Source organism: Primulina huaijiensis, chromosome 14, assembly GCF_012295235.1.
Source record: "Primulina huaijiensis isolate GDHJ02 chromosome 14, ASM1229523v2, whole genome shotgun sequence".
Classification (NCBI taxonomy): Eukaryota; Viridiplantae; Streptophyta; class Magnoliopsida; order Lamiales; family Gesneriaceae; genus Primulina; species Primulina huaijiensis.
The window spans coordinates 13,591,184-13,652,630 of NC_133319.1; the positions used below are offsets into that span (position 1 = coordinate 13,591,184).

At 36.1% G+C, this 61,447-nt stretch overlaps 3 protein-coding genes and 1 pseudogene across 11 annotated transcripts; 2 read left to right on the forward strand and 2 right to left on the reverse strand.

The window, feature by feature from the left end:
- The first annotated feature begins 474 nt into the window (after window positions 1-474).
- Window positions 475-3,339, forward strand: LOC140957856 (transcription factor ABORTED MICROSPORES-like; annotated as a pseudogene).
- Window positions 3,340-3,684: 345 nt separating this feature from the next.
- LOC140957244 (uncharacterized) lies at window positions 3,685-14,928 on the reverse strand. Of its 9 annotated transcripts, XM_073414389.1 has the most exons (14): window positions 14,693-14,928; window positions 14,357-14,458; window positions 13,834-13,965; window positions 13,027-13,060; window positions 12,242-12,948; window positions 12,001-12,082; window positions 11,834-11,907; window positions 8,543-9,437; window positions 8,175-8,461; window positions 7,241-7,347; window positions 5,835-5,985; window positions 4,708-4,860; window positions 4,383-4,539; window positions 3,687-4,100 (listed from the first exon to the last, which is right to left on the reverse strand). In XM_073414389.1, the coding sequence occupies exons 1-13, from the start codon at window positions 14,732-14,734 to the stop codon at window positions 4,405-4,407; spliced, it is 2,901 nt and encodes a 966-aa protein (XP_073270490.1). In that variant the 5' UTR covers window positions 14,735-14,928; the 3' UTR covers window positions 3,687-4,100; window positions 4,383-4,404. The 9 variants fall into 9 exon arrangements, 6 of the variants coding, with proteins under 6 accessions (XP_073270491.1, XP_073270489.1, XP_073270490.1 ...); XR_012171599.1 differs by having other exon boundaries at window positions 3,685-4,100; window positions 4,389-4,516; window positions 12,242-13,060; XM_073414390.1 differs by having other exon boundaries at window positions 3,685-4,100; window positions 8,657-9,437; window positions 12,242-13,060.
- Window positions 14,929-21,923: 6,995 nt separating this feature from the next.
- Window positions 21,924-22,397, forward strand: LOC140957996 (uncharacterized). The gene has a single exon (XM_073415401.1). It carries the CDS (start codon window positions 21,924-21,926, stop codon window positions 22,395-22,397), a length of 474 nt encoding a protein of 157 aa, XP_073271502.1.
- Window positions 22,398-27,328: 4,931 nt separating this feature from the next.
- Window positions 27,329-28,557, reverse strand: LOC140957916 (probable carboxylesterase 17). Its single transcript, XM_073415338.1, has one exon. It carries the CDS (start codon window positions 28,414-28,416, stop codon window positions 27,409-27,411), a length of 1,008 nt encoding a protein of 335 aa, XP_073271439.1. The 5' UTR covers window positions 28,417-28,557; the 3' UTR covers window positions 27,329-27,408.
- Window positions 28,558-61,447: the final 32,890 nt, after the last annotated feature.

Genomic DNA, 61,447 nt, shown 5'->3' on the forward strand with positions numbered 1-61,447 from the left:
CCGGGCATATATTGTTTCATATGAAATTGGAAAATTCAAATATTATATTATAAAAGTTGAAGAAAATCAATTAATAGAATCATTAATTTTTTAATTCATTACTCATGTCAATGTGACAAAATTTCAATATCTGATTAATTTTGAATAATTAAAATTTTTTGGGTCAATTTCTCTTTGAATTTTTCATGCATGCAACGTTGTTCAACTACCAAGATTAAGTAATTAGGCTCCACGCACGTTAGCTTTCTTCTTTATCTAAAACCTTGAAAACAAATAACAAATTATCTTTATCAGAATTTGCTATTAAAAGATCGAGAACATTAAGCACCAATTAATCATCATCACCAAAAATTTAACTGTCTTTTTTCCACTTCCTTATTATTATTTTTTTCGGTAGATAGAGTAACAGAAGGATCATAGCAAAATAAGGAGGGATATGTTTGTGTCTGGTATAATCTTAATCCTCTTTCTATGTGTTTTCTTTGAAAAAAGATTTTAAGAATATGGTTGCATAATCATGAAAAAAAACTTGACAAAATATTTCTAGATTTGGTTATCATTTTTTGTTCGATGAGAATTGTTTAAACATCAAAATACCCTAAATTCCAGTTTGCAATATACAAAAAATGCACTTCACGCCTCCCCTTTCTCGTTTTCTTCGGTACATTTAAGTTCTTGATGAAACGCAACGGATCAAAATTGTTGTATGTCATGTCAATAATCATCATTCATGTATACTGCAAATTCATCCTTTGTTTGACAGGAAAATGCTGGTGCCAAGTTTTATAGAGAGGCTAAGACCCTTAGTTGGTATTAAAGGCTGGGAATATATCGTTCTGTGGAAGTTAAGCAATGATCATAGGTAAAATTATATAATATAAATAGCAAATAAAAAACACTTAAAATCTTGGGAACTATATCAAAAATAAATTATGGGATTTACTGTCTTCTCATGCTACTTGGTTAATTTAGGTCTATTGAGTGGATGGATTGCTGTTGCGCTGGAATGATAAATATCGAAAATTTTGAAGATGAGCTTCTTTTGCCTACTGCTGCAACTATCTCTTGTAGAGATACCATATTTAGTCATCCAAGAACCAAATCTTGTGAATTATTAGACCAGCTTCCTTTCTCCATAGTACTTGATTCAGGGTATAAATTTCATGGTTATAAATTATATGATCAAGAACTTTCATGGAATTATGACCGATTTACACTTTCAGATTACACGAACAAACATTGTTGTCAAATCAAATAAGTTGGTTGAATTACTCACAGAACTCAGAATCGAATTTATCAGACGTAAGTTCCATCTCAACCTATGCAATGGTTCAAAAATAAGGTTTTATGCACAATTTAGTTACTGTGTGTTTGAATCTCTGTAGGAATCAAGCGGTAGCCGAGTTTTGATCCCTCTCTCTCTTGGATTACTCGAGTTTTTCACAACTAAACAAGTATTTCTTCGGCCCTTCCCCAACTTCTGTTTTACTTAAACACGCTCTTCTTGTTTCATTGTTTATTTTCCAGATTCTTGAAGATCAAGAAATGGTCGATCTCATCAAAGTTGAATACAACATTTTCTTGGAACAACAGGCAGTGAGTAATTCTACCACTACATTATATTTTTCATTTGATTTAAATCCTCAAGAAAATCTCATTAGCATATTAAAGCTTCAGATTTCTCCAGAAATCTCGAAAGAGGACTTGGATTTGCCACACGATATATCAGTTGACAGAATCTATCTGTGTAATTCTCCTATGAACACACTGCATCAATTTAGCTGCAGTTCAGGAACCAACAGCATATTGTTAGAAGGGACTGACTATAATAACTCGAATCCAAATTTCAGCCCTTCAGTTGAAAATGGATTCCAAGATTTGGAAGCATCAGATAGTCAAATATGGATGGAGCTTTCATCGGGGACAATGGACAATCAAAAGAACGAAAATAACCAGTCAGACGAATCTGATCTAAATGAAGACGAGGATGAATCAAGGTATAGAAGAAGGACTAGAAAAGGGTTTCAATCAAAAAATCTTATGGCTGAGAGGAACAGAAGAAAGAAGCTTAATGATAGGCTGTACTCCCTTAGAGCATTAGTCCCTAAAATTTCTAAGGTTGGATCACACAATATATCTTTAGATATAATCTTTGTAGTAGTTTTGTTTATTTGTTTCCTGCACTCTGCTGCAGTTGGACAAAGCTGCAATTCTTGGAGATGCAATTGATTATGTGAAAGAACTTAAGAAATAAGTGAAGGATCTTCAAGTTGAGCTTGAAGAACATACAGGTGATGAGGACGCAGAAGAAGCGGCAAGAACCGAAGTTGGCAAAAATGTCGTCCCAACAAGCGCTCAACGTCAAAATGGAACAAAAGGGGGACTTCAATGTGAACATGAAAATCTTATAAATGGCTTTCACAAGAAATCATTTGGTATATCTAATAAGCAGAATCATGAGATGGATAATACGGACAAAAAAGAGCAGCAAATGGAGGTAGAATGAGTGAACTTGTAACAAAGTTGAACTGTTTTACATGATCATGTCTATGTTCTAACTTTTAACTTGATCATTGCAGCCACAAGTGGAAGTATTTCAACTGGATGGGAATGAGTTCTTCATCAAGGTATTCTGTGAGCACAAAAGTAGTGGATTTGTGATGTTAATGGAAGCTTTGGATTCTCTGGGATTGGAAGTAACCAATGTAAACACAACAAGGCATACATGCTTGGTTTCAAGTATCTTTAAAGTAGAGGTACCTACATCTCATTTCTTTACAGTGTAGAAATCCTGATAAAGTATAATAGATTTTAAATTCACCCACCAATTGTGTCATTTGGGATTCATGCTTCAAGAACCCCCCGTCTAAGCACAATCTAGAATTTCTCAAGAATACCGCTTCCTTTTATTATGCTTTACACAATGCAAAATAAAAAATTAACAATTTTTTTCCTTTCATGTTCTAAAACTGTAGACTTGCATTTTGTATGTTTTTGTTTTCTTGGATGACAGCAGAGACAGAACGATGACAATGTCAAAGCTGACTATGTTCGGGAGTCGCTTCTCGAGCTAACACGAAATCCATTGAAAGTATGGCCTAATTTAGAAGAAGCTTCAATTGGTGGCAACTATATGGATCAAGAATATAATCACATTCATGCCAACCACAGCCACCACTCTTTAGTGCATGGCTGCCAAATGAATTCTCAGCAACTGCAACATTAAACGTAACGAGAATTGTGTTGATGCATAATTGTTACTTTACGTTTCTGTCTCTTTTAGTTCAAATAAGTGGGATGTCTTGATAAATAAGTAATTTGAGCTAATGTGATACAAGAATAAATTTATCATGAAATTGAATTCCAAGTATTTAGAATTTATATTCACTTTTATGGTCTATAAATGAAAGGCCTCCAAGACATCCCTCAGTTTCTTCTGTAAAACCGTCTATGGAAATTAAATAAAATAAAATTTTGAGCCCAAGGGGTGTGATTTGAGTGGAGGGAATAAAATTAGGGAAAAATAGATCTCGTGAATATCGTGTACTCAAATATGTTAGTTTCTAACGTTTTAATAATATCTACGACTTCATTAGGTCAAATTTTGTAAGTTTAATAATCATTTTTGGCAAAGGAGAAGGGAACTAAATCGAGAGATGAAATGGAATACATCATAATTTGCAAATCAAATTCATCATATTAATATGCTAACAGAAGTTTGTCATACATTTCACTTGACATGATGTACATTTTGTGTCATATAAATAAAATTTCGTTAGCCAAGCTTAAAATATAACGAAAGTGACGTACAAATGACTAATCGTTCCAAGGTATAAAAAGTTTTTCCTTAATTTTTTCGAAAGTTTCCATTTTAACTTTATACTATCTAGTTATACCCCCTAAATTTTTATCAAAATGGTAAACTATATATAAATTGTACCCCCCCTAACCTTGAGTTTCTGGCACCATCTCTGGTGGAGATGGACCAGATATGGTGGTCGACCTTGTAACACGAAAGAGGGTCATTTTGTTTTACCATGAGGCTGATTGATTAATCACGAACACCAGTTAAATAAGACAGATAAGGCCATCAATCACACCTGAAAATCATAAGAAACATGGTAAGTATCGGACGTTGTAGTCTCACCGTAAGTGTGAAATCTTTAAAGCGTCAAAAAGAGCAATAACAATCTAATCAGAAAAAAAATTATGTCAATAATCTCCACAACTACTATATTTGGAAGAATTCGTCAGTTTATCAGTAGAATCTATTATGTAATTTGATCATCTTCAAAAGAAATTTCCCAGTCGAAGCCATGTGAGTTAATGGCCTCAACCATCGAAGACATTTTGGTCATAGCAAGGCATCACGATGTACTTACTGCGACATGTAGATGGAGCGATTCAGATTTCAGGACTTAACTCCATTGGATCGTGAAGCCTTTGTATCTTAATAGCTGGTAGACACTTGAATTTCCTCTTCTCTTTCAAGGGAATAAGCTGTCCGGCATACAAACTGCTTATAATCCAGTAAATTGACTGCATTATAATCAGTAAGCTTGAGTCTGATGTTCAGAGAATATGAGAGAGACTTGACCACGTTTCTTATATTCACAGAATGTTTTAAATTTTTTTAAAAAAGGAAATATTGGTTTGATTTGATCCCAGGGCACCTGCAACTTAAGAACGATTACTTCAAAGACTCACCGTCATGGGTACATTGTTCTCCAAGGCACACTGCTTTAAGTGACGAGATGCATGATTTTCGTCTTCGGCAACAACTACCCCAATTGAAATTCTTCCCACTTCAAGATTCTGGATCAATCTTTGCAGGGTGTTGAAAACCTGTCCACCTCCATGCTGGGCAGCAAACACATCAAACGGAGAATGTAACAAACTATCATATTTTCCATTGTTACAATGAGAAAGATCTACATTTTACTATAATTTAAAGAGTGGACGATCTAAAGCTGCATCTGGATGCATGGATGGAGAGTAGAGGATTTCAACTCATTGATAAAGTCCATTCAACTTGTTTGAGTCCAAATCCATTGGATTTGAAATTCCTAAGCTATTATTTTCAGTTATTTAATCCTACCATATAAATGAAATTTGAATCCTTAATTATTAGATTAATTTCAAACCACTTCTTTCAAGCAAATCACTCAAATCAAATCCAACCAACCCAAATGCCAAGTGTTTTCATTCTTCTTTTCTTATAAAGGAATATGTCTTGATTTCAAGTGTGATAGATTGTAAAGAGATTTAACATAAATATGATTGTTTTTATTTTTTCAATCAAAGGTGGTTTTATAGATATTGCTTCCCTTTTTATAATCCTTCTATAATGAATCTAAGATGATTTCCACGAGGAATAGAAAAATAAACTTTATATAATATTCAACTGGTCAAATTTAATAATTTTTCTTCCAGAGTAGCCAACATGTATCTTTTATGTAAAAACAATGAATATTTAAACTATTTCAACATCGAGAACAAAAAATAACTAAAAGTTTGATTTAATAGACCTACCACAAGTACAAAATACCGAAGTAAAGTCATCTACCAAATAATACATATATGTCAATCAATTCTTTGCCAAATGAGACAATGGCGATTAAGTGAAAAACAGTTGCCAAAATTTTTTGAAGGAAAAATAATAGAATGGATTTTTTTAGAGGATAAACAAAAAAAAAAAGAAAACAAAGGAAGAACAAGGAGGAGGAGAAGAATATAAAAGCCGTAAAATAAAACAAAAGTTTATGCTTTACTATAAAACGTGACTATAAATCCAGACATTATTTTCCGAATTAACAGAGCAAGCAAACCCATACCTTTATAATGGTTGAGATATCAGCGAACATTTTTGATTTTCCATGAAGCATGATGCCCACATTGTTAAAAATGAGAGAATGAATACCATATCTCACAACTGCATATTCCTGGGAATGCCATCCGCCTATATTTCTGGATAGGATCATATATCTGACAAGGCATACAAAGTTAGACTGCAAATATAACATGAAAGAAACTTAGAATCATCATATTTCTAGAACATTGCATCATGCGACTCTAAGAATAGTAAGGCATGACATCGTCATTGTATCGAGAACATACATCACAAAGTAGGTAAAACTTCACTATTGACAAACACAAATTATTTCATCAAAAACATAATAAACACAAATTATATTGTTGCTTTGCATGTATTATATCGTTGTAATGCTCATTTAGCATGTTTAATTCTGAATATTGAGAGTTTTGATGATATTTTCATATTAGTTATAAGTTGACCAAGAAATTTAGCTAAAAGATGAAGAAAACTCAATAAATCGCCATGAAGACTAAAGTCCAAGAACATGCTGAAAGAACCGAAAAAAATACCAAGGACGGGAAACATTGATGAATAGAAGCACAGAGCTATCCCCAAACCGTGGTGCAAATCATATCAAGTCAAACACCAGGAAACAAGGAAAGCAAATACTGCAGACCCATGGAAACATGTGCCGTCAAATCCTTTGGGACCATCTGCACCTTCAGCATCCTGTTTGATACCACAAAGCAACACACGATCGCAAGCCACGAAAATGTGTAATGAACATGGGTTAAGCTCATAAAGATGACATAGGAGTCGTGCTTGAAGCCATTGACTGGAACAATCTTCGATTGCTGCAGCATCATGTCTGAGTTTCAGACAATAGGATCGGCTGTGTTTTTGGTCCACGGGGTTGTGGTGAGACTAGAAATATGGTTTCACTTATTCTCAGAGGATTGGCTTCCCAGCAACATCAAAGGTTTTTGTAGGATGTATTCTTTTAGTGCACTTTGTAATCTTGGTTGGCCATTGTATTTCAGTTATTGGAAGGTCTTTGTGGCCTAACCTCTCTCCCATGCATGTCGGTTTCTTGTGTTTAATAAATAAAATAATAATAAAATATTGAAATTTAAAAGTAAAACAAATGCACACACAATTCATTAATGATTTATTATATTTCTATCGAAACAAAAGAGTAAGTATTTTTCATGGTGTCTTATCAGAATTGAGAGACCAAAGTTATTGCAGATTATCAATTTATAACAAGTACTGTCAATTTCAATCCTTACCAAGCTATATACCAATCATGCCTATATGCCAACATTAATTGTTTGCAATTTTATGACTCAAATGGTATAAACAAAATCATTTAGATAAACAGAGACAAGAAAATGCAAGCGAATCAAAGATGTGGCAGTCACATACTTCTCCTTTGGCAAGATAAATCCTGCTGCAACTGAATCCATAAGCCAATTAACTCTAAGAATAAATGCATTCACCGCACATCCATACAAGAATTTGATTGATTGCATCTGAAATAACAACAAAACAAATATTAAACGCCAACCACTTTGCAGCAGACTAATCACATAATAGACCTCTACAATAGACAAATTTACACGAGATGTTATGCCCCGTCCTTCTGGGATCCCGAAATGGAAGAGTCACTTTACCTGCCGTAACCATTGCGTATGGGAGCAAACAATGTTTTTTAATTGAGATTTCTCACTTCAGTTTTCCCATATATTGTATATTATATGATGGCCTCCATTTGTATATGTTGAGCATAAGATAAAAGGGGGAGTGTGCGATAAGCATGCTATCATAAACTATCAAAAAAAATTAAAACCAACCATCAGAAATTGAATTAGGACCTTTACACTAAGATCTCGTAGACTTTAGAATAAGCATGCTATCATAAACTATTTAAAAGAAAATTAAAGCCAACCATCGGAAATTGAATTAGGGACCTTTAAACTAAGATCTCGCAAATCCAATTTCACCAACTCTTATCTCCACACAATACAGGTTAGAGCAAATAAATATTATTTTATCGAAAATTTATGCCTGGTTCTTTTTACAGTGAGCTGAGAACTCTCTGGTTGATGCTTAGCATCCTTTTTCCGCACCTATTACAACTGTTATTGAGCATAACCTAGGAAATCTCCCAATAAAGTTCTCTAAGAGCTCAAAAGTATTAATATAGCGGGGAACACCAACAGACTATACTTTTTTTCCTCTCACTATTTGTTATCCAGACTGGCAGCTCATATACTCTAAATAAAGCAAACAAATTTGTCCAGAAAATGTATCTTGTGAATATTTAGAAAAACAAATGAATGTCAATTTCTGTACCAACCTTCATCAAACATATAATGATAGGAAGGACCTGTGACTTAAACCTAGAACTTCTCTTTCCCTTCAAGTTAGTTGACGGTATGTGAGTGACAACTGTGCCTCCATGTTTCCGAATGAGACCCTCAATTTCCTTCTCCTTTGGACAAGAAAATCCAGTAAGCATAAATTCCATACTTCGAAATATTAACATCTTTTTCTTAACCAAATGATTTTTTCGAAAAATGTTCAGATATCCGGATCCATGATAACCAGACCGAGTCAACTTTTTTGCAGCTTTAGTAGGTAAACCTGAAAAAATGGAAAATGCCATTAATGGATAATCATCAGATAAAAAATCACAGGTATACAAAATTTCAATTTTTTCCTTACAAGTTTTTGGCGTACTATGGACCTTTTTGACAATTTTATGATGAAAGTCAATTTTCTTTTCTGAAAAGTGAACATGTTTTGATGCTGGACGGCTTTTGCATTGTAATAACTCACACTTTGGGACCTCACTAGTCGGAAGTTTCACACTGTCTTTCCACAATGCTGCACGAGAACAACTTTGATTTTCTTCTTCATCAGCCTGGTGGTAATGCCTCGTGTAATTTACTACAAGTGGAAAATGTGAGTTTTTCTCCTCCAGCGGTTCAACCCCATATTTGACAATATTCTCGCAGTTGGTAAAAGATGCTTCCTTGAAGATCAACTCGACATTGCTATCAATCCAGGGCGACGTTTTCTGATGACTATCTTTTTCCAAAAATGTTGCACCTCCAGAGACTAATGTGCTGTAATTTCTAAGGGAGGTGAATCTTCTACAAACGGCGTCCTGTGGCTTCTTTATATTAGATATTTGCATAGCAGTTCCTTCCCCTTGAGGTAAATTACTGTTTGAAGCTGAGGGCCCTGACAAATTGCCTTTTGTATGATCAGTTGTGATATTGTAATGTCTAGGAAGAACTTCATCATCTTGGCTTGTAGCTGGCAAGGAACAAATATTTTCAGAAACACTACATGGTACAACAGAGCAAAGAGGGTCCAAGAAAGATGCACTTGAAGATTTTACATCTTGAGAAAGCGTAATCCCCCCCATTGCTCTGTCAGCGAAACTTTCGGAAGCTACACTCAACTGAGAAGTTATTATGGTCCCTTTATCATGATTCTGTACAAAAGAGTTCTCATCTGAAGCAACATCCGCAGACTCAGAAAAAAAGCTTGTCTCATCCACAAAAGGCTTAGCAAATTTCTGTTTAACAGCACCACAGCAGTTCGCTTCATTCTTTTGGGTGGGAAATGAAAACATGAGAAACAAAGAGAGATTAATCAGAGCTAATTTGGTGTCCAACCTCCAAACAAGCATACAAATGTAACTATTAGATCACTGCAGAAACAAATGAAAAAATTTCTTGAAACATGAAAGAACCCTGGAGACTAGAAATCAATTCTGCTAAAGTAGCCATAACATTTCTTCTCTTTCTTATAGTTAGCAATAAAAATAGTTAATTGCTCAAGTCCACCCATATAATATTCATTCACAAAGAAGACACCACATCCTGATGCAGAATTAAATGAAACCGTAAAAAAGATACTAGCAAAGAGCTGACTTGCATGATGTACTTCCAATTAAAGTCTTAAATCTTGCAAAAAGCTAAAACACTACTTATTTTTAATAATGATTCATAAGTCCAATTTTTATATAATATCTTATGGGTTCTTAAGATTGAAAAATCAGCTGTTTTATTGCCTTGATTATCAGTTTTTCACGCTTACTTTAGTTATTTCTTGAACGTTGAAAATATGGATTAGTTGCGGATAGGAGCAGAATAATGGAATTTACAGTAAGTCGTGCTACGGTAACATGTCATCTGTGCTACATCATGGAGCAAGGGAGAGTTTAAAGTTAGCAGCAGGATGTGCAGCAGCAGGAAGATGGCGCTATAGCACCACTACACCAGAGCCTGCAAACTCCACACAAAAAGGAAAAAATCGCACAAAAGCTTTATTCTTCGGAAGCCAATAAACCCACTAAATATTGTTTATTTGGCACCAATGATCTCCTATGTGGCTTATTTGGCGAGAATAAAACTTAAGTTATCTACCAAAGCAAATATAAAGGGAAACGAAAAGTTTTTTCCTCTAATTTTGAAATATTAGACGTGGTTTTGCTTTAATTTAATTTTTTATTTTTGTTTAGATAGATTTCAATCTGTGTAACATATGTTTTATCTCGCCACATGAGCCACGTAGTAGAGCATCAGTATCAAATAAACAATATTCGATAGGTTTAGCAGCTTCCGGCAAAGAAAATAAAAAAACCAAAAAAAAACAAAATTGGATAAAAATCAAACTTTGACAAATTACAAGACTAAAATCCAAAATGCCGATTTACAAGACTAAAGTTGCAATTTTCCAGATTTGATGCAATTTATCATTGCCCACAATATCAAAGAGTATTCAAGAAATAATTGCATTTTAATCTATCAAAGATATCCAAGAGTTTTGAAGGAACCACGAAATTTATAGACTTTTTCAGCTCTTTCACGCACAATAGATCTAGGAAAAGGTCAAAAAGCAAAAGTAAGCCAAGGGAAGCAAGTTTAATTCAAGGTAGAATTTGACTCGACAACGAAAGAGATTTCAAATTTGATTCCTTGTTTTCATTGTTCTCTTCATTTAATTTGAATTGAATATGTTAAATTGGTTGAGAAACATGTTTAACTTTATTCAATGCATAAGGATGTTGAATTAGTGTATTTTATCAAAATCAAGGACACTGCTTAATGAATTTATAATTTGATTATTTATTATCTGATTGAATTCATAAAATTTATGGGTGCATGTTTTATTATTTTTAATGCTTTCAAATATCACTCACCTTTGATTGATTTTATATATCATAACTGAGATAAAATTACAATATGATAGAAAATTGTGAGTCATGTATTTAAATTGAGTTTGAGAGATAAAATTGATTGTACATGTGGTAAATACGGATTAACTAATCGAAAGCTAGCGGTTTCATAAGAATTTAAGTTCTACATAAATCCCAAATTCTAAACAATTCACAAGATTAAAATGTTGTAAATTTCTATTAGGTATGATGTAGTTCCAGAGAGTATACTAAATAATATTGGAAAAGTCATCATCGGATATACACTCAGATATAACTAGACTAGATAAAATAAAAAAGTTATATGAAATTCAAGTAAGACCCACAATCTTAATAATCTTCTTTCATTGAATTTTCCTTCGCACTCCTTGATTTGTTTTGTCGAAAATTATACTATTTTATTCATATGTTAAATATAGCTAAAATAATTTATGTTTGATACATAGTTCTTATTCTAATATCTATACAAAATTTTATCACCGTACACTTGCAGGTTTATATTGTGCACAAGTTTTGAATTGTTAAAACTTTATTTTAATTGTGAATATAGTTATTTAAGGTGGCGTGCATTTACTTCCAAGTAAATTCAGTTTGATCATAATTGTACTTGTTTTTCAACACTAGGAAATTTAGAAAGACTAAGAAATAAAAATTTTATAGTGACGGGATATCGAGATTTAAATTTTTGTGATATTAAAGGTGAACTAAGTTCAAACTAGAGAGCATGGAAACTTATTACAGTGATCTGACCATGAGGACGAAAACCAACTTGATTTAGTCCTTACCTTCCATGTCCAACCACCAAACCAGCGGCTTTGGAACCTGTCTTGAATTTTATGTAATGAATTATGATCTTTTCCTGCAGATGTGAGAGGAAGTGAATTATAGTCATCATAATTTTGACCAGGTAAATAATAAAGCAGGATTCGGAAATTCAATGGAAAAACTTTACCTGTTTTATGAAACCTCTTGTTTAAGGAAGAGCCAACATTTGTTTCTAGTAAATTGTTTTCATACATGACTGTGTCGGCTATCTGGTATTTGGGAGGAACATCAGTCCATAAATTGTATGAAACAAAAAGGAAAAACTCATCCATGAAAATTTTGATATGTTACCAAAAACTGGAGGGCAAAAATTCACTGCTAAAGACAGGTAATGATAAAACCTGAATAAAGTTCAACATTTTCCATACCTCTTCTGAAGCTTGTATATGCTCTAAGCAATCACTATATAGCCCCATTTCCTCAAAGCCCAACCCAAAAGCCAGATTTTCAGTTACTTTCTTTTTTGTGTCACCATCAAAACATTCTACAGCCAAATTGTTTGTTAATTGTGTATCATTTGCTACACCACCTTTCATGTCATGGGTAAAAGTATCATCATTAGTACCACAATCAGTGGCAGAAGCAACAGTCTTCTCATCATATTCAGAGTTCAGTGTATCCTTAACTTGAGATACATTCAACTCAATCAGGTGCAACTCGTCAAGATGAATACCGGTATCTTCATAAGCACTTCCCATGGCAATATCATCCAAGTCAGACAAATTGTCAATATCACTAACTCTGTCAATGTCAAGTGAGCCACATAATGCATTTTCACAGGCTTCTAGCCGTGCTTGTTTCATCTGAACAGAAGCTTCAAGTGTAGCTGAAATAGAAGGTTTCACTGATGAATCATTCTTGATTACTTCATTAATCACTAGTGTTTCAGATGCCGCAATACAAAGTTCTACAGTGTCGACAAAATATTCAGAAAATATCACATTTTCTCTACACTTCAACAAACCATCCTGGTTAGGATGTCCATGCAATTCAACCTTTGGAGACGACTCTATAGCACCAGAATTATGAAACACCCTCGGGCTGATGGCCTCTCGACCTAAGATCTTTGAATCATCTAGAGGTAGCATCACAAAATTACAATTGGACTCTGTTTCAACAACGTCAGTAACTGGGGTAGAGTTCTCAGAATTACCATCTGATGACAGATGAAGATGATATGTAGCAACCTTCAGAAGCGAAATCGCATTGTTAGCTCATGTTTTGGTGGACAACGCAACTGGATTAGTAGACATTATATAAATAGTAGATTTTGACCAATGCGACGTTCCAACGAGATATGTCGTTGTAGCTGAGATTCTGGTAGATGATGTGAATCAAACAGCAGACAAATCCAGTAACATCATGACAAAGAAAAAACTATAAAGATAACAGCAGAGACATACATCACAAAACAAATTATACCAGCAACAGACATATATGTATGTGTAAAATATTTGTGATTTCATATTAATGAATTTGGTGAGGATAAAATACCAATTACCAAAACAGTAGAAAAAAATGCACAAATAGACATGAAAGCATGTGCATTCTCCGAATCAAAGACGGTTACATCTTTTCTTATCCATCAGAAATGAATCCTACTAGAATTCATGAATCTGTTTCAGATATTACCAAAAACAACAGAGAAACTGCAATATATCCAACAAACTGTCTAAATTGTTCACACACGTTGCTTTTGAGTTGCACATGCTATGGCAAATAATGTAAGAAGTTAGAAAGTGGTTCCCTTGCAGGTTAGTGCATTCAACCATAAGGATAGCTAGCATCTTATGGATATTGCACCTTCTAAAAGTATTTTTCTAGGGCAATATCTAAAAAGAAAGTCTTCAACTTGCAAGTTGAAACTGACAAATTATAGATGATAAAAGAACATTCAACCACCTTTCCGTTACAAGTAAATCAGATAAAAAATAAAACCGAGTTACAGGTAAAGATTTACATTATCAGCTGATTGAGCAAAGCTTAAGGGTGAAGTGTCGGCCCCAGATAAAAATAACTGACTTATCTTGCATCCTCCGCGTTCTCTTGATGATTCTGCATTGTTTAAGTTTGTCCCAAGAATTTGCAACTCCTATCCAAACACAGTGAGGGAAAATTGTAAATTACGAGGATTTTTTTAAAAATAAAACAGCATGCGACTGATTTATATTCTTTATCACGTATTATCTTCGTCTTGATAACAAATGATACATCCGTTCACCAAACAAACTCATCATACATAGAACATATTTTACCTCCAGTTCAGAAAATAGTTTCACCTTTATTAATCAATACAGTTCAAGCTTCAAAATGTTATTTGTGTTCATAATCTAGAGAATATCGATTGAATAACAAACCAAAACGAAAGAGCGTTAACATTTCCATATACACAGGAAATTGCCAACGCCAAAACTCTTCATTACTCACAGCATCATTAAGCCTAACAATTAGACATCACAAAACCATATTCAATCATCCAAAACCTCAATCCGCTGCTCAAAACAGACGTGGTCTTTCTCGCCGCCCTCCACTCCGAATGTTTCAAAATCACATTGCTGAAGCCACGTCGGTAGCCAGGCAGCATCCTGCAACAATAACAACATAGCAAGGTAATTCGAAGTGAAATACAGCATTTTTACTCCACTGCAGTAAGCACAAAAGTACAAGTAGATGCAAATCTATACATCGTGCTAACCAAACCCAAATATGAAGAAAAACATATCTACCAAACCAAATAAATAACGATTAGCAAATACGCATAATAATAATTGGCACAAATACGAGGACAGAATTTAAACGGCAATAAAGAAAGAACGTGCCTCTGAAAACTGAGGCGGCCGAAATCCATGAGATCTGCCCATAAAGTAATTCTAGCGCAGCTCACAAAATCTTTATTCACAGCGAAATGGCGGAAAATCTAAGGTTGAACTCGGAGGGTAACTCGAGGGTGTGGGTGTTGGCGCCAAGTTGGATGCTTTGGAGAAATTGCTTAAAAGGCGTCCACATTTGTTTTCGTTGTCGTTCCCACGTTCATTTTAACGTTTTGTTCATGCTATCTAAATGAAGTTTTCAATAATGATATATGAATAATGTTACCCACGTTCATTTTAACGTTTTGTTCATGCTATCTAAATGAAGTTTTCAATAATGATATATGAATAAATAGTCATGATTCATAATGTTATGATTGATACAGAAGGATTGCACTTTGATAATTAGAAATAATTTGAAATCAATCATTTCAAATTTCAGCTTAACCGAAACTGTTAGTATACTTTAATCTAAACAATTTGAACAGTAAGACTTATTACTCTCAATTACATAGATTTCACAAAAGAATTCTAAGTGCAAATTTTGATCCTCAATATGATCACATAATGACTTATCAGCGCGTACTGACTATTTCAGTTTGGCTCACAGAAAGCTTTTTCAGGGGGAGATGAGTTAATACAAAAGGTTCAGGAGTAGGTCTCTTGTGAGACGGTCTCACACTTTTAGCATAAAAAGTAATATTTTTTCATGGATGACCAAAATAAGAGACCCGTCTCACAAAATACGACCCGTGAAACCGTCTCACACAAGTTTTTGCCAAGGTTCAGATATAGAGTGTGTAACTTTAAAAGCTTGTTTAATTGGCCTATTTATAGATTGATCTGCAACGGTGATCTTTTTAAAATGATATATCCGTTTCTAAATACAGACGTAATGTTGTCATGTCATCGTCCTTTCTGACATTTTCTAGTAGTGCGCAGAAACCTGATATTCCGTTAGGATTCAATGACTGTTGATACGGAAAATTTTATCCGCTAATTCAGATGTGCTCTGATCTTTTATCACTGATTATAATGATTCTTCAGAAAATGTTTGGTTTCATATGATTGATCGACTTAGATAAACTGTTAGTTGAGATTCATCAGTTTGCCTTGAATCGGTTTGGCTATAAGAATCTTATCAGTCTAGCTCTTAATCAGTTGGGTTCCTTATAAACCTTCTTCCTATGAATATCCATTTTTCTCCATTTTGAATTCATTTAAGTTAGGCTCTATAATTATCTTTGGGATTAGCAGTCTTGTTAATCACCAAAACTTATAATGTTATAACAATTTTCTCATTTTTTGTGTTTGACAAAATCATGCCATAAAATTATGAATTATTACTCTCAAATAGAATATACATTATACAAAATTTGCTTTTATATCATCTTTTATAAAAGCCAGAGTGTTTGTCACTAGGCTTCTGCTGACTTGAAGAAGTAGACTTCGGTTGATTTGAAGATTCAATTGACTTTTTCTCTTCCCTCATTTTTTCAACACCAGTTGGTGGTTTTAGGTAGGCAAGAACAGATGCTAACTGGGAACTTACGCCATCAATTTTTTTCATTGAAGTTCGCTTTTACTTCCTCTATATTGGTGCAAATTTGAAAGTTATTGACTTGAATTTTCTCATCAAGATGAGTAGTAGTAGCTACCTAAGTCTTTTTTATCTGCTCCAATCAATTAAATAAGTCAATCATATAATTGGACAGATCCGACACTTCTTTGAGCATTTTATCATTAAAAGACTCCAGAGCTTCCTCGGTATTCAGATTGGTTCATGTAAGAACTGTCATAGAAGAAGAAATAGTTGTGAGGCTTGAGCTGATTTGATCCAAAGTAGTTCCATCAGTTAAGTTGCAGTCAAGAGAGGATGGTTATATTCTTGGGAGTTCTTTGGATATGACAAGTATTATTTCAGGAGTCTGACTGCTAGATGGTCCTCTTTCTTCAATCATTAAGACTCCTGAGTCAGTCTTGTTGATGGGTATCTCAACATGTTCCTCTTCAGTCTAAATGATTTGATCTTCGGTTGCTGGAACATCTTGCTCAGTCATGGCTATCTCAAATACATATTGTGCAATTCCTCGAACAAATGCAGCTTCGTCTGATTTGATCATAAGTACATCCTCAAATAAGATGAATTCTACTTCAGAGATCATTGCATCAGTTTTCTTAGTCAAGAGAGAAGGAGTCATCAGTTTGCTTAGGAGGACATCATCATCATCAAGTTGTTGTGCACTGGATTGCACAACTTCTTCAACATTGGCCAGAGTAATATGCCTTAGAGGTGGATAAGTGACAGTATCTTGTTGACTGGGTAGTTTGTCTTCTTTGGAATCTGATTCAGTTAGCTTCTCAAGGACAAACTGAAATGAGGATCTAACACCACTATTTGTTCCTTGGAATCCACTCGCTCAAAAAATTTGTGACCATTCTCCCAAAACTTGAACTTCATTTGCATGGAGACCAAGTCCATGTCAAGTTGATTAATCACTACTATGTCATGAAATGTTGTTGGACAAAAAAGTTCATAATTTGATCTATGTTCAGTACAAACTGTTGTCTACTTTTGAATCTTGAGAAGATCAAAAAGATAAGTTTGACGTTGAAGAGGTTCAGTGATAACAACAGTCTTGACCTGATTCAGTATTGTCTTCTCTAGTGCTATATATTTATTCAACACATCCTTCTTTTTTAACTTCTTTGCAAAAGTAAGTTAAAATTTTCATCATAGAAATTGGTCTTTTTACCAGCAAATTCATTTACTGCATCCATCAGCGGATCTATCTAAGTCTGAACTGCTGATATTTGTTATGAGACTTGAACTTCAGTTACATTCTCTTTTCCTTTCCTTGAAACTGTTGAGAAGGTAGAGACCAATCCAGACTTGGTGGATTGAATGAGGTCTCTAATAGCCATTACTTTTGTTGGTCTTGGAGGAAGAAGAGTTGTTGGCATACTAATTTTTCTGGGTGGAACTGCCACCACTATCAGTTTTTCTGCTAGCTTTTCAGTATTCTTCTCTTCAGTTATCTCTGCTAGCTTTTCAGTATTCTTCTCTTCAGTTATCTTGATCGCTTTCACCTGAAAGTCAGTTGCTGCCTTGATTGGTGCAGGCGCCAGTCTTGTCTTTGTTGTTCTTGGCTTTTTCAAAGGAGGGGAAGGAGTTGTTACCTCAGAGTCACTTGACCGCATAATCAGTTTCTTCTTTGGCTTACGTCTAGTTCCCTTGCTACCATTTTTTTCAACTGGTTTCTTTTCAATAGCCAGTTCTTCTTCGATTTATTTCTTAATTGCATCATCGTTATTACCGTCGTTTTATAGCTGGTTATTACCGTCGTTTTATAGCGAGATTTTCTAGGATATCATTGCCTTTGACTGCTTTAACACGAAAGAATGTGAAATTTGTATGGAACGAAGCATGTGATCGCATTTTCCAAGAGTTAAAGACAAAATTGACATCAACACCAGTCCTTGCTTTGCCAGAAGGACCAGGAGATTTTGTGGTATATAGTGATGCTTCAAAACAAGGTTTAGGAGCAGTCTTAGTGCAGCACGGGAAGGTGATTGCTTATGCATCAAGACAATTGAAGGAATATGAAAAGAACTATTCCACACATGATTTAGAACTGACAACAGTGGTATTTGCGTTGAAAATATGGCGTCATTATCTGTATGGTGAGCGGTGTGAAATATACACTGACCACAAGAGTTTGAAATATTTTTTCACGCAAAAAAAACTGAATATGTGACAACGACGTTGGTTGGAATTAGTGAAGAATTATGATTGTGTTATTAATTATCATCCAGGTAAAACCAATGTTGTAGCAGATGCGTTAAGTCGAAAATCCAGTTCTATTACCGCAATGCAAGTACAAGAACAAATCTTGTAGGATTTATAGAACTTGCAGATTGAGGTTATTCCAGAGGGAGCTGCAATCCGGTTATCATCTCTCATGGTTCGACCAACACTTTCAGACAGGATCAAGGCCGAGCAAAGTATAGATAATGAATTACAACGACTGAGACATCGAGATGAGGAAAAAGGAAATTTGAACTTTGAATTGAATGGGGAAGGAATGTGGACATATCGAGGTAGATTGTGTGTGCCAAAACAAGGAACGATAAGAACCGACATTCTTATAAATGTTCATGCTACACCCTATTCGATTCATCCAGGAGGCACGAAAATGTACAAAGATTTAAAACCATTATTTTGGTGGCCAGGTATGAAAAAGGACATTGCTCAATTTGTTGCACAATAGCAATGTCCAACTTGTAAATAGGTCAAGACAGAATATCAAAGACCAGCAGGACTCCTGAAACCATTACCCATTCCTGAGTGGAAATGAGAACATATTACAATGGATTTCATCCTCGGTTTGCCAAGAACACAAAGAATATTCAATACTATATGGGTTATTGTCGATCTGCTCACAAAATCAGCTCACTTTCTTCCGGTGAAGACCACCTACACGATGAATCAATATGCTGAAGAATACATCAAAGAGATAGTGAGGCTTCATGGCATCCCAGTGTCCATTGTATCTGATAGAGATCCTAAATTTACGTATGCATTTTGGAAAAGTTTACATCATGCTATGGGAACTCGATTAGCATTTATAGTACAACATTTCACCCTCAAACTGATGGACAATCAGAATGAGTGAATCAAATATTGGAAGATATGTTGAGGGCATGTACTATTGACTTTCCAGGCAGTTGGGACAGTAAACTACCGTTGGCTGAGTTTACATTTAACAATAGTTATCAGTCAACTATTGGAATGGCACCATATACTGCATTATATGGTAGAAAATGTCGATCTCTAGTACATTGGGATGAAATAGGAGAAAGAAAGTTATTAGGCCCCGAATTGGTGCAACAGACAGCAGAATTGGTAACAAAGATTAGAGAAAATGCACACTGCCTAGAGTCGACAGAAAAGTTATGCTGATGTGCGACGTCGTCAATTGGAATTTCATGTCGGTGACAATGTATTTGTAAAAATATCACCATTGAAGGGCATTTTGCGTTTCGGTAAGAAGGGAAAATTAAGTCCAAGATATATCGGTCCATTTGAAATCTTTGACAGAATAGGAGACAGAGCATACCGAGTTGCATTACCACCGAATTTGTCAATTGTTCATAAAGTTTTTCATGTTTCCTTGCAACGGAAGTATTTGGCCAATCCATCTCACGTTCTTCATTACGAACCATTGGAGCTTGTATCAAAGCTCTCGTATGAAGAACGGCCGGTCCAAATTCTCGATAGGAAATCAAAAGTGTTACGAGGCAAGGAAATACCCTTAGTGAAACTATTATGGCGCAATCATGCAATCGAAGAAGCAACTTGGGAGCCAGAAGACGAAATTCAACAGAGATATCCTGAACTATATGGTACGTTAAATTTCGAAAACGAAATTCTTTGAAGGAGATGAGAATTGTAATGCCCGGTTACTCGTACAAATTATTAATAATGCGTTTATGTCATTTATTATGTGGTTATTTGGCTCATTATGTTTCACGTGTTAATTAAAGTATCGATAATGAGATTGAATATGGTGACTATGTTGAATATTGACAGTAAGATGTGTGAATAAAATGGTGTCATGAACATTGATATTGAAATGCACGAAACGAGAATGAAAACTATGGCACTTCTTACGGTTTCTAGCATAAGTATTTGAATATGAATCATATTTATATGAGGCCAATTTCATTAGAAATCTAATAAGTAGAGCTACAACTTTTATGTTTTGAGTTTAATCCAAATCCATTGGGAAACAAGACCAAAATCGTCTCGAAGTGTGTAATGTTTATTTAACTTATTAATTTATTTCTAATTATGAGAGTTCGTGATAAATTTACAAGATACATGATTTGTTGATAATATGTGATATTATGGATTCAATAAAATATTTGATAGTATATAGTAAAAGGATGATCGAGAAACATGACCAATTTTCTAGGTGTATAATAGGATATTTTATATGTTATGTTTTTAATTATTTGATAATTATTTAAAATGAGTCTGGTTTATGGCTCGTTCTCACCCCTTAAATTCATATCCCAATGTGCCATGAAAATTTAATGTAAATATTATATTTAATGAAAGATCAAGATTTGAAGATGGTGGGCCCAGATCCTCAAAAGTTTTGAAGATTAAAAAGATGTAAAATATTGTAAACTTATATAATATTGCATTTGCATCCATTCATTTACCTAGGTTTTGGACTTGGGTCCATATATGACACATATGGATCAATTATTTCTCAGTTATCGATAGTAATTTATTATTTATAATGCATGAAATATATTATTAATAATCAGTATGTGTGTTATTATTAATATAATAAGAAAAACTGCATGAATCCGGCAAACATAGAAACAATTTTGACACTAGATTTTAAAATTAATTATGAGACAAATTTTCAAAATTAAAGTCACTCATTTTGGATAAGATTCAAAATTTAAATCAAGTTCATTGAAAGAAAGTTAAATATTTTATTGTCTTCCATCAACGATAGTTGCATGATGAACACTACCCGCGGTCAGTATCCGACTCATATTATTGGGGAGACCTAGATGCCGGAAAACTGTGACTTCCACTGATATACTTTATGTGAACTACATGGAACTCCCAATGTCATGAAGACCGTCCACTAAGGTTCAACATTGATGGGTCTGGCACGACACGTGAAGAGAAATTGGATCATATTATTGGGCCCTCATAAAACGTGAGGCACAAATACGTGAGGGTTGAAAGGATTGCAATTGAGCTCTACCTTTTGAAAATTATTATTGACTGATATTATTCGGAATCATAATTTAGCAATTGAGCCTTACACACTCACTAAGAAAATTGAATTTCTCGTTTTCATCAGAGGGTAGTAAAGATATCAAAATAATAGGAGGCTATTCATAAAAACAAAAGTACATATATTTTATGTCATAAAATATTTTAAAATAGTTAGTAACGTTTATTCTATTTCTATTTCAGTATATTTACGATGTCATCGCGAAATCTTCTATCTGTTATACTCGATCAAAATAAGCTAATCAGAACAAATTACCTAGACCTGCTGAAGAATTTGCAAATTGTTTTAAACTATGAGAAAATAACATATGTTATCAATAAGGCACCTCCGAGACGACTGCTGTCAATGCCCCTGCCGAGGATTTGGCTAAGCTTGAGAAATGTTGGGACCATGATTTGCAAGCTAAGCGATATATGTTGGGTTCTATGTCAAACGGGTTTCAAAGGCGATTTGAGGAAGCTATAAATGCTGCTAACATTTACGTTCACCTACAAGAGTTATATGGTGAACAAACATGTCCACTAAGTCATGCTACTGTCAATGAGCTCATGACATCACGCTTGGGAGAAGGAGCCTCGCTCCATGATCATGGTGTGTGGATGATTGGGCTCATCGAGAAGCTAGTGAGCCTGGACCTTGTTATTCCAAATGAATTGTCCACAGACATTCTATTGTTGTCACTACCGTCGTTGTTTGATGGGTTTGTGGTGAACTTCAATATGAACAAGTTGGAGGCTACCCTTGAAGGGTTAATAAATATGCTTACTACATATGAAGCCACCACCAAGAAAGAAAAACATGTTTTCCTTGTGGGCTCCTCGTTTGAGACGAAGAAAGACTCACAAGGGAAGGGAAAGAAACGTTCTGCCCTTTCCAAGAAACACTAACTCACCAAGAAGCAAGTTTCAAACACTTCTAAAAGGTCCACAAAGCCTGAAAAGTTATAAGATGTTTGCTTCCATGCAAGAAGCCTGGACATTGGAAATGCAACTGCAAGGCATATCTAGCACAGAAGAGCTTGGCAAGGGTATGTGTTGGAACATTATAAGTTTCAGAGTTTGACAATTAAATCTGCATTAGAACTGAAGAACCGAACTGATCGGAAAATCGTAACTGAAGAAGATTTAAACCGATGACATAAAGTTCAGTAAACGAATTTGTAATTAGAACTGAAGACTTCGTTTAACTGAATTGGTAAAATCTTTATCAATTGAAGTATCCTTAAACGATATCAGTTAGAACTGATGATGCCCAGCTGAACTGATCTGTCGAACAGTTGACTACTGATCAATTAGCCACGTCATCAGTTGTAGTATCAGCCAACAGACTGACAGTTCGTACCAAAGCAGAACAGATGAAACAGAGTAGAACAGTCTGATACTTCGTACCACTGTCAAATAAAGTTATCAACTTGAACTAAATGACGATTCAACAGATATTACTCAGTAAATGCATTCAATGTGATAGTTGGGATCGAAGACTATATATAGCTGATCGATTAAGTTGAAGAATGTTGGTAAAAATGCACAGAACAAACTATCGACAATCATCAATCAGTTACAATACTTTCTTCAAGAATTTGTCAGTTTACAAATCGCACACTTAAGTTCTTATTTTCATTGTATTTATTCGTAACATTCAGGCTACTTGTTAAGAGCGATTCAATTATTTGCTGCAAAGTATTTGAAAAACTAAGAGTTTCAGATTGACAGTATATAAGTCCAACTGAAGTGGATTATTACAATCTGTTGTAATACATCAAAGTTTTTTAGTGAAAAACATATCATTGATATAGAATAGGTGACGTAGGAGCATTTGAAGACTCCGAACTTCCATAAAAATCGTGTGTTCTAGTTTATTATCTATTATGTTTTTACACTACCGTACACTCAGTATTCGATCTATATTTCAGTCTAATCACGCACTATCATTAGTTGACTGATTTATATCGACAAACAAGATTTTAGCATCAGTCCAATAAAAGAATGATTCATACTCAAAAAATTTAAAAAATCAGAGTGTTTATTCAATCCCCCTTCTCAACATTCTAGCTGTATTAACCGATACTATTAGTATGTTTTATATTGAAGTAAATATCTCTATTAATTCAACTTTTTTGGTATTAGATACTGGATGTTGATCTCATCTATGCAATGATTTGCAAGTGATGATAAGAAGTAGAATATTAAGGGATAATGAGACCTTCCTGAGGATGGACAATGGAGCAAGAGTTGCTACGAAAGCCGTATGAGACATTTACTTAGTATTAAACAATAATTTTAAGAGATGTTTTATATGTTATTGACTTGGTTAAAAATATTGTTTCTATTTCTATGCTTGATAAAGATGGATTTTCTAGTTTATTTGCTAAAGATATTTGTAACATATACAAGATTGAATGTTTATTTGGAATAGACGAATTACAAAACAATCTCTATAACTTAAAAATAAAATATGTTCCAACTAAAGATGTCTAAGTAAACACGATATCAACAACAAACAAAAGAAAACAAGATAATCTAAATCAAGCACACTTGTAGAATGTTAGGCTAGGACATATTTCCTAAAGAAGGATGCACAAGCTAGTGGGATAGGACATGTTTGACATATCAGAGATAAATTCTCTTGCAACATGCGAGTCCTGTCTGAAAGAAAAGATGACCAAATTCTCTTTCTTAGGGAAAGTGGAACGTGCACATGATCTATTGGATTTGATCCTTACAGATGTGTGAGGACCGCTAAGTGTTAGCAAGAAATGTGGTCAATCTTACTTCATTACCTTTACTGATGACTTCTCGAGGTATGGGCTGTGTATTTAATGAAATACAAGTCTGAAGCCTTTGAAATGTTCAAAGAATTCAGAGCTGAAATAGAGATTGTTAGGAAAGAGTATTAAAACACTTCGATCTGATCGAGGTGGATAATACTTAAATACTGAATTTTAAGACTACCTTAAAAAGAATTGGATTCTTTCACAGGGGAGCCCACCTACCACACCCATGGATGTATTATATATGATTTGGATCCACACATCAAAAATAGTGAATGTAGATATTTTAGTGGAAACATGGCACGTGAGATGTATCACCACTCCCAAGCACTAGCCATTAACTTGTCCATGGATGTATTATATATCATTTGGATCCACACATCGAGACTAGTGAATGTAGATATTTTAGTGGAAACATGGCACGTGAGATGTATCACCACTCCTAATCACCATTTTTTTTTGTGGATACGGATTACATGTTATCGAGTTGCTTTAGCACGACGTAGCGTTCATGTTGTTTCACTTGCAATATCATATCGTTTTTCCTGAAAGTTTTGACATCACGCCTTTCCATAAATATATTGCTAATTAGTATGCTTGAAAGTGTGTCGGAAGTGTGTGTTGGATCTCGGTTTTCTCGTGTCCAAACGCAGCGGAAGTTTTAAAAATTTTTTTTGGATCTTGACATTCAAGATATATTTGGACACTCGTATGGTTTTAATTAAGCATTCATAGGGTGTTGAAATTTTATACCTTTGGTGAAATATTCACACGACTCCAATTATTCCGGGGTTAGCAGAGACAGCTCTTGATAAATTCCCTACGAACATTCTTCAGATCTCCTTTCTTCAACGTCCTAATCAGGTCCACGACCAGATTACTTGTTCCTCTTCCAACTTGCACTAGAAAATATAGAAAGATTTTTCGTTGGAGAAGAAATTGAGAGGCGGCTCAAGACCTTGAATCTTATTCAAGGTGGCCGAAAATTGAGAGAAAAGGGAGAGTGTTTTTCGAAAATATGGAGTCTCTTGGATGCTAGGGTTTTTCGAAAAATTGTGAATGAATTGTTTTTAACCCTAAGCCTAATACACATATATATAAGCTTAGGGCCCATTAATTAAATTAAATACTTAATAGGCTTAATCAATTAATTATTCTAGTCCAACTAGTTTAATTAATTAATTAATCTTTTAAAGTCTAATTAAGAACCTTAATAATATGTATGTTGGTCTTGTACTCCTACAAGCCCATTATACATATATCCATTACATTAATTTAAATCCCTTATAAATTCAACATTTGAATTTAATATTTTAATTATAAATTCAACTCCTTGAATTTATCACCTCCAAAATTTAATATTTAATAAACTCAACTTTTGAGTTTAATAAATTAAATCATCAAATTTTATAAATTCAACTCCTTGAATTTATTATCTACAAATTTCATAAATTCAACTTCTTGAATTTACTATCTCATAAATTCAACTCCTTGAATTTATTTTCTCAAAATTTTAATTATCATAAATTCAACTCCTTGAATTTACTATATCATAATATAAATTCAACTACTTGAATTTATTCTATCAATGTTTTATATAAATTCAACTCCTTGAATTTATTATCTCAACGGGAACAAAATAATCCAGTACTTGTGTGACCCTCAATGGTTCAGGGATACAGCTAGCCGTGGGTTCACAACTCTTTGTGATTCAGGACATAATCCTTTATTCGGGCTTACCCTAATTTGCCCCATTCTATGTATCAACAATTGATCATGAGAATGTCAGAAATCATATTTCTGATTCAACCCATCGAATCATGATAAGAGCGTCTAGTAGCATCGCCCCATGATTCCCTAGGTATCACTGATAGTGCCTGTAAGAACCAGTCGATTATGATTAACGTACAGTACGGTCCCTTCATCTCATATATCCTGATCGAATCTGCAACCATTGGTTCATCGAGGGTTACATATTAATTCGATAACTATGTGACACATATAATAGTGGCATCGCATGTACTATTGGAGAACTCCTTCTCCAACGTACATCTCATACTCTGGCCAGAGATTCCACGCACTATTATTTCATCAGATCATATAGGATATCCACACCCATAGGTGAGCGGTGATCAATCACCGACTACAATACACTGGCTCCTATATGTGTCGCAACTGTACCCAATCGCGCCACCTGATGACTCTCCTGGAGCCGGTAAATGAGTCAAAGCACAGTCCTAGCATATAGAGCCTCAGTGTTGTCCAGGGTCGTAAGGACTAATGGTGTACAATGCTAATGTAATAATCATGCTATTAATTACCAATTGTTTCGTGAAACTTTTTTGGAATCGATTATGAACAATGCTAATGTAATAATCATGCACCGTTCCGATTCATTTATGTATTTTTTTAATTTAAATTTAAATTCGAGGTGGTGCGATTGATTTACAAAATTCTTGGTTTTTAATTGACTGCCATTTCTCATTGTGGCGTATGTTATACTGCTTTAAATGGTGTGAATGAATATTCACATTGTAATTTTGTCTTAGACTCTTCCAACTAAGTTTACGCGACGACGATATATTAGTTTTTCGTTGCTTGTGATTTTTATGTATGTATCAATCTTTGCTTCGTTCTGCAGGAGCTTCAGTCAATGAACATCGTTTCTCGTTTAAAACTAGCAGAGCCCTAAACACAAGATTTTCCAACATGAGGCAATTCTTTACGAATTGCTTAATTTATCTTTTGGATTGGTAATCTTAAATGCGTTTTTTCTTTCTATTACGTATATCTGAATTCGATGTGGTCCAAAATCAGACCACTTGGAAAGTTTTGTTAAACTTGTACGTACAATCATATTTTATTCATAGAAGGTGTTCTAAAAGGTCTGTAGCTTTTGATATTGATTAAGCAATTGCTCTTTAGATTACAATATTTCATTTATTTTTTGAATGAATATGTTTAAATACAAAAATCATGGATATAAATATGGCATATGAATATTTTTATTCTATAAAAAATTATTTCATGATCCCAAAAGTAATAATATAAATAAAAACTTGCAAGTATTATTCCAATTCCAAGAAAAAGATCACACCAGTTGTTATTATTACATATAAAACAAAGTTTCAATGGGTTTGGATAAATTGTTTGATCCCTTGAAAAAGTTTGAGAGTTTGAGCAGCAACGTTAGGATCCATATCCACTGCGATCTTGTTCAAGTAAAAGCTGTGCCCGACTCCATGGCTGACCAACAGCTCCACATCTTTCTTCGCCTTTTTCATGGCTTCATACATCTCCATTTCAGTGTCCAACATCAGGTCCTGCTCCGCTATACAGTACAAATACGGCGGCAGATTCAGCTTCTCCAGCGCCACCGCCGCCTCCCCCATCGGGCAAGTTAGCGGGTGGTCCTTGGTGGCGCCCTCCGGCAGCGCTAAGCTTAGGAACTTGTCCATCATGGCTAATGTTAGGAACGGCGTCTCCGGCTGCTCCAGCTCCGACTTGCTCCGTTTCGCGCGGCAGAATCCTGGGTGGATTGGTATGGCACCGGCGACTGCTAATGGGCTCAAGTCCTCCTGGCCTGCACACGCTGCCACGTGGTGGACTATGTTCCCACCGGAGCTGTCACCGATGAGAAAAACCCGTCCGAAATCCGCGTGGTCGTTGAGCCAGGGCTCATGGGACTCGCCGCGCGCGACGGAGCGGAGCCAGTGGAGGGCCCCGAGGGCATCGTCACAGGCTGCAGGGAGGCGGTGCTCCGGTGCACGGCGGAGGTAGACGGACACCACGACTGCTCTTGTGGCGCGTGCAAGGCCCGTGTAAACAGCATAATACATATACCAGTCGGGCTGGCTGATGCAGAATCCTCCGCCGTGGAAGTGCAGCAAAATGGGGAGTTTCTGCAAGTCGTCATCTTGTTTCTCCGGTAGGTAAATACGAAGTTTTAAGCTGGATTCTTGATCGGCGGTGACATCAGCTACGGCAATACCGTCCATAAAATGGTCGTGTGGCGGCACGGTGTCCGACATGAACTTTACTTCCGGCGGTCCGGTCCATGTCCTGTCGACGGAGCCATCTTCAAACACCGTTAGCCACCCGGATACTTCATCTATTACCTTTTTTCCTAACACCATTTTTGTTCTGACAAAGATAATGTGTTTTCTGAGGTATTATACTGCGAATATGTTAGAGAAATTTATAGTGGGAGACAGATAAAGGAAATGATTGGTAAATTGCAGTGGAAACTGGAAAGTGGTGGCGGCTTCAATTTCCTGCAAATTTCAACGAAATTGTGTTGATTTCTTCATTCCTTTTCAATAAATGGTGGTTGAATATGATATTTTGTTTTGTTATGTAATTATATACTTCTATCTTATCCGTGAATATTAAAATTTATATAAAAAAATTTATACATATTTAAATAATCATAATAACTATGACGTCTTTGAATTATTTAAATTGCATTGGAAATATTGATCCATTGGAAGTGTTCTTTTTCAAAAAGAATAGAAAAAAATATTTAAAAAAAATCATATATTAGTTGTCAAATTTTTAAAGAATAAATAAAATAATAAAAAATCATTTATCAGATGAAATTTTGATTAAAAATTTAAATTATTTTTTGAACATTTAAAAAATATTTATACTAAATTTCTACTTAAGAATAGGTCTCTTGTGAGACGGTCTCACGAATCTTTATCTGTGAGACGGGTCAACCCTATCGATATTCACAATAAAAAGTAATACTCTTAGCATTGAAAATAATATTTTTTCATGGATGACCCAAATAAGAGATCTGTCTCACAAAATACGATCCGTGAGACCGTCTCACACAAGTTTTTGTCTCTAATTAAATAACAATAATAATAATTTGGATGTATGAATAGTTAATATAACAAAATTTACAACACAAAAAATTTAAAAAACGTAATATTATATAAAAATTGATAATTTATTTAATATTTTAGAGAGTATGAAAAACTAAATATATAAAAGAAACTCAAAATCTAAAACCATAATCGAAATTAAATTAAATTAAATGATATGATCAATGCAAGCATTTAATGAAGTGTTGTTTACACTACACTTTTTTAAAAATACAATTCATATTTTTTTCTTTACTATAAAATAGCTAATGTGTCTTCAAATGATTTTTTAAAATATTGATATAAACATACATTTCTTTTATACATTTTTATTTTATTAGATATAAGAAAATATTAAAAGTAATTTACAAAAAATCTTATGAGACCGTCTCATGAGTCAATTTGTGAGACATATTTTCTACCTGACCCGATTCATTAAAAATATTGTTTTATGTCAAAATTATTATTTTTCACTCAAGATATGGATCGAGACGACTCATCCCGTGAATATATATTTGTAAAATCGTCTCAAGAGACTTACTCGAACTAATTTAGAGAAATTTATTCTTTTTTTACTACAAGTAATTTTTAATAAATATTATGAGAAACATTTTAATTATACTTTTGATTTCTAATATTTTTTTAAGTATCGTAACATGTTAGGATCAGTAAAGTGTAGCAATGGGGAAGGTTGAATAAGCACTTCAAACTTCAAATAATTTTGCTTTTGAAAAATGTGCTTCTGAAATGTTTTAAGAAGTCAGAAGCTCCCGTTCTTGGAAACTGCAACAGACTACTTTGATAAGTGCAGAAACAGTCCACAACACTTTAGAAACTAAATGTAGTAGGTCAGTAAGACACAAAACTTGTTTCTAGAATTTCGAATGACAAAACCCTTCTACGTCTCACATTCTTCCATTTCCAGAAGGTATCACCAGAAGACTTGAATTAGTGCATACTTGTACAAACCCAATTCAGTAGATCTTATCTTTACCTACTAAAACTTCTAGTATTACAATGTAAGATCTTAATCGATTTAGTTCTGGGAAAGACTCTTTTCACATATTATAAATATTCAAATTTTATAGTAAATGAAACAATGAGTACGTGTGAATAAAGCCCGAAATGATCTTCTAGATCTGATATGTCTTTAAAGTGTGTTGGTTTTCCGAGGCTTTGAAAAGTTTGAGTTTTTTTTAACTATTGTTCACAATAAAATCATAGTTGGAGAGTTTCTGTGAAACATCAAGAAACTTTTATATAGCTGATCTGTAATGTTCAGTGAAGAACAACTCCTTTTCCTATTTTGTATACCTGAATTTAAGAGTAGACTTTGTTAAGGAGAGTAATAAAGAGATCCATAAAGTTCGAATAAGCTGATAGATAATTGACCTCAAAATAGACGCCTAAGCGCCTAACACCAGGCACTTACACGCCTACAACTAAGTAAAACAAGAAGAAACTCCGAGCAAGAGGCGCCTCAGTGTCGAGAATTATTTCATCATAAAATTATTGGTTGTTTTAGAGATTGATTGACTTAATATGACTTCCATATTTTTTTTTATATTATTTTGCCTATTATTATTTGTTCTTACAATTTATTTCTTGTTTCTTGAATTGTTGTGTTCCATTAACTGATCACTAATTGAATCGTTATATTTATTGAAATCTGACACTCGGATAAGGGAATTTTGAATATGATCATAAGAAAACACAACCTACGATGTAATTAAAAGAGAACCATAGAACGTTATTAAATTATTTAGATGTTTGACTTCCGATAGGGATATCGATATTGACATTAACATAATGAATTTAATCAGCGTTCGGGAGAGGCAGTAAATAAAACTCAAGGGTTCTTGGCTCATAAATTGGAATATGTAATATTGAAAAATTAATATAATTTACATGAATGAAAATTGAGTAAAACTTGATAATTATGTGTTAGCCCCGATTAAGTTCAAGTGATCATGCTTTCGTTGTGCGAGCTGGTTTGTATGCTCGGTTCATGCTACCTTCTGCTCTATCCGTACAACTTCCACATAACATTTTTTGCCTAATTTATTTATCACCCTTAACTTCCCCAATAGCTCTTACAATAGAAAACTTAATCTGAAGCTATTGCCACGAAAATAGCAATGGAGTGTCTTCCTTGTATCACATTGTAGGCAGAAGGAGCTTCCAAAACGATGAAACTAACATTATGTGTCTTCTAGGCAGAAGGAGCTTCCAAAACGATGAAACGAGAGAGAGAGAGAGAGAGAGATGTGTCTTCTAGGCAGAAGGAGCTTCGAAAACAATGAAACTAAAAATATGTGTCTTCTTAGTTAAATATGTGTCTTCTAGCAGAAAGAGCTTCGAAAACGACGAAACTAACAATATCTGTCTTCTTAGTAGAGAGAGAGAGTGTGTGTGTCAAATTAATCATTCCAACAGGATTAACAGCATGTCATGTGATCCAAACAAGGACGTGACAATAGGCTCCATCTTATACTCGTCCAAATCCATTTGACCCATAGTCTCTTTGAATAAAACATTGACTGAGCTCCGAGAATCATCAGACATTCCCAGCATTTCTTTAGGTTCGAATGATATAGCTGGCTCGGTTCGGATACTCATATCGCCGATCACCATATTTTCCATTCTTTGGCTGGTTGATATTCTTTCTCTGTAAGAGTCCCCATTAGCAGGTCCTCCAGAGATCATGTTTATAACCCATCGGGGCAGATGATGATCTCGGAGGACGGTCCTCGTGTTGTTCAGGTCGGCACCCAATGGTCCTCTTCTTCGTTGCTCCATCTTTCTTACTCCCAACCACCCTGATTTCTTTCTTCTTGATCCCGATTAGAAGGCCAATGGTTTTATTCTAATCGAGCTAGACTGGCTTTCATGCTTGAATCTTGTTAAATAACCCGCTCTATATCATGGGCTATATGTATGCCTTTTCCCGTATAATGATCATAATCTTTATGAAAATCACATTACCTGTCAGAAGGGAGTCCTCAAGGTCCTTTGTCACTTCTTCGTGGCCTTCGGATGAGATACCTTTGTTCACAAATTTCAAGGGCTCGGAACTTGTTAACTTTCAACTGGGTATACATGGGGAACTGTCCTAGTAATTTTGTTAGATTAGTTTCGACTGGCCGAGGTACAGGGTGCCGAGTCTCTCGTTGGGATCAGGGTGGTCTCTTGGGCTCTTCCACCCGAGATGTCTCTACTTCCTCCATATTGATGTGCTTTTCTAATTTTGCTAGCAAGCCCTCGAAACTGGTGGGTTGATTCTCTACTAATGATTAAAAAGATCTCTTATTTTCAAACCTTGAATGAAAGTCCTGATAAAAAAAATCCAGGGTCGCTGAAGGGACTTCCACCACCCTAGTATTGAACCTTTGTATATTAAGTGCGCAGACTTTCTTGTCCTTGCTGTCTCATACCAAAAAGTCTTAATGTGGTCAACGGTTGCTTCTCGCTTCTTGCAAATCGATGGAAGAAGATTATGATAAAATCCTGGAACGATCAGATATTTCCTTGTTCAATTAGATTCAACCAATGTTGCGATGTCCCTGCTAGGGTGTTGAGGAAGATCCGACACTTTATGGGGTCAGCATACTTATGTAACAGAGCAGCGTTTTCAAATCGGGAGAGTTGCTCTTCTATGTCTCTTTTTTCCTGCTGTATTCCCCTATATTGTGAATTCTGAAGTGCTAGGGTAGCTCGGCTGCAAGACTTCCGCAAAAAAGAGGACAGCTCGGGGGTGGCGGAGGATGAGCCCCCTGAGTCTCCCGCAAACGCTCCACCTCCTCGCACAGTTTTCTCATCTCTTCAGTATGTGAATTATGATTTGGAGGGGGTGGAAGAGGTGGATTATTCTTGTGCTTATGAGCCAACACCTGCTCTACGGTGACCGTGATCAGTTGAGTAAGTTCCGCGCGATAATGAAATCCGGGGTAGGCATTGGAGGTGGATTATTCTCTTTATTAGCGTTTTCCTGACTAAGGTTCTCTTTATTTACTCCAAGTCCTCTTNCAGACACACTTTTATAAATATATTAAAATTCTAAGAAATTTATATATACACACACGACAGACACATATATAAATTTCTTAGAATTTTAATATATTTATAAAAGTGTGTATGTCGTGTGTGTATATACTGACTCTTTAAAATTCTAAGAAATTTCACAATGCATTATTTGACCACTTTTTCTTGATGTGAAACTCTGCCAACTTCGTCCCACCAGAAATTAGTTTTACGTTATGACGTCTGATTCATACTCATAATCTTTAAAAAGAATTGCCCTAAACACCAACTATATATGTTAATTAAATATATTGGCGAATAATTAACAAAGAACATCAGTTTTTCTTTAGTGTATTAAATTTAAAATAAAATATTCAATCCAACATATTATGCCAACTCGCAAACCATCAATATCATTTCATCAAATTAAAACAAAAATAAAAGAAAATGGAGAGGTAAAAAAAATTGTAAACATAGGTTTAAAAGATGGAATAAATAAAAAAAACATCCAATATTTTTTTTAATGATATAAAAAAAATTGATCTTATAACGGATTAGATTGATGTAAAACAATGCTTCTATTAAAAATGATCCCGTGAGTTTTTAACAATCGGTACATCGGTTTATTTAGGTTTTTCATTTTTATATTGAAACCCAGATTATACCGATCTCGTCTGGTTTTATAAGTATGACTTAAACCATGATCAGTAGATGTTTTTTTATATTTAATTTTATAATCGTATTTAGGATAAGATTTGATCAAATGATTATTCTTTAGAATGATTAAATTATTCAAAAACCTAATTATGTATGATAATATAATTCATATTTTCGTATAAATGATTAAAACTTTGTAAAATCAAAATCTAGAGAAGATTACATCCCCAATTTCAAATCAATTATTTTGATTTGGGTTGGGCTGGATTCTGCCAAATTGTGGACCTGCATTCAGAGATATTACCGAGCCCGTGGTTAGGCCCAATTCTTTACCACTACGGCCTGGCTAAATGTTTTACGTTTAGCCATTTGTAATCCACATATTTTGCGTATATTATATTATATCTATCATATATTATAAATTATTAAATTTATTAAAATACATTTAACGTGGATATAATTATTCTACTCATGTCATTTGCCATGACAATAATTGTATTAATAACTCTATATTTCTTTTATCATTTCCTGGCAAAACTGATAATAATGCTGGCAAATCTTACTCCTACCGTATTATTTTTATAACTCTTAACATCGGTGCAACACTTTAGAGGGAGAGTGAATAAAATGATATAGCTTTTCGCAAGTTTTTCTTTACTTTCAATGGTGTTAATAACCAAAACTATCTTTCTTGAGCCGAACCGATTAATTGAAGTACTATAATGATTCTTAGTACGGAAGATGTTCAAGAGATGAGTGAATATATGCGTGCTAGTGAACTGATGAATACGCAAACACATTGGAGAACTGATATGCAACAAAACAAATAAAGTAAAAAATAAGCAATGACAAATTGCAGAAATTTAATAATAAAGAGATTTTATGGAAATTTAAAGACAAATATTTTACGTACATCCCATCTTTCATGAATAAAAGTAGTTCACTAGAAGATCCGATTTATACAATTTTTTGTACAAAACATACTCAGTTGATGTCACTTTCTCAAACTGAGACTCCTGACCAACAACTTTTGTTTTGAAGACAATCCAAAAACACAAACTATATAACACGATCTTGATGACAAATCAACAATCGCACAATCAACACAACTTCACATTCAACCAATAAACAATAACTTATGGAATGTGTTACATTGTTTCTTTAAGTAACGATAGTGCATTAAATGGTATTATCGGTTGGCGCTAATGGTCTATGAAGTAAATCAGATAGACCGTTTACATTGTTTCTTTTAAGTAAAATGAGCAATAATAATAATAATAATAATAATAATTAAATATATGAGTTTCAAAGGAGAAGTAATGTTTCTTAGAGTCTACGTGCCATTATGAAGTTTTATCTAGTTTTTACAGAGAAATATACAATAAATAAATACTTCTACAATGCGACTATATTCAAGTATGATGTAGACGTTCATTTTGTTAAAGTAGGTGTCCAGCGAGATAATTTTTGGTTTGAGCTTTATTGACTCTTAATTTTTTTAATAGTTTTATATAATTATGACATGTACTTTATATCTATATTCATGCAAGCTGCATAGATAAAGTCGTTGAATATACTATAAGAATCATGAGGTCCACAAGTCACGCAAATCACGAAATTCATTAAGAAGTGTACTGTATATTCTAAATTCATTTCTAGTCAATTCAGAAGCCAAAAAAGGGGATAAAGGTCACTTAAGCTTGAGACTACATATGTTCAATCATACAGATGAGTGATTATAAGATGATTGCACTTAGACTTGTCAAATTGGGTTAGGCCCGTCGGGCCGGCCCGTCCCACTATAAAAATTGAACGGGTTGGGTTGATAAAATAGCAGCCCGTTTGGAGGCGGGCCAAATGAGTTGAGCCCGTTTGGGTTGCGGGTCAAGACGGGTTGAGCCCAAACGGGGCATGCTGGCCCGCTAATTAGGATAAAATTTTATATTTTTAAGTTTTATATAAAAATTGGAATAAGTTTCATTTGCCTCCATGTCTTAGAACAAATATATTGATAATTTACTCTTAGAACAAATATATATAAAGAAAATAAAAAGAGAGAACAACTAAAGGGAAGAAATTCCTGTAAATTTTATTCATGAATCTTAAAATAATTTTTTTTATGCCATAACAGTTGTTTGTGAACCCAAGAGCGGTTTTATTTGAAGTCCGACGAGTTGCAGTGAAATTTTGTGGACTGCGTGTATTGTTGAAGACATGATAATTTTTAATTATGTGTATTGTTGAAGACATAATATTTTTCTAATTATGTGTATTGTTGAATAGTTCGCGGTTATGGTTGTACACCATCAGTCTTTAGACCCGGGATAATATGGATGCTCTACGTATTAGCGTTGTATTTTGACTCGTTTACCTATTCCAAGAGATCACCAGGTGGCGAGATTGGGTGTAGTCCCTACATACGTAGGAGCCGATGCATTGTAGTCGGGGATTCATCACTCACCTACGAGTATGAATATCTTATGTAATCTGATGAGTTATTAGTGTAAGGAATCTCCGGCCAGAAATATCATTATGGAAAGATGTTTCCTTAGTTGTACATACGATGTCATTATGATCACTCGAAGATACATCACATCATTGTCGAATTCATTTTCAAATCTTGATATATCAATGGTTTCAAATTTGTTCGGGATATATGGGTTGAAGGGGCTGTACTGTACTCTAACTGTAACCTATTGGTTCGTTCTCCCAAGCACTATCGGTGATACTCATGAGATAATGAACCGATACTACTAGACACTCTTATAAATATCCGATGGGTGTAATTAGACTTGAATTCTGGCATACTTGATCAAGTAGTTGATAAAAAGAATGAGGCTAATTAGGATAAGCCCAAATAAATACAAGTGATGTGTAACGTCCGAAAAACCAACCTACGTAAACCACATGCATGCAAATTATTTGAATTTCTTAATTGTTTTATTTTATTGATTTTAAATGCTTGCACGATACTTATTATATGATTAAAGATATGATTGCATGATTAAATGATTATATGACATGATCTAATGAAACTGAAAGATTTTACCCGAATATTCGATAATAGGCAGGGGAAAGGAGACCTGGACGACCAAGACAAGAATAATTATTTTTCACTAAATATTTTCAAGGCTTCTTAATATGATTAAAAAATATTTAAATTTTTCTAAAAAAAGTAGAGTTCGAATTATTTTACGAGACGAGCTCGATTTTACCCGTGAACTCGGTTTTGTGCAAACGAAGAGTTTTTAAAATATCAAAAATTATTTTTTGGAAACTAATTTTTATAAACTTTTATTTTACAATTAAATAAGGGTTATTGGGCTCAATTTAATTAAATTGAGTTGGTCCGATTGCTCCTAAACATCAAAGCCCAAAACGAAAGCCCATTAACATGCAAATTAAAATCTATAAATAAGATACCTAGGCTTTGGAGCACCTTATTCCAGCCGATTTTCACACACTATACACACACTATATTCGAAATCTTCAAGGAGGAGAAGTTAGGGTTCGTCGTCGCTCGCTCGTCCGTTCTCGTGCCCCTCGCCGACAATCACGTATTCGAGCGTTTTAAAACGCAAAGGTACATTTTCTAAACCTTTTAACACATCATTCAAACTATTATATGCATGTTTGATGTATTTTTGCATGAAAAATATTGGAGTTCGAATTGCTCATCGTTTTGACAACTATTTTCAAAGTTTTGAATATTTTTACGTATATATGAACGTTTTGTGATTCCCAAGAAGTACACTGCCAACATAGGATGAATTATGGATAGAACAAGGGCTGCTTAGGAGTAAGAAAAGGGCTGAACATCATCTAGAAGGGGCCGAGCCTACTGAGGGTATTGTCCAAGGGTTTTCGAATGGTTCACACATGATTACAAGGGGCGGCTCAGTGCATGGCTGCACAGGGCTCGGCTAGGTGGCTGGGTTGTATGTGGTCAAGGGTCGGGAAGAGTCCTAGCAGGGCTAGGACTCAAATTCATAGGCTGGGGAAGAGTCCACGCGAAGAGGGACTCCTCCCCCATGCTCGCGTAAGGCGGCAGCAGCCAAGGGGGTTCGCGGCTAGGGCATGGTGATTCAAGGTCGCTCCAATAGGGTCTAGGGAGGATGGCTAGGGGTTGCGTCAAGGACTGGTGCAGGCCGGCTCAACGGTGGCTTAATAAAAACGTGAGGGAACTCGGGCGGCTTGTTCTTGTACGCAGGGGATTCTCGCGTGGGCTGGGGGCACATGCATGGTTCAGAGGGGGTTTGGTTGGGTCCCTAGGGGGTCTGGTCAGGTGATTGCTCCAGGTGGCTCGACCATGGTCCAAGAAAATTGAGGGTTGGATGGAGGGTTTAGTTTAGGTTGGAACTAGAGTTAGGAAAATGAAAAAAGATCGAGCCATGGTCAACAGGGGTCGGTTCATGGTTCACGAGGGTAATTTAGGTAACAAAAGTCTATGTTTAATATTTGGGAAGAAAATATTAAATTTTGAATTAATTCGAGAATTTAACGCTTCACGAATTAGAAATTAAAGAATTAAATCGAAAGCCTTGAATTTAAGCTAAATAAAAATATCTAAAAAATAATTTAGGCTTAAATATTATTTGGTGTGGTTTAGAGTCAATAAAAGTAATAAAAATTCAAAATCGAGAAATTTTACGTCCAGGGGCAAAACTGTCATTTTACACCTGGGTAGTATGAAAATGCTTGGCAGCGTCCCGAAGGGACATAACGCATGACAAATGCTATATTATGATGATTGTGATGAAAATATGATATTTTATGATTTATGGTAAAGATGTGCAATTTCCACTGTTAAAATGCTATTTGTGGAAAGTCGTTATATTTTATGCTTTAAAAAGAAAAAGAAAAATACTTTGAGGGATGTGAATTGATTGTGACAAAGGATAGCGAATATGTGTGGGATCCGTTTTAAGAAGGAAAGATGAACTTAAAATTTTATGAGAATGTCGTGAGGGAGAAGGCCCAGAGGGAGCCCGTGTACGGGCAGTCGATCAGAGGATAAAATGCTAGTCACTTTCGAGGATCAAACTTCACCCAAAATGATAAATGATTGAAAGCTTTACGATAATATGATTTTACGATTTACGATTTATTTATGCTAAAAAACTATTTTTAATAAAAGTATGATTTTAATGCTTGTGATGGTATATGTATTATTTGCTACTCATGTTTAGAACGTGATGAGTCATTATACTCACTAGGTTTGAATGTTGCAGGAGTTAATGATATTGAGGGAGGCGCTGACGCTTGAGTGGATCGAGTGCGACAGTACTCTCCCAAGGGACATTTATTTTTCCGCATTATCTTGATAGATAAAAGACTTAAAAGATGATTATTAATGAATTTAGTAGAGATTTTTATGCTTTATTTTGATGTTAGTTGATCTTTTTAAAGGTCGATGTAGGATTTTTGGGTAGTTGACGATTTAGGGATGTTTATGCACTTGAGATTTTAAATGTTAAATTATTTTGATTTATGGAAAGGTTAAGTGGTTTTTAATTGTTAATTTTCGAGTTTATTAAAAAAAATTAGTAGAGGATGTTTCAGTTGATATCAGAGCCAAGGATCACTAAAGGGTTGTGTACTGCTACTTCGAGAAGCTCAAGAAGTCACGCCTCAAATATGTGAGTTTTTACTGCCTTATTTTTTATATGCTAAAATTCTCTAAAATGCTTTTATTATACATGATATAAATGTTAGTTACATGCCCCATTTAAAATGTTAAATGCATGTTTGTTACGTGGTTTGGACGGCGTGTACAGAGATGCCTCCTAGATGGATTTTGCGTAGTAATGGTGAGGATATACATGAGAAGGAGATTTCATAGCCTCCACCTAATCAAGATGCTAGTGCCCGTGTACTAGCCGGCATGGCTCGTTTACTAGAGCAACACGTAGGAAATGGTGCAAGGGTCTGACCGGAGGCTGCATATGAGCGTTTTAGGAGGATGAACCCCGAGGATTTTCATGACACTACTGATCCATTCATGGCTAAGGGATGAATTAGATCTTTAGAGGTGATATTTTGTTACATGGATATGGCGGACGCTGGCCAAGTTCGTTGTACCATCTATCTACTGAAGGGTGACGCTTTCTTATGGTTGGAGAGAGTGGAGCGAGGGGTGAACATAGCGACACTGACTTGGGAAGACTTCAAGAGGGTATTCTATGATAAATACTTCACTACTGACGTCCGATCTAGGCTTAAGAGAGAGTTTATGAATCTCCATCAAGGGGTTTATCTGTGGCTGAGTTTGTACAGAAGTTTGATAGGAGCTGTCATTTTGTACCCTTGATTGCAAATGATGCGGCTGAGAAATTACGTTACTTCCTTGATGGATTAAGGCCCACGATCCGCCGCGATGTGATGCTCGTTGATCCTGCTGATTATACTACTGCCGTTGCCAAAGCCTTTAGAGCCGAACAATCACTCAAGGATATTGATTGGGAGATGCAGCGCAAGAGGAATCGTGCCCAGTAAGCTAGTCAGCATAATAAGAAGCCATTTAGGGGACCACCTGGGCAACCGGAACCATCGAAACCACAAGGACAACCACCTGGAGAAAACGTCCCGAAGACTGCTGAGAAACCACTTTGCAAGGATTGCAATCGTCAAAATTATGGCAAGTTCACGTGGGGTACCTACAAGTGCTTCAAGTGTGGGGAGATGAGACACAAGGCTGGGGATTGCCTGAAGCTCAAGCAATCCACGACTGGAAGGGTCTATGTGATGCAAGCTGAGGAGCTTGAGGCAGAGCCGACACAACACTAATTATTGGTAACCTATTTGTTTAACGTTTTCACGATGCTTTTATTGCATGAAATGTTGAAATTGGTCATGAAAATTGATTGGGATAATGAAGAATTTAGAGAAGAATAGGTTGCATGCTCTACATAAGCTGGATTTAGGAGATGAAATTGGAAATTATGGGATAGAAACACAATTTCGTGATTGTAAGGACCGAAATGAAGAGCGAAATTTAAGCTAGAGGGTTAAGTTTGAGGTAGATGAGGGAGCCTAAGCTTTTCAATTATCAAGACAAGGCAAATTTCGAGGACGAAGAATTTTACGTCTGAAAAACCAATCTACGTAAACCACATGCATGTAAATTATCTGAATTACTTAATTGTTTTATTTTATTTATTTTAAATGATTGCATGATACATATTAAATAATTAAAGTTATGATTGCATGATTAAATGATTATATGGCATGATCTCATGAAATTGAAGGATTTTACCCGAATATTCGATAACAGGCATGGGAACGGAGACAGAGGACGATCAAGATAAGAATAATTACTTTTCACTAAATATTTTCAAGACTTCTTAATATGATTAAAAATGATTAAATTTTTCTAAAAAAAGTAGAGTTCAAATTATTTTACGAGACGAGCTCGATTTTATCCGGGAAGCCGGTTTTTGCCAAACGATGAGTTTCTAAAAGATCAAAAATATTATTTTTGGAAACCAATTTTTATAAACTTTTATTTTAAAATTAAATAAGGGTTATTGGGCCCAATTTAACTAAATTGAGTAGGCCCAATTGCTCATAAACATCAAAACCCAAAACCCAAGCTCATTAACATGCAAATTAAAATCTATAAATAAGATACCTAAGATTTGGAGCACCTCATACCAGCCGATTTTCACACACTTTACACACACTAAATTTGAAATCTTCAAAGAGGAGAAGTTAGGGTTCTTCGTCACCCGCTCGTCCGTTCTCGTGCCCTCGTCGACGATCGCGTATTCGAGCATTTTAAAACGCAAAGGCATGTTTTCTAAACCCTTTGACGCATCATTCAAACTATTATATGCACATTTTATGTATTTTTTCATGAAAAATATTGGAGTTCTAATTTCTCATCGTTTTGACAATTATTTTCAAAGTTTTGAAGATTTTTACGTATATATGAACGTATTATGATTCCCAAGAAGTACGCTGCCAACATAGGATGAATTATGGATAGAACAAGGGATGTTTAGGAGTAAGAAGAGGGCGGGACATGAGCTAGAAGGGGCCGAGCCTGCTGAGGGTATTGTCCAAGGGTTTTCGAATGGTTCACACATGATTACAAGGGGCGGCTCGGTGCATGGCTGCACAGGGCTCGGCTAGGTGGCTGGGCTGGAGTGGTCAAGGTTTGGGAAGAGTCATAACTAGGCTAGGACTCGATTTCATAGGCTGGGGAAGAGTCCACGCGAAGAGGGACTCCTCCCCCATGCTCGCGTAAGGCGGTAGCAGCCAAGGGGGCTCGCGGCTAGGAAAGGGTCGGTCTAGTAGGGTCTAGGGAGGATGGCTAGGGTTTGCGTTAGGGGCTAGTGCAGGCCGGATCGACGGTGGCCCGTGCAAAACGTGAGGGAACTCGTGCGGTTTGATCTTGTACGCAGGGGCGTCTCGCGTGGGCTGGGGGCTCATGCTTGGTTCAGAGGGGGTTCAGTTGGGTCCCTAGGAGGTCTGGTCGGGTGATGGCTCGAGGTGGCTCGACCATGGTCCAAGAAAATTGAGGGTGGCTTGAAGGTTTAGTTTATGTTCCAACTAGGCTTAGGAAAATGAAAAAGGGTTGAGCCATGGTCCACAGGGGTCGGTTCATGGTTCACGAGGGTATTTAGGTAATAAAAGTCAATGTATAAAATTTGAAAAGAAAATATTAGAGTTTGAATTAATTCGAGAATTTAACACTCCACGAAGTTGTAGAAATTAGCTTGACTGTTAAATTTGTGAAGAGAGTGCGACTCCCTAATTATTGAAAGACTTCCAAAATAGGCAGCTGCAAAAAAATTAGTCAGCGAAAAATTTCAAAATTTTTGTTTGTCATTATAATAACGAGATTTGTACTTTAGGCCTCTTCATATTCTCGAGTGGAAATGGGAGAACATTACGATCTACTTTGTAGTGGAATTGCCGATGACAGTAAAAGGCCTTAATACTATATTGGTGATCGTTGACCGTCTCACTAAATCAGCACACTTTCTGTCGATAAAATGAATTTCTCTATGAAGCAGTATGCAGAGTTGTACATTCATGAGATAGTTAGAATGAAACGTCTGCCATTTTTATTGCTTTAAAAGTGCTAGAAATTATTTTTTTCCACTCAACTTTCGGCCGTAACATTTAACACGTGAAAATATTTTTGTAAAATATTTTCCCCCCTAAAATAAAATACCAACCATCTAGCATTTTGAAAATAAAGTGCAATAGTCATAAAATGAAATCGTCAACTGTTTTACCAAACCTAAAAAAGAATAAGTTTGAAAAGTATAGCCCATACTAAACCTCTCAAAAAGCATAACTAAATAGTCTTAAAAATCTTTAACGTAAATCATGAATCATAAATCATAAATGTGGGAAAAGTGAAGCGCTGGTCCTCGGGTTGTGTGCGCCATCAGTCTAGTCAAATCATCCGTCAAGCCCTCCCTCAACCTCACCTGCATCCATCACACCTAGTGAGTCTAAAGACTCAACACACCATAATCTTTATAGCAAATAATACATATAAAGCCACATGCAACAGTGAAAATACTTTTGCGTAAAATAACATTTCATGACATAACATAAAACATTTTTCCTTTTTCCTTTTCCTTTTCCTTTTCCTTTCTCTTTTCCTTTCGTTGAATTCAGATCGTTAATTGTGACTTTCCTCATCATGACATAAACCTCAAAAGTCGATGGATCCATCTACATGTAACCACAGTACTGGGCGGCGGGGACATCAGCGACACTCTCACCGGTCAACTGAGCCTTGGCCTATCCTTTTTCGAATAGAAATACGATCGTCGAGGTTCCCTCTGGGGCCTTTTCCCACAAATGGGTTCCCTCGGGGGCCTTTTCCCATCACGATATTCCCATTCTTACCGTTACCACATAACCGTTACCATATATTTGTAATGATGGAAACACGATCGTTGGGCTCCCACTGAGACCATAACCCTCACGATATCTCCAATATTATCGAATTAGTCACAATTAATTCACTTTCTTCAAAGTTTAACATTCTCATTACTTTATAAAAATCATGTTAACATCACATTTTCTTTTTTGAAACCAAGCATGCAACATGTATTTTAAATGTCTTCGTTAAAACATAAAAAAAATCCCTTAGACATTTAAAATCATAATTTAATCATGAACATTTTATAAAGATTTAAAAATAAACATAATATCATAAAAACAGCATTTAGGGCACTGCCATGACCTTTACTAATTTTTAGATGTAAAAAAACTGTTTTACCCCTGGACTTGACATTTTACGTTTTTGACTTTTTTTTCTTGATTTCTTGACTCTAACATGTCCCAAATAATTATTTAAGCTTACATGAATTTTTTCATAATTTTATTTAGCTTAAATATTAGACTTTTTCATTTATCTTTAAATAATTGTTTTGACGGTGGTTTTTTTTTAATCACGAAAAATCCCAAACTTTAATATAAAATTCATAAATTCAAAATTTAGTCTTTTTATAATATTTTAGCCATTATGAACCACGACTCGACCCCCGTGAGCCGTTTTTCAATTTTTCATTAGTTAAAACCCTAAATTGACACCTAAACTTCGACCTCGAGCCAACTTTCGATTTTCACGAGTTACCCCCGAACCATGTTGATCCAAAACTTGACCAACATCCTAAAGTACCCTTCTGGACCCTAAGTTCACCACGACACCAACCCAAACTCAAAAACGAGCCACCCCAAGTCACCCCTATTCTGTCCGAGGATCCTTAAGGTGGTAGGACTTTAACTTTGTGGACTTGTGGACCTAGCCGGCGCTCCAGACCCTGAACCATCCTCTAGAAAACCTACCTAAGACCCTAAGGACTTGCCCTAGCCTAGCCCTTGAGCCCTGGACCGATCCCTACCCTCCCAACAAGCTGCGCACCCCTGCACGCAACAGCTGCTGCTTCTCATGTAGAGTCCTTGCATGGCTAGGACTCTTCCCCAGCCACTAACTCTAGTCATAGCTTGGCTAGGACTCTAGCCCTGACCCCTGACAGCCCCTGGCCTAGCCCTGGCCCAAGCCAAGACCATGCCTCACCCTTGAACAAGGAACCCGATCACCCCAACCCTTGACAGCAAGTTTTATGTTTTCCCTGGTTCTATTGCTTTCTGCCGTGGTTTAGATGATAGGTTAGGACTCTAGTTTACATAATAGCTTTGCTTAAACGTAAAAGACATCATGGCAGCCCCTCATCCCGCTTAGAACAAGTTCTTTTCGATCAAAAGTCCTCTTTCCTCATGTATACATGCAACATACCGAAAATTCTGAAAATAATTGCATGTTCTTCATGAATACAATAATTCAAACAATAATATGATATGATGGATGAGAAAAAGAAATGTATGGCGTGCCTTTGCGTTATATATGTTCGAATAAACGTTGACAACGAAGAACGGAGAGGACCCTTTGGCTTGTTTTTTTCTTTGATCCTTCGAAAAAATCCCTCCTCCTTGAGTTGTGTGTGCCGTGGGGTCTTTGAGTTGGGTGGGGAGAGTTTTTCAGAATATGTGGGGTGTGTGGCCGTGACTTATGTAGGGTTTTGGGTGGAGAGTTGTATATTATATAGTAAATAAAGTTATTAACTCAAGCTTAGGCCTATTAAGCCAAGTTTAGGCCCATTAGTGCTTGTTTAGGATTTAAATAAAATATTATCATAGCTTTGATTAAATAAATTTGTGAATTAAATAGCCGGGTTGCCAAAAAGTTTGTATTTTTTTGAAAAAGCAACACCGATAAAATTTACGTCCCGGCGTATAAAATCACCTCAAAAACCCCTTATTTTCAAAAATAAGAAAACCCCACAATCATATTTTAAATAATTAAAAACAATTATTTAATAAAAATATTTTACGTTTTTCAGCCTCCGGTCTCCGTTCCTCGATCGCAACTCGAATAACCTTTAAAAATACATTTTAATGCAATAATGTAGAAAAATATATTTTAAACACGCAAATATGCACAATATAATTAATTTATGCAATTAAAACATTTAATTAAAATACAAAGAATTTAATAACTCAAATGCATGTGGTTCGCGTGGACCTTTAAATTTTCGGGGCGTTACATAGAATGCATGAAATACCAGTTTCTATAATGTCTGACAGAGACCCAAGATTTATATCGTCCTTTTGAAAGAGTCTACATTCCTCTTTGGGGACTAAGTTATTATTCAGTAAAACATTTCATCCTCAGATAGATATCCAGTCAGAGAGAGTGACACAGATACTAGAGTACTTACTGTGTACATTTCAAGGAAGTTGGGAATCGAAACTACCTTTAGTGGACTGTACTTATAACAACAACTATCAATCGTCTATAGGTATGGCTCCTTATGAGACACTCTACAGAGGGAAGTTTAGATTGGCAATTCATTGGGATGAGTTTCTAGAGAATTAAAATCGTGTTAGAGATTGTCCAGCAGACTGCCGATGTAGTAGTCAGAATCCGTTATAGGATGAAGACAACTCAGAGTCGACAAAAAAGCTATGCTGACAAGAGAAGAAGGGATCTCGAGTTTGCCATTGGAGGCCATGTATTTGTGAAAATAGCTCGCATGAAGGGTGTTATGAGATTTGGCAAGAAGGACAAGCTTAGTCCGAGATTCATTGGACCGTTTGAGATCTTAGACAAGGTAGGAGCATTGGTATACCGACTGGCTTTGCCGCCTAATCTTGCAAGAGTATAAAGTGTGTGGGACATCAAATTCTCTCACTCAAGACGCAACAGAAGTTTAAAATATTTTTGTCTCAACAATCGAAACGTTTCTTGGACGTCGTGTGTTTAACAAACCATTCATAGGGTGTTAAGCTATTATACCTGTGCGTATTAAACGCTGGACTCCAAACTATTCCGGTTTTTATACAGAAATAATCTTTCTTGTAAATCTCTACGAACGGATCACTACTTTCATCGCCTAATCCGGTCCATAATCAGAAACTGAGTTCCTTGATTTTATTGTACTAGTAATTCCAAGCAATGGCGTTGGGACTATGGACTCCGAATTTCCAAAATCCGGAGAAGGTGCAGCTATGGCGGTGTGGTGGTGGAAGGAAGATGAGGGCCGAAATTTTTGTTCTCCCAGAACAAGGGGGTGGCCGAACCTTGATGAGAAGACGGAGAAGGATTTATTTCAATTTTGTGTGCAAAAACTTGTGTGTAAAGTATGAGCTTTCATGGTGTATATATAGTGGTTGACTCCTAATTCAATTAGGAGTCCCTCTCCCACAAGAACTCCAAGTTCTTGTGGTACCAAGACTCTAATTTCATTATATTAAAATCTTATATTATTATTTATTATATTATGTGTTCGTCAAGTTTTGATAACACATGATAGATATAATAATATATGTACATGTTAGTAGTCACCACTACTAGTACCAACATTTAATTAGTAAATTCTAAATTCACTAAATAAATTATTCCGAACTCATTATAGCCTCGATCGAGATCCGAGAGCGCCGATATATCAAGGATACAACTATTGTTCATATAATGAAAATTGAAAATTTCGAAGATCAAAATTTTCACTTACTATATTGGGCAGCTGCCAATTTTAGTGAACTTCTTCACAAAACAGGTAGTTCCACTCTCCTTCTTTAATTAGCAATCAAGTTAACTTTAGTCTCCAAATTTCAACTCATTGAAATTTGATTATCTCAACAAGAACACAAAATCCGATACTTGTGCAACCCTCAATGGTTCAGGGATACAGCTAGCCGTAGGTTCACATCTCCATGTGCTTCAGAATAATATTTATTCTTATTTGGGTTTAACTTAGTTAACCCCATTCTTTTCATCAACTCCTTGATCAAGAATGTCATAACTCATTTCTGATTACACGCATCGGATCATGATAAGAGCGTCTAGTAGCATCACGCCATGACCCCTTAGGTATCACTGATAGCGCTTGCAAGTTCTTTAGTTATGGCTAGTGTATAGTACGGTCCCTTCAACACATATATCCGATCGATTCTGCAACCATTGGTATATCGAGAGTTACATATAAATTCGATAACGATGTGATTTATCTTTGAGTAATAGTGTCATGATATGCGCAACTGAGAAAACACCATTTCAAACTACACATATCTTACTCTGGCCAGAGATTCTTTGTACTATTAACTCATCAAACCACATAAGATATCTTTACCCGCAAGCAAACGATGAATCCTCGACTACAATGCATTTGCTCCTACGTATTTCGAAACTACATCCAACCTCGTCACCTGATGATCTTCAATGGAGTCGGTAAACGGATCAAAGTGCATGCTAGTATGTATAGCCCCTAAATTGTCCTAGGTCAAAGGACTAATGGTGTACAATCATAAATGCGGACTATTCCACTCGATAAGTGAGAATCACTTGGACAGTCCGGGGAGGGTTGTTCAGTGCATCATCATATGATCACCCATCTGTGTGAATGGACATATCCATTCCGTTGCCAATGAAACATGACGTTTATATCACATATGCTGGTCTCGAGCTCGAGCGACCTTTATCCTTGTTTTAGGCGGCTGATTCGACTAGGAACCTGTTTAGAATATACGGTACACTTCCTAATGAGTTTCATGATCTTACGTTGCGAGGCAGATCTCATGGTACCTATTGTATATTCAAGGACTTTATCTATGCAGCTTGCACGTGTATACATATAAAGTATAATGCCATAATCAAATAAAATCCTAAAATAAAGATTGTTTTACATTAGAGTCAATAAAACCTCGAGCCCTAAGTTGACTTTCCGGACACCTATTCTGACATTTCGANGTTTTGAATTGCGTTTTTGGGATTTTCAAATGATTAGTTAGTGAGTTGATTTTAAATGGCACAATTATATATATATGTATTTTCGGCCGAAAGGTTAGAAGAAAGGGAAAAAAATAAAAAATTCTAGTAAATTTTAAAGAAAAACGAATAGTGGACGTTGCATTGAGTCTCTCTGTTTTTCTAGAATTAACGTGAAGATTGGAGTGGGGACGTGTTAAGAAAAAATTATTACCCAAAAGTTTTGGTGATCGACAAAATCAAAATAACATTTGACTATTTCAGGAAACAGCTGCAAAGTTTTATGTATAACAGGTAACTGTTTAACTGCTAATAGAGTTCAGACCGCCTATCAGCTCCATCGTTTAAAGCAGAAGAAGTTCAATCTTCTCAACCGGCTCTTCGAAGAACCTTATGTCGAAGTCATTAAAGAAGCCATTTATTGCTCACTTAATGAAAGACATTCTCTGGCCGGTTCAGAACACTCAAATAGCTAGGTTTGCACCACTACAAGTCAACCATGTTATGCACAAGTCTCAAAATTGATCTGCATTTAAGTTACTATCTCAGAAGAGAAAGATTACTTATGTCCTACAAGTTTTGATGGTAAAAACAGTTGCTATAAAAGGAAACCCAGCAGTAACTCTTCAAAGAACGGGATTCAAAGATGTGCTAGCAAAGAGAACATTAAATGTCTTGTTGAAGAACATTTAATGTAGTTGCAGCTGATAGAGACACATCATTCCAAGGTTTCAGGTTAACGTTGCTCATCTTTTTCTGACCGTTGGAATGACAGCTTATATTAGTGAAGCTGGTAGTATGCAAGACGCAGACACGATAACAACAAGAGACATAACCATCAATCTTTCAAAAGCGTGAATCTTTTAGGTCTTCATACTTTAAGTATCTGAGCGCCATCAAAGATCACACATCTCTATCGCTCAAGCACGCATTCAACAGAAAGATATCCGATCTCTCAAGGATCATATTTGTGCTACCAAAACTAGATTGCTTATTTTCATCAATAACCTTGTGGTTATCTGATTTATAGAAGTGTCTGGTGAACCGATGGTTCTTAATTTTCAGAAGTGTAAAGTGATCACGAAGAGTTCCGAAATCGGCAGTGTGATAAGTCCTGATTGGAGTGGGTTGTTGCAAAGAGTTTTTGTAAAGCCAAAGTCTTTTAGTGGAATTCTTCCTACAGAGGAAGAAGGGATGACATAGGAGTTTTATCTCCGAAAATCCATAAAAATCTCGTGTTCTTACTTTTCACAAGTCTTTACACTTATATCCTGTTGTTTAGTGTGTTAACCGTTTGAAAAAATCATTAGAAATATTGAACCGTCTTCCGCACCTTTACGTGGTTCATATTTCTAATCGTTTGAGAGTAAAACTTTCAACCGCCTAAAAATGGTTGAAAATAAATTTCAAAAGCAAATATTTTTAAAGAGTTTATTCACTCCCTCTAAACTCTTTCTCGATCCCAACAAGTGGTATCAGAGCAGGGAGTGGGGATTTCTCAAACATCGATATCTACAACTTATATATGACATCTTTCAACAAGATTCCTATGTTTTCTAAGGAAGATTATGATGATTGGAAGATTCGCATGCATGCACATTTAGCAGCACAAGACGATGACATGTGGTATGTCATCACTGACGGGCCTATGAAGATTTTGAAAGTTAATACAACCGCGATTACAACTGAAGGTGCTCCCCAAATGGTGGAAATGCATCGATCCGATTGGACAGCTGAGGATAAGAAGAAAGCAAATCTTGATAATGTCGCAAAAGACATTATTTACAAAACTCTGGATAAAAACATGTTTGCCAAGATCAAAACTTGCTCCACGACAAAGGAGATGAGAAAAACTTATACAACTGTGTGAGGGAAACGATAAGACAAAATAAAACAAATTGACAATGGCTATCCAGAAATTTGATAATGCAAAGATGAACCCAGGAGAAACTCTCATTGAATTTGATGAACGGTTTAGTGCTATTATTATTGAACTAACCTCACTAGGAAAAGAATACTCTAATCGTGAAATCTCTTTGAATGTAATGAGAGGCCTTCCTAGATAGTGGGATGTGAAGACAATAGCGATGCTAGAATCCAAAGACTTGAACAATTTTGAGCTCCACGATCTCTTTGTTGATCTCAAAGCATACGAGTTGGAGCTTGGTATACGAACCGAAGAAGAACCATCAAGTTCTCAATCAAAGGCTCTGGCAGCTACTGCAATGACTCTTCCGGTCAAAGAGTCCACAAGTAAGAAATCGGCTGAGCAACTGAGCAATGAAGCCATGTCCCTATTTGTAAAGAAATTTAGTAAATTTATGCGTAAAAATAAATCTCAAATTACTAAACCTTATTTCAAAAAGTCCTCTGAGAAGGCAATCCTTCTTTGAGCCCTTCGCTCCTTTAAGAGCATCAGGAGATAGACACCTTCATCAGTGTAGATGTATGTGGTATCAGCGATGCGGAGACGCCGCTGATACTTACTCAGTGTTGCCACCCGTTTGGGGGTGGCAACAAGTCCTTCCTCAAGGGAGGATTGGAGTTCCTAGATTTTCATCCAGGTTGACAGCATCTTCTCAAAGACGCTGTCCTCCATAGCAGACTTCCTCGCCGCCACAATTGATTGCATGTACTCCTACGGCAAGTCTGGTGACCGAGAAATGCTTCCGTTATCCATTTGCTATTGCTGTTATCTTCAATTGAGTTTCTTATTAACTAGTTTGTTCGTATTTGTAGACCCAAACCATACGAAGTGTTGCAGTCATTATTACTGACAGAAGGATATGAAGAGATCTCTGCACGCCATATATGGTTCATCTTCCGAGGATAAGTTTATTTAATGCATATATTTAGGGAGAAATATCGATTTAGTCAATAAAGTAATAGGTTAAAGAAAATATGTTTTCAAACCATTGCAGTTGAAAAATGAAAAGCCCATGCTTATTGAATGACTCAAACCGCTCATCTCCTAATCATATTAAATCAACCGGTTCAATTTTTGTAAGGGAACGTCTTTCCACGTCATTACGTAAAAATCACTCAACCTTGTGACTTCCTAATAGACGTGACGGTTATCTTCTTAAAATTTTAATCATATCATTATACCGCCGTTTTAAAATTTTTTTTTCAAAATTTAAAAAAAACCCTGCACTGGCGGTCCTACACGTGGACTGATCGGTGACTCTTCGAACCAGATATACACAACCATTGCATAATTATTTAAAAAATATAAAATTTTCTTATATGAATCATCTGAGTATCTCTGTGTATCAAAGATCTTTCATGCAGATTTTATCATCGTTTTCATCACCGCAAAAATGGCAGCTTCCATTGCTTATAACACTATCGATGTCAACTTCGCCTCTGTGTTCGCCATGCCCAACAAACAAATGAAAGCCTTGTTCCGAAAACTTGAATAATCTGGTCTTTGTTTTTTTTGGGATGCAGCGAGAAGTACTCCGAGACTCTATTAAAGGAATTCTTCGACAATGCTTATATGGAAAACAAAGAAATTATTTGTGCTGTTCAGGGAAAGAATCTTCATATCACACAGAAGATGTTCGCTGAATTGTTTAAACTACCAGCTGCGGGAATCACAAGCTTCTCCACTCTTCCAGAAGGAAACATTGAGCTTTGGAGAAATTATTTTCTATTTCCGAGTCTCCGATATCTTCTCCCACATGCCAAAAAAGAGATCTGAAGATTGAGTTCAGACTGTTAGCGGATATAGTGGCGAAGGGGTTCTTGCCAAGGCTGGTGCCTATGACAAGATAAATTTTCAAAAATTTCTCGTCATGGCCACCATCGCATCAAATTTGAAGTTCAACTGGTCTGACGTTCTGTTCAAAACATTAATTGCGATGATAAAGAAAGAAAACCAGTCTCAGGGCTTTGCAGTTCAAATCTGTCATCTGCTGACTCAGGAAGGAGTTCAACTGCTGGGATGGCTGAAGTTGGAAAGACCAAGATATTCAACTGGCCAACGGTTGAAAAGTTTATCAAGAAGAACCGTCCAACTGACGAAGAAATTGTATCCATCAAAAAAGAGACTGGAGTTGAATTTGTGAAGCAAAAGAAGACTGATTTAACTCTCAAAGTCACAAAGAGAAAGCTGGTTCTGAAATCCAGCTCTGATGAGGAATCGACAGATGATGTACTTGTTTCTCAAGTTTTTTTTTTAAAAAAACTATCAGAAAAGCCTAAAATGGCCAAAATCAAGATGATCAAGCATTTATCTGCACCATTGGTTCCTCTCCCGATCCCTGAAATCGCAAGAACAAAACTCGAAGGGATGCAAATTACAGAACCAGAAATTACATCATCATTTTCAGGTATTCCTATCCTTCACCCAACAGATAAGGGAAAGAAAACTTTGATCGAGGAGCCACCAAAGACCCACTCAGTTCATACTGCTATTGTTCTTCCCAGCGAACGAGTCAATGAGATCGTTCAGAAGAAGATGAAAATGTTTGATCAATGGGTTCAATTTCAAACGGCCACAACATTGTATTCACTCATCCAAACCGGCAAAATCAAAGCTGCTGCCAAACTTGAGCAGTCCGTATTAGAGTGGACAGAAACATCAAAAATCCAAACCGCTCTGGTTCGTAGAGATTTCTTAGAAATCTATATGAAAGAAAGTGCTCTACGAGCACTGATTCAATTAAGGCGAAGCAACTTTGATCCTACCTGTCCAACCACCAAAGATGACTCGAAAGTCATCTCTCAGCTTGAAATGGACGCCCTATCACTTTAGATGATTGCTGCTCAGAAGCGGCAGGAACTTAAACTTCCTGCGGTTGAAGAAATAGATAAGCTTGACTCAGAACTGAATTTTGATAAAGAGCTGGGTTTTGAGACTTTTAAAGTTCAAACCATAACTCAGTTTCAACCATCTTCATCATCTGCTTTGATTACCAATTCTCCACACTTAGAAGTACCGACTGAAACCATTTTGACCAGTGCTAAGGATAACATCCAACCACCAGATGATACACTTATGCAAAGGGATGTTCCCATCATTGAGCAACTCTACCATCAAGATGAATCGGACCTCATGCCAGAGATTCATAATGAAGATGCATTTTCTCCACCAACCGGCCCCATTATGTCTCCTGTCTCCGCACAAATCGGTCACTCCGAAGTCCAACAGATTTCTGTCGAAGAAAGTGTGACATTTTGTCTGATCAAGACACGACTCGCAAAGAAGAATCTTCTTCTCCCAAATCTACCTCTGCTGATAATCCTGTTCAAGGCCCTTCTCAAGCAAAGTTAGTGTCATCCCTCAAGCTCCACAGAAAGATGAGGTGACTATTGCTTCTATGCCCCAAAATTCTCTTACATTTGAAGCTCTTTCTAACACCCAGCAGCACAAGAAGCCACAGAAAAAGCAATCCCTGTCACAACGGATGAAATTGACAGAGTCATTGCAAATATAGCTGCTGAACTCGACGATTCTCCTCCCACAAAGTCGGCTGGAAAAGCTTCTTCCTCTCAGCTGATCTCATTCAAAGCCAGACTAATCTCTTCACCCGATCTAGTTGCATCGGAAGAAGAAGAATTATTAGAAGAAAACTGCCAAAGGGAGATTTTAGACAGACTTACAACCATGGAGCAATCGATTCTTGCTCTTAACCGCAAGCATTTTAATCTGAAAGAAGATTTTCAATCAATGAAGTCTAATATCTTAAAGGAAATTTTCAACCATGCATACAAGTGTTACACTCCGGCAAGACAGGCACAACTCTTCACACCTCAACATGTGCACTGAGCTTTCAGGACAAATATCTCGTCTTAAAGCAACGTTGATCAACGTATGGATGCCCAAGGAGTACTACTTACTGAAATCATGCACTTCCTTGTCCATGGTGATGTCGAAAAGGGGGAAAGAGAATGCCAAAAGAAAGTTTTAAAAGCAGAAGAATCGGTTAGGAAGAGGGTTGCAAAGCGTGCCAAAGCAGAACATGCTAAATAAATCCAAGGACAAAAGAAAGGTTAACGCATTGTATTTGTTTAAAATGTCTTTGCTATTTTTTTACTGGAGTTTGTAATTTCATCTACTCAATGAAATACAACTTTTTATCTTTACCTGATGAAATTACTTAGCTGGTGCAATTATCTATAAACTTGTGTATAGTTCTGCAGCTGGGTTTTGTCATCACAAAAAGAGAGAAATCGTTAAGAAATTATTATTAGCCAAAAGTTTTGGTGATCGACAAAATAAAAATAACACTTGACTATTTCAGGAAACAGCTGCAAAGTTTTATGTATAACAGGTAACGGTTTAACCTCTTACAGAGTTCAGATCGCCTATCAGCTCAATCGTTTAAAGCAGAAGAAGTTCAATCTTCTCAACCGGCTGTTCGAAGAACCTTATGTCGAAGTCATTAAAGAAGCCATTTATTGCTCACTTATGAAATACATTCTCTAACCGGTTCAGAACACTCAAATAGGTTTGCACCACTACAAGTTAACCATGTTATGCACAAGTCTCAAAATTGACCTGCATTTAAGTCACTATCCCAGAAGAGAAAGATTACTTATGTCCTACAAGTTCTGATGGTAAAAACAGTTGCTATAAAAGGAAACCCAGCAGTAACTCTTTAAGGAACGGGATTCAAAGATGTGCTAGCAAAGAGAACATTAAATGTCTAGTTGAAGAACATTTAATGTAGTTGTAGCTGATAGAGAGACATAATTCCAAGGTTTCAGGTTAACGTTGCTCATCTTTTTCTGACCGTTGGAATGACAGCTTATATAAGTGAAGCTGGTAGTATGCAAGACGCAGACACGATAACAACAAGAGACATAACCATCAAGCTTTCAAAAGCGTGAATCTTTTAAGTCTTCATACTTTATGTATCTGAGCGCCATCAAAGATCACACTTCTCTATCGCTCAAGCACGCATTCAACAGAAAGATATCCGATCTCTCAAGGATCATATTTGTGCTACCAAAACAAGATTGCTTATTTGCATCAATAACCTTATGGCTATCTGATTTATAGAAGTGTCTGATGAACCGAGGGTTCTTAATTTTCAGAATTGTAAAATGATCACCAAGAGTTCCAAAACAGGCAGTGTGATAAGTCCTGACTAGAGTGGGCTGTTGCAAAGAGTTTTTGTAAAGCCAAAGTCTTTTACTGGAATCCTTCCTACAGAGGAAGAAGGAGTGACGTAGGAGTTTTATCTCTAAACATCCATAAAAATCTCGTGTTCTTATTTTTCACAAGTCTTTACATTTCGTACTATATTCTATTGTTTAGTGTGTTAACCGGTTGAAAATATCATTAGAAATATTGAACCGTCTTCCGCACCTTTTACGCGATTCATATTTCTAACCGTTTGAGAGGAAAACTTTCAACCGCCTAAAAACGGTTGAAACCAAATTTTAAAAGAAAATATTTTTAAAGAGTTTATTCAACCCCCCCTCCCCCCTTTAAACTTTTTCTCGATCCCAACAAGTAGTATCAGAGTGGGGATTTCTCAAACATCGATATCTACGACCTATATATGGCATCTTTCAACAAGATTCCTATGTTTTCTAAGGAAGATTATGATGATTGGAAGATTCGCATGCAGGCACATTTAGTAGCACAGGACGATGACATGTGGTATGTCATCACTGACGGGCCTATGAAGATTTTGAAAGGTAATACAGCTGCGATTACAACTGAATGTGCTCCCAAATGGTGGAAAAGCGTCGATCCGAATGGACAGCTGAGGATAAGAAGAAAGCAAATCTTGATAATGTCGCAAAAGACATTCTTTACAAAAATCTGGATAAAAACATGTTTGCCAAGATCAAAACCTGCTCCACAGCAAAGGAGATATGGGAAAAACTCACACAACTGTGTGAGGGAAACGATAAGACAAAAGAAAACAAATTGACAGTGGCTATCTAGAAATTTGATAATGCAAAGATGAACCCAGGAGAAACTCTCACTGAATTTGATGAACGGTTTAGTACTATTATTATTGAACTAACCTCACTAGGAAAAGAATACTCTAACCGTGAAATTTCTTTGAAGGTAATGAGAGCCCTTCCCAGATAATGGGATGTGAAGACAATAGCCATGCAAGAATCCAAAGACTTGAACAAATTGGAGCTCCACGATCTCTTTGTTGATCTTAAAGCATACGAGTTCGAGCTTGGTATACGAACCGAAGAAGAACCATCAACTTCTCAATCAAAGGCTCTGGCAGCTACTGCAGTGACTCTTCCAGTCGAAGAGTCCACAAGTAAGAAATCGGCTGAGCAACTGACCAATGAAGCCATGTCCCTATTTGTAAAGAAATTTACTAAATTTATGCGTAAAAATAAATCTCAAATTACTAAACTCTTTATTAAAGAGTTTAATCATCTCTCCTCCTTTAAACTCTTTCTTGATCTCAACAGGAAGGGAAGGGTTTTTCTTTTATTTCAGATTCATTTTACTGAAAGTTGCAAAGAGGTTCTCCTACAAAAGATGTTAATGAATAAAGAGAATGGAATACAAATAGTATATGAAGACAACAATGTCATAATAGATAATGTAGAACCCGAAAAATCAGATTACGTATAAGCCATGCATAAATTCTATTATTTAAATTAAAAATGAATTTTCAAGAAAATATGAAGTGTTTTATTTATTTTAAAAGAAGATGTTTCTATTATTGCTCACTTATGAAATACATTCTCTAACCGGAGTNACCATGCAAGAGTTTATAATAAATTAAATTGTTAATTTACTAAAATATATAATGGGGGTGTTTAAAACCTTAAACATTTAAAAGACTAGATTTAAACAACATTGTACATGCAATATTAGTAACAATCTAGTCAACTCATAGACCATTTCAAAAGTTTGGTAACTCCCCATTCAAGACACTTCTAAATGGACATCAAGGTGAATTCATTCCCTCATTTTAATTTTTTAATTAGTAATAAAATTCAAATACAATAATACACCTTAATTCTTCCTCAATTCAATGTGCTAGCAAATAAAAGAGAACATGCTACAAAAGTGAGAAAAGAATCGGCAACAAGAGAAGGAGGAAACAATTCAAAACCCTTCAACTTATTCACTAGTAACCCCCAAACTAAATGCATATTATGGCACCTTTAACACCTCATATAACACTCTTCTTCATTTCCTAACAAGCCTACACCCTCCCCCTCGAAAAACATCAGAAACCAGCAGCTTAGGAACGTGATAACAGTAGCTGAAACAAGAAGAAAAACTCATCTCCGCTCCGCCGCTCGTATTCGTCGTATTGATTTGTTTTTGTCAAAATAAATTCCAGGCATGTATATGTTGTTTCCTTGCTCTTCAATCAAGTCCTATAGATATTTTTAAACCATTATATAACCATGATTCAAGCTAAAACACGAAATTGACAGCAAGTTGCCAAGCAAAATCTGTACAGATTTTTCCTAAACTTTTTTTGTTTTCAACTTCACGGGTTTGCTAAGGTTTGTTGATTTCAGGATGTTGCTCGGTTCCAGGCTTCCATGGCTGCTACTAGGAATGTTTTAGAGTGTGTTAGGGTGTTATTGGTCCATTGGTTGACATCCATACACGCACAAACAAAGATATGACAGCAACATTTTTATGAGCATAGAATTTTGGGTTCACAGTTTCTGTCATTGGATTGTTTAAAGGGGTGCTTGAATCTTGGCTGTCCTAGGGACTGTAGCCATGGTTAGAGCCCTTCCTTATCATGTCTAGGACGTGACCGAATCATCTTTTCAAAGCTTGTTTCATAGATCCCTCAGATTTTTACAGAAACATGACAAGTGCTCTTCGATTTTCAAAATCTGATTTTTGGTGTGAGTAACTTTCGGTTTTTGGAGATGTTGGATGAATTGTGGTTGGCTCCTAGCCCGTAGCCATGGTTTATACAACACTCCATCATGTCTAGATCGAGCCATGGTCGCTCAAATTGCCATTGGATCGATACAAGACAACAAAACAATGCAATACATCACACTATTCAGAAAGTGGCTCTCTCGGTTTTGAGCTGTGAGTGTCCTAGGTGTTTGCTTGGTTTGTGGTTGGATTTTAGCCCTTAGCCATGGTCCAAGACATGACTTAGGATGTTGGTAAGAGTCTCTGGTTGGTGGTTCAAGCCCCAATGGCCATTAGTTTCATAAATTGATAAAAACAAGCACAATAGTTGCTGCTGCTATTTCTGGTTTTTGACAGCAACTTGAGCTTCGGTTTTGGAGGTGGTTTGAGTTTTGGGTTGGCTTTTAGCCTATGGCCTTGGACTGGACACTACCTTAATGAGTTAGGAAAGTCGTGTTTTTGGCCGTTCGTGATTTGGTCGAGTTTAGAGGTCGTACGAGAATTTACGGCGAAAGGTGCCAAAATGACTCTCGAAAGAGTGTTTTATGTTTTTGGCTTCCTTTCACCTATTTTCGTGTTTTACAGTTATTATGCATATTTTTCAATATTTTTGGGGTATTTTTAATCATGGTTAAACGTCGGTTTAATGTTGGTTCGGGTTGGTACGAAGCCATGGATAAAAATCAAGTTATTGGACCGAATCGTCTCGTTTTTGGTTCTATTGTTAAAATTTTGTCAAGTTAAGATTTATTGCATATTAGTAGTAAGTCGCAGCAAGCCTGAGAACGATCCAACTCATCCGGTAAAAATAAGGTTATAATTATATTACGTGCATAAAAATATAAAATGTTTATTTTTGAGATATATGCTATATGTCTTGTGGCCACCTTATGCTTATGGGTTTGGAAGTCGGTAGGCGCAACCGAGGACCTCTCCACCCGGTGACTTACGACCGGTTTATGATTATGTATGGGTACGGACATCCAGTTCAAGGGCTGTGATTGATCTCTACCACCCGGTATACTGTGGTTTAGTCTGATCAGGCGCTCACGTTATGTTATGCGCCACTTGCTTAGAAACATTATCTCTACCAGAAAGTTATGATATGATATGACAGAGCTCTATTGAGCAAAGCTTTTACGTATGATTTTCCGATATGCACGTAGTTATAATTATTCATGACACGATTTTCACCATGTTCTTTACGATACCCTATTTTTACGTTGCATGCGATTTTATGATATATTTATTTGTTATTCACGATATATACATGTTGAGTCTTTAGACTCACTAGACTTGATTGTTGTAGGTATTGATGAGGTCGAGACTGCGGGCGGAGACCAGTGAGTTATCTTGGGCAGAAGTAGTAAACCCGAGGACCTCATGTTTTAGTTTATGCACCTTTTATCGTTCAAACTCGATTTTTATATGTTGGGTTATTTTTAAATTGTTGATTGAAATACAATGTTGACTTCCGCTGTTATTTTAAAAGTTTAAATTATTTACATGTTTATTTTATAAATGAGGCAAGTTATTTATTTATTTAGAAAATTTTAATAATTCCGCAAAAATTATGAATACGAAATACGGGCCTTTACAGTTTGTATCAGAGCCTATGATCTTGTAAAGGGCTGTACTACTAATGCTCTCGAGAAGCTCATGAAGTCACGTCTTCGGTCTGTAAATTTACATTTACGCATTTTATTTAAAGCATGAATTATTTTAACAGCATGTTTTCATGAAATGTTTTTACGTTCAGATTTTTAATTATTTCAGTATTTATTTAAATTTAAGATAAATTATGGAAGTATGCATGTTAGTTACGTATGGGCTATATCTGGAACAGTATGCCTCCTAGACGCCAAGTTGAACGCCCGAGAGGTGGTGGTGAGCACCGTCATGAGGACGGTGAGGGTCAGAGGCAAGAGAGGCATGGACCTCCACCCCCTCCACCAGACATGAACGCCCAGATGTTAGCTGGGATGACTCAGTTCTTCGCACAGTTTGCGGGGAATAATGCTGTGGTAGCCAGACAGACGGGGCTTGAAGCTGTCTGTGAGCGGTTCATGAAGATGAGGCCGAAGGAATTCTCCGGGAAGACAGATCCTTTGGTTGCAGAGGGCTTGATTAAATCCCTTGAGGTTATTTTCGAGTTCATGGGGCTCGAAGATGGAGATAGGGTTCGTTGTGCAACTTATCTGTTTGGAGGAGACGCTCGCCTGTGGTGGGAAGGAGCATCTATGGCTTTGGATTTGACTACTTTGAGCTGGACGCGCTTTACCGAGGTATGCTACTCTAAATATTTTACTGACGAGGTGCGTTCCAGGTTGACCAGGGAGTTTATGACCCTGAGGCAAGGAGACACGACTGTTACGGAGTTTATCCGTAAATTTGAGAGGGGTTGTCACTTTGTACCCCTAATTGCAAATGACGCTGGTGCAAAATTGAGGCATTTTATGGATGGTCTGCGGCCGATCTTGCGCCGTGATGTTAGGGTGGCTGGCCCTACTACCTATGATGTTGCTGTTTCCAGGGCTCTAGCGACAGAGCAAGACCAGAATGATATTGAGCGCGATCGCCAGGGTAAACGACCATTTCAGGCATCACACCGTCCTCCCCAGCAGCAGCATCAGAATAAGAGACCTTTCCACGGTCCACCCAGGAACAGAGGGCAGCAGCAGCAGCAACAGGGACGGGCAGTCCCGAGGAAAGTGGAATATCCAGTCTGTGCCAAGTGCTCACGTCGTCATGCTGGGACTTGTATGTATGGTTCGGGAAAGTGTTACAAATGTGGTAGTACTGACCACATATTGAAGAATTGTCCTCAGAAGAATCTGCCTACCCAAGGCAGAGTTTTTGCTCTCCATGCTGCGGAGACTAACCCAGAGACGATGCTCATGACAGGTATCCTAAATCTTTAAGTTGTATTTGAAGTTTAATGTTTTGGGTTAAGATTTTGAACTTAGAATTTATGATAGGATTGCATGTTCTAATCA

What these genes read in the sequence shown, in the direction of transcription:
- LOC140957244 (XM_073414387.1), bottom strand. Translation starts at nt 14,734, where the DNA reads ATGGGCAGATCTCATGGATTTCGGCCGCCTCAGTTTTCAGAG. An exon ending in GGCCGCCTCAGTTTTCAGAG is followed by an intron (nt 14,459 to 14,692) that starts GCACGTTCTTTC and finishes TTATTGTTGCAG; the next exon opens with GATGCTGCCTGGCTACCGAC. An exon ending in CAAGAGGTTTCATAAAACAG is followed by an intron (nt 11,908 to 12,000) that starts GTAAAGTTTTTC and finishes TCACATCTGCAG; the next exon opens with GAAAAGATCATAATTCATTA.
- LOC140957996 (XM_073415401.1), top strand. Translation starts at nt 21,924, where the DNA reads ATGTTGGGTTCTATGTCAAACGGGTTTCAAAGGCGATTTGAGGAAGCT.
- LOC140957916 (XM_073415338.1), bottom strand. Translation starts at nt 28,416, where the DNA reads ATGGTGTTAGGAAAAAAGGTAATAGATGAAGTATCCGGGTGGCTAACG.